Source organism: Festucalex cinctus, chromosome 21 (assembly GCF_051991245.1).
Source record: "Festucalex cinctus isolate MCC-2025b chromosome 21, RoL_Fcin_1.0, whole genome shotgun sequence".
In the NCBI taxonomy this organism is placed as follows: Eukaryota; Metazoa; Chordata; class Actinopteri; order Syngnathiformes; family Syngnathidae; genus Festucalex; species Festucalex cinctus.
Window position 1 is genome coordinate 18,564,214 of NC_135431.1, and position 72,089 is coordinate 18,636,302.

The following is a 72,089-nucleotide window of genomic DNA, read 5'->3' on the forward strand; positions in this document are numbered from 1 at the left end:
GTTTGGACGCAACTGTCTTAACCCGTCTACTCCTCACAAGGGTCGCGGTGGTGCTGGAGCCTATCCCTGCCAGCTTTGGGCAGTAGGCGGGATACACCCTGAACTGGTTGCCAGCTAATTGCAGATATCTCTCTCTCTCTCTCTCTCTCTCTCTCTCTCTCTCTCTCTCTCTCTCTCTCTCTCTCTCTCTCCCTTTATATATATATATATATATATATATATATATATATATATATATATATATATATATATATATATATATATATATATATATACACGCATACATACATGTGTATGTATGTATATGCGTGCGTGCGTGCGTGTGTTGTTAACTGATGTGTATTTTGATGTTGGTGGGTGTTGTGTCATTGCTCGCGTAAAACACATTGAGTTACCTTGTGTATGTAGTGCTATAGAAATAAAACTGCCTTGCCGTAATTGTTAAAGTGTGAATGCTTTTCTGCTGCAATAATTTTTCGAATCTTTGTTTTTTCATCATGTATTCCTCCCTTACATCGATCCTTCTCCTCCATGTGCACTGTCTGCACCGTCTCCTCCCCTCAAAGTCTGTTTCGAGTATCTGGCATCTGGTGGTATTACGCATCCTCTCGGCACGCCGCTGCGACGCTAGACAGTGTTGCTCAGTACAATCTGTATGCGGCGATCTCAGGATGCAGTGCAGTTCGTCCAGCGGTACATCACGACCTACGTAAATTCCGCCAAAATGTAAGCGTACGTCCCTCGATGGAGCGCCGTTTCCTCCTCCAGCCCATGCACGTTGTTTTTCTACTATACTGACTCCCCCGATGCTGATGCAGCTGTGGGTGTGCGCCTTTAGGTGAAGGAGAGGAAGAGGAGCCGCATCTCCACCACAGCCGTAAAGGATGTGTTTTTATTCGCTGCCCTTCTCCATGCTCTCTCGGTTAAAGACAACGCTACAGATTGCAAGGACGCCGGGAAATTAAAGAAACATATATTTTACCTATAGAAGCGTCAGGAGCCTGGACTACCAAGATGAAATTTCCAAGTGAAAATCCAAGAAAACCAGGGAACAGCCCGTCACCAGGTTAGACTGTCATTTAATGATTTTGTTTATCCGTATGCATCAAACTCCAGCAAACTGATTCTTTTTGCGTGAAGTTTATCTTAACTTCCTTCCACTGAATGCCCATTATCAAATTGCTGCAGTAAGCTCTGCCTTTCTGCAATGTTGAGACTGATAGCCTCCATCATGTGCAGCCCTGAGTATTTTTGTACTGTGGCTCCAGAAGGTTTGCTAATGAAAAATTAATAGAGAAATACAGCAGTGAAGGTCCAGCCTGCATGCTGAAGTTTGTGGTCAGTAGCTGCAGCATATCAGTTCCAGTCTATTAAAACTAATAGATAGATGGGCTAAATATGATAATACAGGGAGGACCATTGAATTTGTGAGAAAACAATTGCTCTTGGCAAACCTATGGCTGTGTGGCGCAGTGGAGGGATTTCCACTGTTGTTCTGTATTTAGCATTACCTCATCCACAATGGGCAGATCCTCCTCAAATCTTGCATGTGTGTCACGTCCCATCACAGCAGATCCATGGTCATCCAGTTGTGGCAAGCTCTGATATTATCAGAGAATAATCATAATAGCTGTGCACATCTCTGAAAAAGGCATAATTGCTTTTATCCATTTAAACTGTTTGGTATATTTTTTTTTGTTAGTTTTCACCAGTTTGTTCTAACTAGCAAAACGTGAAAATTGCAGCTTGGGCACCATTCTCATCACGTTGCAACTGAATTGATACATAACTTAAAGTAATCATCCAGTGTCACTGCTATTCACTGTATCATTAGCACAATAGGAAATGCATACAGTAGATACAAAATATCAAATTACACTGCTGTCAGTTTTAGATCGTGGTCTGAGATGCACTGCTACAATCAACACTTCCACTGCATTTCTGACAGTCAACAGGCAGGTGTGGTCTTGATAGGTATGATATTCAGCGACATGCTGACAAAATTACTGCACTCAATTAGAAAACCAAAAGAAGCTTAAAAAAAAACAAAAAAACATAGGACATTTTTTTTTAAGGGATAGATTGTTAGCCAGCCTTATATTTTGTCTCTTGATCCTCAAGAGGTGGTAGCGAGTCACTATAGTTTAAAAAAAGATGCAACCATCAGAAGGCTGCACCTATCCATGTTGTGATGTTTTTGGTAAGTGGAACGCACTACAAACCCAAGGCAGGATAAGCCCAGGACACGCACACTGATATAAAAGGACACTCATTGCAGCGTCTTTTGCCAGTGATCCTCTCCTTTCGTTAACATTCAAAGCGACTACAGGTAAGTGTTCGGACAGTGAAACGACTGATATGTTGAGAATGTTTGTTTTTCAAATTGTTTTTAGGTGAAATGCTGCCCCCTATGGAGGTGGAGTACTAGCACTTGCTTGAACGTTTTGATTATCACGCAATTTTCTTTAAGTGAGAATTTACAGGAGACAAATACGTTGAATAATAAGAGTTGCTGTATGTTTTCGTATTAAGTATAGTTAAAGGGTGCATTGCATTGTTTTGTGGGAGCTCTCGTGGAAAATAAAGACAAATAGAAAATAGCTGTTATACTAGTTGTGTAGCTGTCAAGTTTATAGGAGCTTGCGAATCAGCTGTCGTCATCTGCAGTCTGACTGCTTGCCATCTTTGATGTTCTGCCGGTACACTAGAAAATAAATTTAGAAGAGAAAATTATCATTATTTGAGTAACACATACACAAAATTCAACCAACACAGTAGTATACAGAGCAAACACACACTTTTAGTGGCACACGATGGAGCAGGGGTCTACCTATGTAATTGGGGAGCAGTTTGGGGTATCATAATCTTGTTCAAATACATCATAGCTGTGTTCGGGGGATGTGGGTTTTGAACTGGGCTCCCCCCTGGTGGCAAACAACAAGCTTAACCACTTGGCCACAACTTCCCAATAAACTGACATATTAACAAATTGGCTATGAAAAATAAATAAATAAAGTAGGTTTTGCCCTTCATAGTCTTCTGATTTAGTTTTTTTTTAATCCTCTTAACTAAATAACCCTGTCCTCTTATACCTCTTAACCAAATTAAACTGTAAACTTATTATTTGGTCACAGGGCGAAGGGGACCCCGTGTTATCATGTTACCGTGTTATCTGTCCATCCATTCATATACATGAAATGTAAAACTGCCAATGTGGATCATGTGAAGTTTATCTGTTGCACATTAGAACGTTTAACCCGAGTTTGTTTTTCTTTTTTTTTGTTCCTTCAGTGCCAGTTCAGACTAACTTGGTCCCACCCAAAAAGATGCAGTCAGGTATGCTTCAATCAAGCCTTGTGCATGCCAGCGTGGCTACCATGCAGAACCCAATGGGCTGCTCCTTGCCCCGACTCTCCATCTCCCGGCCCACGAGCATGGTAGCCAACATTGAGGCAGTTGCTGATGGTGCCGCCCCTTTCACCATGATGAAACTAAAGACTGTGCTGGCAGTTTTCGTGGTGGTGGTGGCCTACTTGGTGGCAGGAGGACTGGTGTTCCAAGCACTAGAACAACCATTTGAAGACAACCAGAAGATCACCATCACAGCAGAGAAGGCAGCATTCCTGCAAAAACACCCCTGTGTGTCCCCAGAAGAGCTGGAGGCTCTCATCAAAGTAAGACCAGACGCTGATCGATATTCCTGTTTTACCTCAGCACTGGGTGGGGTCCCAAGAGGGAATTAAAGCAACTGAAAGCTAAGCTTCCTATCGATCTGACCCCATTCTCTTCAACACATCGTGCCGTCATTCTGTAATTCGATAAAACCACACTTAACCTTCTAGTAAGTACAAAAAAAATAAGCCTGTTTTTTTTTTTTTTTTTTTTATCAAGGGTATTACTACCTGAAGGCAACATTAACACTACTGAAGCAAAAAGGGTAATACTTTAGTGATAATTAAAAGTATTCAATTCGTCAATGGATTGAAAATCCAAATAAAGACACTCACTCCGGCCTTGAGATGTTGAAATTTGCTCCCAAAAACGTATATTGTAAATATAACCATGCTCCCAAAGACGTAATTATACGTTTTGTTTGTTTGTTTGTTTTTATGCTAGAGCATAAGGAAGGCTTTGATGCAGCCTCTGAACTGGTGAGAATGCTTTAAGCAATGGTAGTTATTACAAAAAAAGGCCAGTAGATGGCAGCATATTATAAGAGAACAAGCTGTTTTCCCCACTGTTTTAAACAGATTTGTGAATAATGATGAAATGTAGCTATATTCTAGTGCTAATTGCTGCAAAATGGAAATAGATAGAAATGTTCTTTTTTTCCTGATGAAAGAAGAGACTAATCTTTCTTTTGGTTGGTTCCATGATTTTTATTTTATTTTATTTTATTCTGTGGGCCTTGCAAAATCAGGCAAAAGCCAATAAAACAGCCGGGAGTGAAGGGGGTTGCTTCAGTGAAAATGGCTGGGAGTGAATGAGTGAAAGAGGAAATCAACCCCAATTATTATTATTTTTACAATAATATGTTCTATGCAGGGCGGCACGGTAGTCGAGTGGTTAGCACGTCCGCTTCCCAGTTCTGAGGTCTCCGGTTCGAGTCCAGGCTCGGACCTTCCTGGGTGGAGTTTGCATGTTCTCCCCGTGCCCGCGTGGGTCTTCTCCGGGTACTCCGGTCTCCTCCCACATTCCAAAGACATGCATGGCAGGTTAATTGGGTGCTCCGAATTGTCCCTAGGTGTGCGTGTGAGTGTGGATGGTTGTTCGTCTCTGTGTGCCCTGCGATTGGTTGGCAACCAGTCCAGGGTGTCCCCCGCCTACTGCCCAGAGCCAGCTGAGATAGGCGTCAGCAGCCCCCGCGACCCTTGTGAGGAATAAGCGGTCAAGAAAATGGATGGATGGATGGATGGATGTTCTATGCACCCCTACTGGTCTAAATATGGTATTCTGGTTACGATTGCGTTAGTGGAATATGAGTAAAGCAGCAAAATCCAGCCAATTTTATCCATCTCATGAGGCGGCCATTTTGCCATTTGTTGTCAACTGAAGATGATATCAGTGTTGCTCAGGGCTCAGTCAATGACCAATCACAGCTCACCTGTTTTCTGAAGCTGAGATCTGAGCAACATTGATGTCATCTTCAGTCGACAGCAAGTGGCAAAATGGCCATCCCCTGAGATGGATAAAAATGGCAGAATTTTGCTTCACAACTCTGATTCCACAAATGGAATATTAATCAGAATGTTATGTTTAGACTAGTGAGGTTACATATAACATATTATAGTCAAGAAATGTTTAAGGTTGACTTCCACTTTAAGTGATACTCAAAGTTTACTCAAAGATGATATACATTATAACTATTTTAATGCTTCTGAATTGGTGGGGGAAAAAAAAAAAAGAAGCATAACTCTCTTTTAAAGTCTTACTTGACAAATGAATAAATACATAATAATAATAATAATACTAATAATACTAATAATAATAATAATAATAATAATAAATAAATTAATAAGGCTCAGAACGCTAAGGGGCTAGTGTTAAAAACTTAACTCAGTCAACTCAGTTTTTTTTACTTCTTGTTATGGCCTATAACTTGCAGCAAAACTTAGCCAGTGACGTGAAGATGGATAAACACGGACTATAGTGACACTTGTTGGAATTTCAAGTAATTTGTCCACTTTACAAAGCCAAATTCAAGTAGCATATTAGTTGTATGTCTTTGGCATATCATGTAGTAGTCAAAAATGTAAAAACGCTTTGAGGGCCTTGTTAAGTGGAAAAGCGCTAGATAAATGAAGTGCCATTTACCATGTTAGAGCAAAATACCCAGCTTAAATTACCTCCATGGGACCTCGCAAATCAACCCTTCTGAAGTGTGCTGCTTGTGAACACAACTAAATCTGGAAGCGAGAAGTTCTGAGAATTGTTTGTATGAGAAAAAAAAAAGTGACCTGTCAAGCTGAATCAATTTTAATCATTTTGTTTAACAGCGAAGTTAAACGGACAAGTATTCTAATCGAGGATCAAAGAAAGCTATTCGAACAGTCTTTGATTCTAAACATCTTGATGATTTTACATCAATTCCAAGATTTTACTGAAGTAAATATCTGTTACAAGCTTTGATTTAGAAAGTAGAAACATAAGTAGAAAAATTAGATTAATTACGGAAAAATGTGCAATTAATTAGTTTTTAAAATGTTATCGCTTGACAGCATTAATGACAATGTTCAAAGCCCAACATTTTTGCTCCCACTATTGTTCGAGATTTTATAAGTTGGTGCAGATTTCAAAAGTGAATAAAAAAAAAAAAATCCTTTAGTAAAATGTCAAGTTCAATATAGAGAGCTGTCACCGTGTGTCAGTCATTGCAGATGAGGAGACGATGCGCTCTGAGATTCCTTGATTCAACCTAGGCACTTCTTATATGGCTCTGTCCTTTTGAGGATGTGCCAGTGATATGGTGACAATATGTCTCCAGGCAGCCCTGTGGTACTATTTACATAACATATTTTTTCACTCTTTGTCGGTGAAAATGTGACATGAGATGAAGGCCTATCATTTTATAATCCATTCCTCATGGCTGGTATGGGATTGGAAGAAAGAAATTCAAATCTGGTGCTTTGCTTTCTCTGAAAATCAGTCTGACAACAAAGAGTACAAAATAGCTGTGTAACTTCCTGTTACTGCAACAGCCCCAAGCACATTGCTGCAAATCAGCTTTTCATATATTTATAAGGTCCCTTTCAGACTTGGGATGTGTACCATTGCTGTCTCCTTCGGTTAGTTACAGTCATGGCTCACAATTTAAACTGGTCTGTTACATAAATCACAACATACATAAACCATTTTACGAGTGTCTATCTGTCTTGCTTGTTGCCTATCTAGAATGTGATTTACTAAAAGTAAGCAAGTGCAAAAACAATAGTAAATTGATTGCTCATGACAATAGGTGTGAAAGCTATCTCCTAACTGGGCAAAGCAACATTTGCTTCTGCCAAATGTACAGAACTGCCACACATTTCACGTTAAGAGAAGTAGATTTTAGCACATGCAATGTGATATGGCTGGCTGGCTGGCTGGCTGGATACGAATAACCAGCAATGTGAAAAGAAAAGAATACAAAACTAAGGTTTGAGGGGGGAGCTAAGGGTTCTATCTATCTATCTATCTATCTACCTAAACCATCCATCCATCCATCCGTCCATCCATACATCCAATTTAAGCAAGATTTAAGGTGTTTTTCCTGTTGGCCCGTGGCAAATTTTAAATAATAGAACTATAAATACAGTCCACTTATGCCAGTTGAGCTTGGGCGAGAGGCAGGGTACACCCTGATCTGGTTGCCAGACTATTCAGGGAGGCCTAAAACCAGTCATTATTGACAGGCCCACAGAGAGATTTGACCTTGATCCCACAACCTACCTCTTGGATAAACAAAAACTTTTAGAGAGTCTTCGGCATAAATGAAGATAATTTCCTACAGATCCAACATCAAATTCACTATTCCAATACTTGTGCCCATACAACAAGGTCGATACTGCATTGCCAACTCAGCTCCTACAGTTAATTAATAGTCCAAAAATATCACACTAAAGTTCCCCACTTTGAAATGCAAGTGTGTATGTTTGATAAAAGGTAAGGTTTTGAGTTTGTAATACCGTAAATTCCCATGGATAAGACACATTTTTTTCCATATGGAATGATCCAAAATCGTCCCGCCGTACTATACATGGAATCATAAAGATCCCCCTAAAATTTACCATTTAACGGAATCTAGATGTTATAGAAAAAGGCATACATTCCAACATGATATTTCATGTCTAATGTTACAAATTTATGTAATTAAGTTTAAGTTTCCAGAAATTGTTTGTGTGTAGAGACCATCAGCAAAACTAGTCAAGCTAAAAGCAGCAACAATTGTTTATGCTATCCATAACGGAAAAACGCAGCCAGTGGTAAGACCAACTTCAAAATAAAATCTTTCCAAATGCAGTAATACGCTGACATTCTTGCTTTGGTCGCTTTTAATTTGAAGTTACTTCCACCAACGTCAACACAATGTCTTTGTGAAGTTAAGTTCAATCGGTAATTATGGACGCTAAAAAACACTGACATTGCATTACACGGCATCCATTGCCTGCATTCAGCGCCAATTCCAGCGTTAGCATCCCCGGCATTAGCATCTCGTTGCTTGCTAGCTTGCAGCAAGCAAGACGGCAAGAGCCATCAGATTATCAAGATTTCTTTATTGAGATTCCATTCTTAAGCCATTTGTGTAAACACATAGGAAATTGTTGCGGCATTGCAGTGTGTATTTACTTGACGGATTACTTTTCAAAAGCAGTTGAATAGACAAAAATGACTCAGCACCCTTTGATGTTGACAGCCTGACATAGGCTGATCACTTTTTAACAAACCAGGCTTACTCAAATGTGCTGTTTAAACGGGCAAAATCGCGACTGACATAACTTTGTTTTATCGATCAAAATCTATGGGGAGATATTTCATTGCATTTATTTATTTGTTTGTTTGTTTATTTCATTCTGTAAAGAAAAGAATCAATACTCAATAATCACAACAAAATGAATGACAACTACAGTCAAGACACACCTACAAACAACTATTTTACAAAATAAAAAAAATCAATAAGATAATCTAAAGTTGACAAATGTATGTAATTATGCAATATTAACAGTAAACAACAAGCTTGTTTCACTTTTATGAGTGAATAAACACCAATCATTTTTTTAAATCCCCGAATGAATCACCAATTAATTGCCAAAAATATCAATCTATCTAATACTAGAGTCATTTCAAAGAAATGGATGTCGGACTCCGCAGCCCGTAATTACTCAAAGCATTAAAATGTCCTCGGCACTTTGGGGGAAAAAAAATGTTGGGCAGTATAATAAAAGATGCTGACAAATCATATTATACACGGGCACCGAGAAAATAACAGCATTTTAAGGGTGATTTTTGGGGTGTATTAAACATGGGATTTTATGGTATGTACCGTAATTCCCATGGAAAGGTTTCTTTTTGTTGAAAATTGTAGGATCTTAGAAAACAGGTCTGAGTCACTGCAGTATTTAATGTTACACTGCATTACATCATTTCCCTTGAGACCATTTAATGAAGGCCATGATTATTAATGAAGATTTTATTGTCCTGGGACTTACCTCAAAGGCAAGCCTTTTATAGCATTTTTATGAGCTACTGATGTATTGTAACCTCATGAGCCAATTGCTGACTACCAATCCATTGTCTGCACCACATATCTTGGTGAGGTTCACAAGGAAGTGGCGTATAGTCAATCAACTGCAACCTTTATTTAACCAGCAAGTAAAACGGCTTTAAGACTGAGATCTCTTTTTCAAGGATGATCTGGCCAAGAAGGTGAAGCACAATTCACATCATAACAATACAATAGCCTCGGATGAGTTTGGATAAAAGGCAAACTACATGATGAACTGCCATTCAATAATAAGGCACATATTGAGACACGAATTGCACATATTGATGTCAGTTTTTAGATGTAGTTTAGCGGGGCTGGAATTGATCAATGGCATTTCTATCCATTTCAATGTGAAATGTTGATTTGAATGGAGTGATTTGACTTACAAGAACAATCACGAAATGAAACAATCATATTTCAAGGCATCACTGTATGTTTTTGGTGAAAGCAGTCAGAGAATTTTTTTTTTGTGTTTGTGCCTGGAAAAACGCTAAAAATATTACACTTGCTTAACAAATTATTAATTTCTTTATTATTTAGCTGTAAGGCTATAGGACAACCAAGACAACCATCAAATGGAAAGAATCTCAACAGGCGAACAGCAGAGGATGAGGCATTTTATTTACCGTATTATTGTTTTTTGTTTTAATTGAATTTTACACAAAAAAAAGAACAAAATGTACCCACTTAAAGTAATAAACGGCAATTACAAGTATTGATTTTTCTGTTATGTACCAAAGACAGAGATGATACTCACTGAACCGCTTGGTTAAATATGGGATTTATTAACCTAGAATATTAATGCAAACATGTTAAGACCAGGCCGGCACAGTGACTGAGTGGTTAGCACGTCCGCCTCCCAATTCTGAGGACGCAAGATCCAATCCAAGCCTCCTGAGTGGAGTTTGCATTTTCTCCCCGTGCTTGCGTGGGGCTTCTCCGGGTACTCCGGTCTCCTACCCCATTCCAAAGACATGCATGGCAGGTTAATTGGGCGCTCCGAATTGTCCCTTGGTTTGCTTGCTTGTGAGGAATAAACGGTTAAGAAAATGGATGGATGGATTGATGTTAAGACCTTAGCACCCACCCACTATCTTTGTAATTACAGGATTACAGTATCCACTATTTTGGGAGAAAGGAAAATTGCTTGAGACATGTTTTACTACTGTAGTCTGAACAATTGCTGTGTCCAGTGGGTACATTCTTCATTTCACTTCATAAAGTAAGCGCACATTGAATGGTGTAATAAATAAAGACAACGGCCTTTAGTTTATGTAAAGTCAATGTAATTCTTTCTTCTGCGATAAAATCTCAAGGGGGACAAGCCAACTGGTGCCAGCCTGATTCGATCGTTTAGTCTGCACCATTTGAGAGAAGTTCATTGGCAGAACTGCAAAATATTAAAATATCAAAGCCAGTCTGCCTGCTTCAACTTTACATTGAGCACTAGAGACTTGAAACTGTGAAAACATGATCATAAACATATGTAAAAACTTCCATATGTTTGACACCATAAGTTTGTACACTGCCCTTTCCAGGGAGTGTCTGAATCGTTGCCATGGCAAACTTGGATAACATTCTTCAATGCTCTAGAAAGTGTGCCCAAAACATGACATGCGACGACATGCAGAAGAGCCAATAGACAGTTCGCTCATTGGTTTCACGGTATGTTGGAGATTGTGGACCCAAATTGAGGAGACAGATCAGATGATGTGAATTGGCAACTTGGGTGATTTATTAACTCTGCAAGAAAACCAAAACTAGACTTGAAGAGAGCAAACTTGACTTGACTTGACTCGACTCGACTCGACAGAACTTTACACCTGGGGGAAACAGAAGTGGCTGAGGGCAGTGATTGGTCACACACAGGGAAGGAAAGACCCACACAGGTGGACACTGTTAAACAAATGAGACAAGGGAAGAAACGAGGAACACATGACAAAAACCACCAACCACAGACAAACACTCCCAAAAAACGCCAAAAGAAAACGAGGTAACACTTTATAATAACTACCCGTTATAACTAGTTAATAGACCATTAGTAAACTGTTAATGAATGAGTTATTAATGACTTATTAAATGTTTGTTAACTGTTTGTTAAGGTTTTAAAATGATGTCTATAAATAGTAAAAAAAAATATTTTTAAACTGTTAGTTATTGAGCTCTAAATGACTTGTTAACTGTATAGTAATTATTCATAACTATATTTTATAAATTAGTAATACATCGTTAACAAGCTATTACAAAATTACTTACTAATGACTTGATAAGTATTACTTCATAGTTTGTATAGGTTATTGGGACGTTATTATAAAGTTGCCACTATTCCTCATTTATTACGTGTTAGTAAATGTGGAGTAGTTGCAACTTTAGAATAACGTCCCAATAACATAAATAGAGTAATAACTAATATTTAAGTTGTAGATTAACTCACTTCTTTACAGCAGTTGTTAATAGTTTGTTAACCATCTACTAATACTATACCAGTGAAACTTTGTAGAGGAGCACATGAGTGGAAAAAGTTCAATGGTACGGAAAATTTATATTTAGGCATGGTAAGGCATAGTAATTTTACATTTTAAATTTCACCTTCAAATTCTGTACTTTCAACTTGTTCCACCTGTTTGTTGTTTGACAAAGTTTCATAGTTATTAGTAGATGGTTAACATCTACTATGTAAAGAATTAGCTAATATATAAGTTAAATATTAGTAAGAAGTAGGGGTGTTAAAAAAAAATCGATTCGGCGATATATCGCGATACTACATCGCGCGATTCTCGAATCGATTCAATAATCGACAGAATCGATTTTTTTAAATTTATTTATTTATTTATTTATTTATTTTTATTTATTTATTTTTTTAGGATTCACACCTTGAGCATGGAAGAATGTTATATGAACGGAACATTAAGCCTTAATATTTTATTTTAATGCTGTTCAAACATGAAACAGATTACAACCTCTATAAGACTGAAATTTCAGATAAATAAATAATACATTTTCATATAAATCTTACACTCTACAAGCTTACTGATTAGTATTTTCTAAATTTGAATGAAAAAAATCGCAACAATCGACTTATAAATTCGTATCGGGATTAATCGGTATCGAATCGAATCGTGACCTGTGAATCGTGATACGAATCGAATCGTCAGGTACTAGGCAATTCACACCCCTAGTAAGTAGCTAATTTATACTATTGGGATATTATCGTAAAATTGCAACTGTTCCTCATTTAATAACAGTTAATAAATGAGGAATAGCTACCACTTTAGAATAACGTCCTAATAACAGATATAAACTATTAACTGATACTTAACAAGTCATTAGTAAGTAATTTACTAATAGTTTGTTAACTTAGTCTTACTAATTTATAATATATAGTTACAAATGATTAATATACAGTTAACAAGTCATTTATAACTCAATAACTAACAGTTTAATAATGACATATTAACTGTTTATAGTCATAAGTATAAATCCTTAACAAACAGTTAACATTTAATAAGTCATTAACAACTCATTAATTAACAATCAACTAATGATCTATGAACTACTTATAACGGATAGTTATTATAAAGTGTTACCGAAAACAAAATCCCAAACCCACAAAACCAAAGCATGACAATCGGAAATGATTTCATTCAATTGATACACAAATAATCTGTAACATGAACTGGAGTAATTGATTAAATAATTATTTGATTGGTGGATGCCCGAGGCAAACAATGTTTCCCATGCGACGATGATAAATTGTTAACGGCAAGGGTGCTGACGGAGGTTTCAGTGAGATGTCAACTGTGGCGGAGCGTTCACGCATGACGTGCGCACTCGATGATGCCGCAATACGTCCCCGCAAAAAAGGGCCCAACACAGACGACGGTGCTCCCCACCGCACACACACACACGCAAGATGGTGCCCGATGCACTGTGCCATCCCGGGAATGGATTAATGAGAGCCTCTCAAAGAGCGAACCTCACTGATTGTATCGACCATTCAGAGTATACTATCTCAGGATCGTGAATCGTGACTGAGAGGTTAGGTTTACATTTCACAGAGATTTTTTTTTTGCCCGGAGGGCTTTGCTTTCATTTCATTGTTCATGGTTCTGACACCATGATGGAGATGAATCCTTGAGTGGTGCTCATAGGGATGTAACAATAAGGGCAATATCGTGATATCGTGATATTAAAACTGCCACAATATCGTCATCGTCATGTTCACAATATTTAAAAGGAATGCATCTGTTAAAAAAAAAAGTCAGGTTGATGTCCATTTGTGCAGTTCTAGCACCCTCTAGTGGCTAGTTTATTAGTGCAATTTAATTTTTATTAGGGATGTTTTGGCTTTCTATGGTTAAAATCTCTGCTAATTGTCAGATGAAGGGGAACCTAATTTGCTTGTGAAGCGATAAATGTATGCTTGCATCAGCAAGTAAGTGTCTCAATATTGTTAGAGAATGTAGGTGGTTTATATGCATTGCTGTTATATACAAAGGCACAATATTGTACTTTTTTTTTTTAGTATGAGCTTTTTTTTTTTTTTTTTTTTTTTTTTTTTTGACAATATTGCGATCTTACTTAAATATCGCTTTGAGAGTCCATCATGTTTACATTGGTGGCTTCACCCTAGTAAATCCCCTAGTGGTCATGGTCATGAATGTTGTACTTGGCTCTGCAGTAAGAGGGGCGGGATGTGGGCTGGCACATTTGTTTACTTGCAGGGCCTGCAATTTCAAACAAGAACTAGAGTGTGTAAACTGTGATGTAACATTTTATCTTTGTTTGATTTGTTTTTTTTGGGGGGGGTTCAACAGCATATAGAAAAGTGTGACTGTCATGATCTGTTATTGTTTAGATTATTTAGTTTTTTTTCCACATTATGTCTTTTTTCCTTGTGCCTTTTTCATGTCTTGCTCATTAGGTTTTGTTTCCACCTTTTTTTTGTCAACCAGGGCCCTTGTGTAAACCAATCAGCACCATTTGTCATAAGGACTGTCTGTGACTGCCGACACTCCTCGTCGGAGTATTGACCTTGCTACGCCTTCGCCAAGAGCTTTATTCTAACCTCGTGTAAATTAGTTTAATCTATAGCCTCGTCTCTTGTTTCCAGTTAGTTTTGTGAGTACTTTTGATTCATAGTTTTTTGTTGTTTCCTCAGCTTTTAGCTTGAGAGTTTATCCACGCGTTGAGCCTTTTCTGCTCCGTAGTTTTATGTTTCCTCAGCTTGACGCCTGGGTGTTTGATTTCCACGTGTTTACAGTGTGTTTTGGTTTTGTTTATTCGCGTTGTGCGGTTTTGTAGCCCTCGGGTATATTTTTGTTACCACCTCACCTTGCAGCTTTTGCAAGCGTCTTTTGTTAACTGTTTTTCTCCTGGTTTCGTCCTGTTTTAGTACTTGTATAATAAATTTGTTAAATTGTCTCTCTGTGTTCTGCGTTTTTGGGATCTGTCATCCGGTTTTACCGGAAACCCTAACAAACCTAACACCCAACCTTTTCTTACTGCGCATGGCCTGTTCCCTACAGCGTATGCACAGAAGTGCAAGGTATGCTGTTTTGTCGAGACACCGTGACCCTCGTAAGCAGTACAGAAAATGGATGGATGACTACCACATTTGCACATTCGTACACAACAGTTGTAGCACAAGATGTCTTGAAGTGTAACAGCATGTCAGCCTTTAATTATCATTTAATTTTGCTCCAAAAGTAGAGCGGCTTAATTACCATTCGGTCTCTAGGCTCCTAAAGGTTTGGGAAATTCTGTGCAATACATTAAGGAAGGGACGCACCTGCACAACGTGCTATGGGGAAATCTGCACCAACATAAGAAGCCTTCTGGGTGGGGGAAAAAAAAAATCTTGCTTTTGTCTCAGTGTAAACACCACTTTTGGAAAAAAAAATTAATATATAATTATAATAGGGAGGTAACGATACCCAAATATCACGGTACGATATCACTATATGAAGAACACGATATGATAATTGTCACGATATTGTGGGGAGGTTGGCGATATTTTAAAAAGGTCACAATAAAGAAAAAAAAACACAATATTGTGCTTTTGTACATAACAGCAATACATATAAACTATCTACAATTTCTAATAACACTTAATATTGAAGCACTTACTCTCTGTCACGATGGGGGGGGTGTTGGAGGCAGGACCCAAATGCAGGGGGCAACAAAACAGGGCAAGGCAGTGATGCAAGTAAAAAAGGGGATTTAATTAACAAAAAATGTAAACAAGGTACTATGGAAAAATTAACAAGGTCAAAAACACACAAGGCATGGCATGAATAACAGGGACAGCAACAGGAACAGCAACAAGAACAATGACAGGAACAGAAACAGGAACAATGACTCAACAAGAACTGAAAGAAAGCAGGGTAACTAAATACACATGGTAACGAGAAAACAACAGACACCTGGGCAAGATACAAGAGGCTTGGGGAGCTAATTGGTCAACACAGTGGGGGAGGGAAGACACACTCAGGTGGACGTGGTTAGACATAACGGGACAAGGGAAGATACAAGGAATACATGACAACCAAAAACACCAAAAGAAAACAAAATCCCACCCCCACAAAACCAAAACATGACACTCTCTAATGAAAGCCCACATTGAGTTCCTCCACGTATTGACTTGCTTCAAAGCATTTTACAATACCCTTCATCTGACAATTAGTGTATTTTAAACATAGAAGGGCCAAAACATGCCTTGTGAAAATTAAGCTGCTCTAAAAAACTAGCAACCAGAGGGTGCTAGAACTGCACAAATGGAAATAAACATGTTTTTTTTTTTTTTTAACAAGATGTGTAGCTTTTAAATATCATGAACATGACGACGACGATATTGTGGCAGTTTTAATATCACGATATCACGATATTGCCGGTATTGTTACATCCCTAATGTATAATAATAGTATTGTAATGCTTTATTGGTTACATTTTAATACAGCTCTTCCAATATGGTAGAATTAAAGTTTGCAGAAGTAAATATATCTGTTATTTACTTTAGTCATGTAAATATAACTAAACAAGCGCTGTTTAGTAGTCACACGACGACAAAATGTAAAAGATACATCAATAATCGAATGTGTAACCCGTTGAATCAAATTGTAGCCCTCTGAATCAAATCAGGAGGTAACGAGATATTTCTACCCCTAGTTCACACCATCTATACACACTCTCAAAAGATGTAGAGTTGTGAGACACCCACAAACAGCAATAGACTATATATTCTCAACGAGAATAAATTTTTTAAACTAATATGCCTCTCTTGGTTTCTCTTCCCAGCACTCTGTTGATGCTGTGAATGCTGGTGTGAATCCTGTTGGCGATACCTCTTACAACTCTAGTCACTGGGATCTGGGTAGTGCCTTCTTCTTTGCTGGAACTGTTATCACAACCATAGGTACAATGAAACGTTCTAAAGTGTCTTTTTTTGTGTGACATGAATATTAATGGAATATTGTACGTTCAAAAAATATTGACCCTATCTTACCCATTTTCAAAGGATATGGTAACATCGCTCCGAGCACTGAAGGAGGAAAGATTTTCTGCATTCTATATGCAATATTTGGCATCCCACTCTTTGGATTCCTCTTGGCGGGGGTTGGTGACCAATTAGGGACCATATTTGTCAAAAGTATTGCCAAAGTGGAGAAGATGTTTCGGGTGAGTTACATGTATAATGTAGGCCAACATGGCATGGGAGGGGGGTGGGGGGGAGTAAATGCCAGATTTTAGTCACAAAAATGAGACCAAGAGAAATCATTTCAAAACGTTTTCCACAATTATTGTGACCCAAAATCTATTCAACTAAAAAAAATTAAAAAAAATTGAAAGGAAAAAAAATCTTTTCTAGGGGCTATAAGTAAAAAAATAAATACTGTAACTGAGATAATGTGACTGCACAGTTGTGCTGTGGGTGCACCTCCTCTGTCTGTTAAATCCGAAATCCGTCCCACTGAGGGGGTTGCGATTGGTCCCCTTAGTCTCTTGGGGGCTTGCTGAGGTGCGTCAGTGAGACTAGCTATGCTGGCCCAGGTCCTAAAGCATGTGAAGAAAAAAAGGAGAACCCTGAGTTTAGAGAGTCAGGTTATTAGTCCTTAATCCCAAAGTTTCTCAAATGGCATCACAAGACCATAACTCACAAATAGTGACATGCCCCGATCTAAACCACGCACATTGGCATTGAAAAATCCAAAGACCCCAAATGGCGGAAAAATCAGAAACCTCGAGAATGGACTAGAAATGTGTAGAATCCCCCTTCCGAAATTATCAGGCTGCAATGGATGCAGAGTTGGTAATATTTACCAACTTATGTGGTGCAGTATAACGTTAACTAGAAGGACAACGTGAGAGCCAGTTTAATAAGATAAAGCACCACAGGAACATTCCTTCAAAGAATTCGATCCTCCTCTGGATCTGGCCTGCACTGAATGCAGAATTCTCAATAGAAACACCGGGAAAGTGGCCCACCAGAGCTTGTCCCAGCTAGTCGGTGCAGAGTCCATAGAGCAACAGCATCGGATTCAGTCATTTTTGCTTAGCCGAACAGTAGAGGAGGACCTTATATTCTATTTTACAACCTTTCAATCTGTTTGAAGCTATACTCATTCATTAGAAGGTCATCTTGGGTCTTGCTCTCAGCAAAGTCATTTACAACACTGCTCAGGCCCAAAGTCCTCACTCTGCAGTTCTCAATAGCGAGTAGCCAGTCCACTGAGTCTTTTTTTGTTCCATGCTGCCCCTTAAGTCTATCAACTTGAGCTTAGAGAATGAGCACTCTACACTTGCGACAGTGACAGTTATGGTGAGCTATAACAATAAAGGAGACAGTAAAATCGTAGAGTCCTCAATCTGTGGACAGAATACAGTCAAACTTCGGTTTTCGAACATAATCTGAATAATTTTAATAATAATTTTAATCCGTTCCAAGTCTAAAAAAACGTTTTCCAAGTTTTTTTTTTTTTTTTTTTTTTTTTACTATTTTACACCATAAACTGCACTTTATACTGTTTACCATAAATAGAAAAGGGTAGAAATAGACACTTTTTTATTTAGATATCCTATCTAAAATGATGGGGGGAAAAAAATGCAAACATTTCTTTTTTAAATTCAATAGTTCTGTGCACTACTTTCCTCTTTACTTCACCAGCTTTACCACTTGCACTTGCTTTCTTTGGACCCATGATTAGGGGCTAATACACGATGCAAAATTTAAAAAAAAAGATTTGCGTAAATAACAATGAACAGGTCTGCTCCAAACTAACTTTGAACACGAATGTGCTCCGGAGGAAGCATCCTGTGCATTCGAGTTAGCTCGGCTCCCAAGTGAGTCGCGTTCAGGTATGTTCGGCTTTTTTTCAGTTTGGTTGAGAGCCAAATTTTTGGACGAGTTCTGAGACATAAAATTCTCGAATTTTCTGGTTGAAAACCGATTTGATTGAGAACAGAAGCATTCGAAAACCGAGGTTTGACTGTAGTCCCGAAAACAGGTCCACAGCGGACCACAGCCGAATTCGCCAAATTTGTCCTAGGCTGTGGTAGTGGGGAAGTTTCCTTTTGCCCGTCCAGAGCAGTGGGATGTGGCAGTAGCGTCAATGCTGCTTCAGTGATGGAGCTAGCTGGTAAGCTACTGCTGGACTCCAGCGGGACGCTATTGCCTGGCTTTGATTAACAAACAAGCCTATTATTTTAACATTGAACTCATCTTACTTCTTTTTGTTCTTCTTATTTTGTATGCCCCTTTTTTAAGTTTGCAAAATGAGGATGTTATGCACTTACATCCGCGAGCTTATTATTTTTTCTTTTTTTGCTGAAAGTCAAAGCAATTCAAGTCACATCACTGAGATTGACAGGTGTCAATGTGATTGGACAAATTATTATTTCCTCCTCCCATGCCAGCCACTTGGCATGACGAACCCACCCCAATTCTGTGGGAATTTTGGAGAGCAATGTTTTTCCCCTTTCCTTTATTTTAGATTTAGTTATGCCTCAATGCTGATGACATGCCTTGGTAGAAGGGGACTGAAAGGAAGTCAGGGTTCAGCATACAACACCGGCCAGTGGTATCGGACTCGGAATTTCTCTTACCTGTTTTTTTTGGACAGGGTAATTCAGAGTTGCTCATCTCAGAAAAAAAAAAAAAAAAAAAAAAAAAAAAAAAAAACCTTATTCAGAGTATTCACGTTACATGATTTCTGGAACTCCCATCACGTTATGCAATCAGCAGTGTTCTGTCAATAACGAGGTAAATGATGGTAAAGTGGACAAGTGGAAATTAATCATGGCCTACTGTCTTTCCGTATGTTAGTTTGGTTACTGTTTACTGTAAGTCAGCAATGACATGAAGCAGGCTACGATTACTTTTGGGCAAAGGGGAAAATGTTCACTAACTACAGTAGTACTACAGTAACAACTTTAAAAGTTTCAAAATTATTGGCTAGCTGATAAAAATCAATACCTGTTGGATAGAAATAAATTACCGTGTGCGTGCGTGTGTGTGATTACCTGGATGATTTCTCCTTGATAGAACAAACACCACCAAATCAGCCAAACTAAAATCCGAATAGCATCTACCCTCCTCTTCATCCTGGCTGGCTGCATCCTGTTTGTGACCATTCCAGCTGTGATCTTCAAACACATCGAAGGTTGGACAGCTCTGGAATCGACATATTTTGTCGTCATCACTTTGACAACTGTTGGAATAGGAGACTATGTGGCAGGTGAAACATTTTCTTCTATTAAACTAATAAAACCATTAATTAGTGGAAATGTTTATGTGTTTTAAATGTTTTTCATAAACTAGTTTTGGTATGGGCAGCACAGTGAATGACTGGTTAGCACGTCTGCCTCCCAGTGCTCTGGGCTTTGGCCTTCCTGGGTGGAGTTTGCATGTTCTCCCCGTGCCTGCATGGGTCTTCTCCGGGTACTTCGGTCTCCTCCCACATTCCAAAGACATGCATGGCAGGTTAATTGGGCACTCTGAATTGTCCCTAGGTGTGCTTGTGGGTGTGGATGGTTGTTCGTCTCTGTGTGCCCTGGTTGCCCGGGCAGTAGGCAGGTTGTACTCTGCCTACTGCCCAAAGCCAGCTGGGATAGGCTCCAGCACCCCCATGACCCGTATTAGGAATGAGCGGTGTAACAACTATTGCCTATGGCCCAGTCTACTCTCTAATTTTTTTTAAAAGTTTGCTTCTTCTAAAGCAAATTCTCTGCAGTTGCATAAATATTCCACTGCCCAGACAGGATCTAAGCTTGGTTAGCTCTGCAGGTGGTCACCCAACCACCAACAAAGCTCTTTTGAAGCCGCTGACCAGGTGACAAAGGAATTTATGCGTCTGCCGAAGGAGTGTATTCAAGCCCGTCTTCTCGGAGCCCGAACAAATGGCTCCAATGATTGGAATATACAAATGACTGATCAAAGGAATGTTTATGAAGTTTCTTATCAATCACAAAGGATATTCTGGCGTCTCGCCCTTCCAAGGGGGGCCCTAGATGGAGCAACACCACCGTCAAGTGGTGAAACTTGGAACTATCCTTCGTGATAATTCACATAAGTAACCGCATTTTACACATTTATACCATGATTCAATTCTTGACAGATAACTGAACTACGAATGATTCATGTTATGTCTTTGTGTGCATGAACATCCTATTTCATTTGTACTCCATAAAGAATGAAAGATAATCAATATCTTTCAGTTCAGTCAGATTAGACAAGTAGAGGTTACCTCACAAGTTAGTTTATGATGCATTAATTACGATGTGTGTTAAACGGGTTGTGTGGGAAAACTGATTTGCCAGACTGACCAAATTTAATGCCAAATTATTAATCCCTTTAATAATTTTTTTTTAAAGTCTGCGCGAGCGAACAGAAGGGTGTGCCACCACCTACTGAAGCCCCGCCCATAGACTTTAAAAAGACGAGGGGACCCCCTCGCTGTCTCTCTTCCAAAAACTCTCTTGCCTCTTCCTCTTCCCAGAACTCTCTTCCAACATCATCATCCTCAGGCTAACTACTTGCAAGTTTCCCAGCCTGCTGCAACTCTTTGTTCCAAGAAACTTGCTAAACACGTGGCCCCTTTTGTCCCTGGCAGCAACCGTTGCCACGAGAGCAGAATACTCGCTCCACGCCACGCCAAAGCAGGTGCAAACTACAACGCTGACCCCAAAGACTCTTTTACTCCTTTTTTTTTTTTTTTTTCACCATCGGTGATTGCCCGCCAGCGGCGACCTTCGCGGCCCCGGGGTACACTTGCAACGTACCGCCGGAATCAAGGTTGCGCACCTAAGCCGCTCAGCACCTCGATCACCTGCTATTCGGTGGCGCCCCGCCGCGGTGCCAGCTCACCTCCAACGGCTGGCCTTCCCCGTACGCAGGCGCGTAGGGGACCGAGCTCCAACACCTGGAGTCGGACAGCTGTCCGGCAGAACCAACCTCGCCGGAGAATCAACCTCGCCGAGTCGCCAACCAATCAAGGGACGGGGGCGCAACGTCAGCCCCCGAGCGGCTTCCTTGCCCACCAGTGGAATAGCCCCTTTTTTAATTTTCTTGCCTTTTTCAACGAACATTGACTATTTTTCCCCCTTTCAAAAGACCGCCGTTTCTGTTCGCTTCGACGCAACACCTATTCTCGTAAGTCCACGTTCCCCAAATTGGTACCACTGCGTGCAACTTACGTTTGAAACATATCACAAATCTGGCAGGTCAAATTTCTCTTTTCCCTGTTTCCTTATTCATTCGCATTCCTTCCTTATTTTCGTTAGCTTTATTTTATTTCTTTTCTTCTGACGGTAGAATAGTTAGATAGGCAGTGTTTTGATTCTGTAGTGTAGCAATCGTGAATAAATGTATGTTTTATTAACTCTATTCCGCCTAAGTCATCTGTGTTTCTGAGTGGATTATTATTCTTTTGTTAGTACAACGAACCACTGAATATCGAGTGTGGCGACTTTAGATTATAAATGACTGATGAAAGAAGGATTTTGGTCGTTGTTTGCTCCTGTTAACCCAAAGCAAAACCAACGTGGTGCCCCTAGAGGTTATCGAGGTAAATATAATTTACCTCTGTAACGTCCAGATTATTAATTCGTCCAAAAGACGACCCAATTATCGCTACAGCGGTCATGAAGATGGATGGATGGATGGATGGATGGATCTCACCTATTGTACAAAGTCAGTCTGAGATGGGCTCCAGGTCTACATGAACCTAATGATGACATACAGGATTGAAAATGGATGGATGAGACATTTATTTATGACTTTTTTTGTTCATCTCAGGTGGAAATCGGAGGATTGAGTACCGCAAGTGGTACAGACCACTGGTGTGGTTCTGGATCCTGGGTGGTCTGGCCTATTTTGCTGCAGTGCTAAACATGATTGGCGACTGGTTGAGGGTGTTATCCAAAAAGACCAAAGAAGAGGTAATCACTCAGGCCATTTACATCATTGAATGCTGTTTTGAATTACTAACAATAACACTGGGGTGGGGCACTTTACAAATTCCATTTGAAAATGTGAACTTGAAGCCACTTCACTTGACGACAGCCAATTACTGTCAGCGCACACAAGACTTTTTTGTTTTTGTTTTTGTAAATACCTGTAAGCAGTCAATCAGAGTGAGTACATCATAGACAGAGCATGGAGGAACAGAGGATAAATACAAAATTTTAAAAAGCTTCACTTCTCTTTTTTAACAACTTGAGGTATATGTGTGAGTGACGTGTGTAGAGGATGATGGCAAGGCAAGGCAAGGCAAGGCAAGTTTATTTATATAGCACATTTCATACACAAGGCAACTCAATGTGCTTTACACGAGGAAAGACAACACATAAGCATCAAAAAACAATAGTTAACATTCAGAGGAAAAAAAATAAATAAAAATAGGTTACAAACTAACAATCTTAAAACATTATTCAACAAACTTTAAAAAATTTAACATAAAAAAGTTTAAAATGATAATGATAAAACTAAAAAATAAAAATAAAAATAAAAATAAAAATAAAAATAATAATTAAAAAAACACTTAATTAAAGCTGTTTAAAAGTCCCTAATCAAAGGTATAAGAAAAAAGCAAAGTTTTTAACCTGGATTTGAAAGCATTTACACTCGGGGCTGACTTCACTTCTGTTGGCAGCCTATTCCATCTGTGTGCAGCATAATAGCTAAATGCAGCTTCACCATGTTTGCTTCGAACTCTGGGTTCCACTAGTTGGCCCAAGTCTGTCGATCTCAGAGCCCTGCTGGGCTTGTACTCAATCAGCATTTCTTGGATATATGCAGGACCCAAACCATTTAGTGATTTATAGACGAGTAGCAGAACTTTAAAATCGATTCTATAGCTGACAGGGAGCCAGTGTAAATCCTTAAGTACTGGAGTAATATGTTCTGATCTTTTTGTTTTGGTCAGAACTCGAGCTGCAGCGTTCTGAATGAGCTGCAATTGTCTCATGTTCTTTTGAGAGAGTCCAGTCAGAAGACCGTTACAGTAATCTAGTCTGCTGGAGATAAAAGCATGGATAAGCTTCTCTTGGTCTGCTTGAAGCATGCAGTCCTTCAGTCTGGATATGTTTTTCAGGTGGTAAAAGGCTGTTTTAGTGATGAATTTAATATGATTACTGAAGGTCAGATCTGAGTCTATTAGTACCCCAAGATTTCGAACTTGGTCTTTAGTTTCTAAAGACAGTGACTCAAGCTGTTTTTTAACAGCAATCCTCTTTTCTTTATTGCCGAAAACAATGAGCTCCGTTTTGTTTTCGTTCAGCTGAAGGAAATTTTGGTTCATCCAGTTGTTAACTTGCTCTAGAGAATGACACAATGCGTTAATAGAACTGCTGTCATTTGGGGACATCGATAAATACAGTTGTGTGTCATCTGCATAACTATGATAGTCAACATCGGTGTTCTGAAGCATTTGACCCAAAGGTAACATATACAGACTGAACAACAGGGGTCCAAGGACTGACCCTTGAGGGACCCCACATGTCATGGCCTTTCGATCAGATTCAAAATTTCCAATGGTCACAAAGTAACTCCTTTCCTCCAAATAGGACCTGAACCATTTAAGGACTGTTCCATTTAATCCCACCCAAGTTTCCAGCCTGTCTAACAGTATATTATGATCAATCGTGTCAAATGCTGCACTGAGGTCCAACAAGACGAGCACTGATACCTTCCCTGCATCAGTGCTCAATCTTATATCGTTCAGTACTTTAATCAGAGCTGTTTCTGTACTGTGATGAGGTCGGAAACCTGACTGGAATTTATCCAAAAGTCCGTTTAAGCTAAAAAAATTGCTGAGTTGATTAAAAACCCCTTTTTCAACTATTTTAGTTACGAAGGGAAGGTTTGCGATTGGTCTATAATTTGCTAGCAGGGAGACATCCAGTGTTCTCTTTTTTAGAATGGGCTTGACGGCGGCTACTTTCAGACATTTCGGAAGTTCACCTGATTGAAGTGAGCAATTAATTATTTGTTGTAAATCGATCTGAACAGATTTCACAATGGTTTTGAAAAAGCCAGATGGAATTGTGTCAAGACAGCTCGTGGAAGGTTTCAATTGCTGAACCAAGTCTACTACAGTATTTTGATCCACTGAGTCAAATTCTGTCATGGTAATTAAATTATTCCTAGGTGATTTTAAGTGCAGCATCGTTTTGTTATTTTGCTGGTTTGTAACAATGTTTGACCTGATGGCTTGTACTTTTTCACTAAAGTAGCAGGCAAATTCATTGCATTTATCTGTTGAGAGGAGTTCTGGCGCTGTTTGATTTGGGGGATTTGTAAGTTTGTCAACCACGCCAAATAGAGTGCGTGTATTGTTGAGGTTCCTACTAATAATTTCAGAAAAGTGTTGTTGTCTAGCTATTACTAACTCTTGGTTAAAATGACAAAGACATTGTCTGTACAGGTCAAAATGAACTTGGAGTTTAGTCTTTCTCCACTTTCGCTCTGCTTTTCTGCATTTAGATTTCAAAGTCATTATGTTGGTAGTACACCTCCAAGGTGTTTTAGTTCGGGATGAAATGGTCTTAGTTTTAATAGGAGCAACAGCATCCAAAACATTTGAGATTTTTGAGGTGAATTCATCCAGAAGTTCATCAACGGTCTCTGCATTTACAGTTGGTGATGCAGCCATTAATTCCATAAACATGTTGCTTGTATTCTCATTTATGTACCTTTTTTTAATCGAGACAGTAGTTGTTTGAACTTCTGGGATTGTTTGTAATTCAAAAAACACACAGGAATGATCTGAAATAGCCAGATCTTTCACCTCAACAGATAAAATGTCAACACCTTTAGAGATGACGAGATCAAGAATGTGACCTTGATTGTGTGTTGGACCTTTTACATGTTGTGAGAGACCAAAAGTATCAAGTATATTACAAAATTCTTTGGTATTTTTATCCAAGTTGTTGTCAACATGAATGTTAAAGTCTCCAGTTAAGACCAGATAATCATAGTCGGTACAAATTACTGACAGCATTTCTTCAAATTCCTCCATGAATCTGCCTTTTTGTTTTGGAGGTCTATAAATTATGACAATGACGATGTTTGGTTCACCTTTTACCAAAAGACTAAGATATTCAAATGAATTAAAGCTTCCCAATGAAATTTCTTTACACTGAAATAGAGATTTAAAAATGGCAGCAAGTCCACTACCTTTTTTGCCATTACGACATTTGTTCATGAAACTAAAATTTGTTGGTGTTGCCTCATTGAGAACCGTGTTGCAGGAACCTTCTGTTAGCCATGTTTCACTGAGGAGAAATAAGTCAAGATCATATGTCATAATAATGTCATGAATCAACAATGATTTGTTAACTAGTGATCTTGTATTTAGTAGCGCTAGTCTCACAGTGGCAATCGGAGACGCTGGTTTAGTCAGAGGTTCACAAGCTATACTGACTAGGTTTGTAGCTTCTGACTTATTTCTTCTCATTTCTTTTGCCAACTTTCTATTTCTTGTAATCACAGGAATGCTACAAGCTTCCTTGGGTCCTGACTTATTCTGGGAACACACGTTTTTTATATTGTATATGTAGTCTGGACCCAAAACATATCAGACCGAGCTGTAGTTGAGATTCTCCATAGCCAAAGATGGAGGTCGGCGGGTGGGGAGCAGTTTGCTGAGGCTTGGTGGAGTCAGACGATTAGTGGATAGCTGAATATGGCGTCTTGGGGGGAGCATGGGCGAACCGTCATCAGCAGGCAGCTGCCTGGAGAGACTTTTATTTAGCTGTATGGACAGATTGACCAGATTGCTCAACCTGTTGGTGAGACTCGCTGGCGAGTCAGTCATCGGGTCATTCGGGGGCGGTGCACAGCGCGGGGGTGCATCCGGCAGTGAATCCGGTAGTGGCGCTGTCTGGCAGGTGTCGCTTGGGGGCGATGAACAGCGCAGGGGTGCATCTGGTAGTGAAACTGGTGGTGGTGGTCGTGGTGGTGTTTGGCAGGTGTCGTTCGGGAGCAGGGGAGCTGGATGTTCGGTGTTTGGAGTGTGGGCAGATGAGGACAAATCAATCTGTTCTGAAGGGCAGGGAGTGCAAGATAGTGAGGCAGCCTCACCAGATCCTCTTCTTATCGGTTGTTGTGTTTCATGTCCTTTGTTTTGGGAACATAGCGTCCAGTGACGCACGCTATGGAAGATGTTGGCTGTCAGTAATCTGACTCCCTGCTTATTGAGATAAATCCCATTGCGTTGGAAAAGATGGCGACGTTCACAAAACATAGAAAAATTGTCAATAAAGTTCACTGAGTAAGAAGCACAGATGCTTTTCAGCCATCTCGAGAGTGACATAATCCGACTGAAACGCTCATCACCTGGTCGGACAGTAGGCAGAGGACCACTCAGAAAAACCTCTGCGTTTAGGCATATTATCTTGTGTAGAAGGGTAATAAAGTCTTGCTTCAGTATCTCCGACTGTTTTTTCAACACATCGAATGCTCCTGTGTGAATCACAATCGATCTCACAGTCGGGTAGTCAGTAGCAATCTTGTCGACTTTTTCAGAAATGTCCAGCACCATGTCATTAGCAAAACACAGAACTTTTGTGTTTTTTCTGCTGCACAGACGTTTAACACCAAACAAGGCTTTGTCGCCTATTATCAGTGTTTGTGTTTCAGTAGCTGAACGGATTTGCTGAGGAGGTCCGGTTTCATACCTTTGACTGGTGCTGTGATCCCCCGAGGCTTGCTGGCTCGGCGACAGCACGGCAAACCTGTTTCTCAGTTCGATATCAGTATTTTGTCTTCGTCGGCCAAGAGACGGTTTCCTTTTTCTTGCTGGTACCAACGTCCAAGACTGATTTCTTGGGGTTGAGGTAGCCTTTTGCATAGGCCGACGTGTTTCCTCAGGCATTAGTTGGCGGTCAGGTCCAGCTGTTGGGCGACGACTCCTCAGTTTTGGCTTTGCTCCCAGCACATTCCACAGAGGGTCGGTGGACGGAGCTAGCTGTTTGTTAGCATGCTCATGACCACCGTTTGGAGACATTGGCAGTGTGGTGTCATTCCAAGATTTTCCATTCACCTCCACAAACATTTCAAGGCGGTGCATTCTTGTCTCCAGCACTGCCATCTTCTGAAGAAGTTTGTGGTATTCATCGGTCGAGATGGAAGGCATCATTCGTCCAGCCATGCTGCTAGTAGCAGTCGCGTGCTGATTAGCAGGCCGTGCTCACGTTATCGTGAGGAGTTTCCAAAAAAAAATAAAAAATGTTGAAAAATGCGCCCAGCTGGTTGAATCTACCAAACAAAAAGGTAGTACAGCCACATCGAGGCAAATATCCAGGAAAAATCCCAGAAAAAGAAAGAAAAAAAGAAGTTATCAGCTGAAAGAATGCAAAGCAAAGCAGGAGCAGAGCAGATTGATGTAAAACTTCGTTTACGACGGTCACTCGCAAACGCGGATACGGAGCAATCCACAAAATCTCCACTTTAGTCGGAGTTTTTGGAGACTGTTTTTAATGAAAAAAATCACCGTAGACGTGTGGATGACAGGGCAAAACACAGAAAAATATCTCCCGCTTGCAAAACCCCCGGCTACTTGTAAAAAGGGCCTAAAAGAGACATATGGCGCTTTTCCACCCTACCAGTTCCACACCGAAGCGGCAATTTTTGTCCCCGGATGTTAGTGTCTCCACGGGACTTTTTCGGAGCCGAGCCATTCCGTTGTAACCGCTGTTTAGAACCCTTTCGACAGCGGTTCTGCGGCGCCGGTCGTCGGGGGACTAGCGGGGCCGTGACGTCACCTCTCGTCTGATTGGCCGACAGCAACGCCGCTGCCGCCGCAAGCAACGCCGTGGCACACGCCCATTTCCTTGTTTTAAGCGAGAGAGGCAGAAGCGCCCTCCGGTCTTTGCCAAAGTCATAAAAATACAGTATATACAATAAATATAATAATGTTTTATAACAACGCTTAACTATATTTACAATTTAAAAGGTACTTGTGGATGGATTTGTAATGTTTGTGGTTTTAAAAAACTTCACAAGGCTGGTCGTGAGTTCCTATTTACTTGAATGAGAGCTCCAGCGGCATCTCTTCATTCGCAAATAGCTTCGCGAGCCGTCGTGAAAAATAAATGATATACAATAAATATAATAATGTTTACAACAACGTTGAACTATATTTACAATTTAAACGGTAATTGTGGATGGATTTGTAATGTTTGTGGTTTAAAAAAACCCCAAAAACATTGCGAGGCTGCCGTGTGTTCCTATTCACTTGAATGAGAGCTCCAGCGGCAGAAATAGCTGTCTTCGCGAGCCGGTCGTGAATCGCAATATTTCATCCATGGTGGTCTATATTAAATTGTAAATATGGTTCAATGTTGGCGCGACTTGCCACTCGGGAAATGTTATCGCAGATCCGCACGCAATGCGGGAGTGCAAGCTTGGCGTGGTCGGTTCAAATGTTGCCGGGCCCCTTCTCGCCGTGTGCCAGTTGTAATGGAAAACCGGCGGTTGCGGTCTGATGTGGTTGCGTGAGGTGTAGTGTGGTGTGGTGTGGTGTGGTGTGGTGTGGTGTGGTGTGGTACGGTGGTGTGCGGGCACGATGGAAAAGGCCCAATAATAGCAACTGTAGGTCTGGAACCTCAAGCATAAATAACTAACCTATGGATTTGGGACTGATTTGATAAAACATCTTTTGAAAGCACAAACACAGTCTAATTACCGGTAGTTTAAATTTCGGAGTTCCAGCATTGCAAATATTGCTAGTTTAAAATGGAATTAAATATTTTTCATATTGCCCCACCACTATTAAATTAATCACTGTCATCTTCAGTCTTGTAAGAACATTTGTGGGTGTCTGATGCAAAAAAAATATATAATATATTTAATAATATATTGCAATGTTTTTGACATATGTATGTGATTTTTAATCTTCTAACATTTCTTTGAGTGATGTTATGGTGACTAAATTTATGCACCATTATATAACTTTTATCTCTAGCAATAAAAAGGGTTGACCTTTAAATTATGTAATTCAGTTATTCTCTACATTGCAAGCTAGTGTACTATTGAAATAATTTTGTATAATTTTTGAAAAACATCCTGATCGTGATCACAATTTTGACTTTGTCTAGTTTCTCAAGGATTCATAGAGGTAGAGAACCCTGGTCCTCGAAAGCTACTGTCCTGCTTGTTCACGATGTCTCCCTCCTCCAACACAGCTGACTCAAATGATCAGCCAATCAGCGAGCTCTTTAGAAGCCTGATAATGATCCTGTTCATCGAATCAGGTGTGTTGGTGGAAGGAGACATGGAAAACAGGCAAGACGGTGGCTCTCAAAGACCAGGGTTCCCTTCCCCTGCTCTCGAGGTTCTTTTTTTGTTTTTGTTTACAAATTACATCACACTAAAATAATTGTGTATTTTGCTAAGGTTGGTGAAATCAAGGCTCATGCAGCAGAGTGGAAAGCAAACGTGCGAGCCGAGCTGAGAGAGACAAGGCGGCGTATGAGTGTTGAGGTCAGCGACAAACTGCAGCGAGCTGCCACCATCCGCAGCATGGAAAGACGACAGCTCGGCCTGGATCAACGTGCGGTGTCCATGGATATGCTTTCTCCAGAACGCCGAGCCATCTTCAACAGCCTGGACACCAACAGCTACAAAACCTCCTCCCAAGAGAGTATTGACATCAAGTTGAACAATCTTCGACTGAGGGGCACTGAGCATTGCGACCGTCAGTCCAACCACCAAACCACATCCGAGGACAACATCTTTAACCGTCTGGGTTCTGTCACCAAGCTTGCAAAACGCAACAAGAACAGGGACTTGAAGAAGAACATCACAGAAGAAGCTCGGCGTCCTCATAGTGAAGCCTACGGTTGGATTACGGCCACCTTTGATTGTAGCACACCTGTTATGGATGAAGGGAAGCGGAAGGATGAGGAACCTGAAGAGACTGAAGACAAAGAGTGCAATACAAGCTTGTCTGAATTTCCGTTGTTTGTCGAAGCTTACAAGTCACATAATGGGCTTATTCTTGAGCAAACCAAAGAGAACAAGAACGACGAAACACTTGAAATGAAAGAGCTAGATATTGAGATGAGCCCATAACAGTCTGTAGGTTTTAAAATGCCACCTTTTGTGCCTTAGGTTTTCTCTTTCACCAGTATGTGCTTAAGCAGGAATAATGCCTGCCTCTTTGTGCTACAGTTTTCGTATACTGTTCCGTTGACATGCAGTATTCACAGTGCCCTAAGAATATGTGATACACGTTATGTTGGCTTTATCATGATCCAGTGTAATAATGCAAAATGCCCTCATAGGTTGTGCACTTAATTGCCAAGTGATGGTCATAGCCTAAAAAGTGTTCCTCTAAACAAGGCCCGGTAGCAGTCTGTGGGCAATTTAGTATGGGGCTGCACAAAGACACAGAGAAAAATAAATAAATAAATAAATAAATAAATAAATAAATAAATAAATAAATAAATAAATGTCAGCTCCTGCCATCACCGCCGCGTATGTGATTATCTTCCAAAGATAGATATGTCAGCCCTTGTCATTTAGTTACCAATGGGGAATATACGTAAAGAAACCCTTATACAAGATCCCACCCCTGTTGATGATGACCTTTCATTCCAAAATGGTACACTTCTCTACATCGATGCCCCGTTACCCCGTCAGCGATAACCTTCCGAATTGAAATGAATGTCTGAAAATGACCCCCAACCCCCACCACTAGGTTGGGGGTCACTGTGCAAAAGCATAACAATTTTGATTGTATTTTACTAATTTCATCCAGGTCTGCAAAGTTACGTCAAGGTAATGTGTAGAGGTGTAATAATATATATAGACATAATCTATGTTTATATGTATGGTTAAATACATTTTGCTTCCTCCCACCTATTTTAAGTACCTTCAAACATTGACCTTGATGATATTCTAATATACCGTATTTTCCGCACTATAAGGTGCACCTCATTATAAGGCGCACCTTCAATGAATGGCCTATATGAAAAGGTTTTTCCATAATATAAGGCGCACTGCATTATAAGGCGCGTAGAGTAGAAGCTACTGCAGTGGCTGGGGTTGCATTAAGCGTACAATAGATCAGGGGTGGCGAGATCCGGTCCTCGATGGCTGCAGACCTGCAGGTTTTAGATATTTCCCTTCTTCAACAGAGCTGATTCATGATCAGCTCATCAGCAAGCTCTGCAGAAGCCTGATAACGAGCCTGTTAATTGGAATCAGCTGCACTCCGAGTAGGGAAATCAATAAAACCTGCAGGACTCCGGCCCTCGAGGACCACAGTTTGCCACCTCTGCAATAGATGGAGCTGTGCTTAAGGGAATCGGAACAAAACAGATGAGTCAGTCAATATTTATGAGCGGTAATTGAATACAAACCGGCATTCTGACAACTTTGTTCACTCCCAAAACAAGTTACCGGTAGTACAGTCACAATATGGTTCCGTATCAACAATATAACAATAACTCAATATTGTTCAAATGTTACTATCCTTATCTACAATACTTCCCAGCCTTGTTCAGGTGTGGTACTACCGTTCTAACTGGTGTTACTTCGGTGACACCCCAGACTATGGTAAGCCGTACTTTACCAATATTGAGCCACGTATAAGGCGCACCTGATTATAAGGCGCACTGTCGGTTTTTGAAAAAATTTAAGGCTTTTAGGTGTGCCTTATAGTGCAGAAAATACGGTATATAAAAATAATATAAATTGTGTTGTTGGGGAAGTGTGGCATTTTAAGTGGTCATGTACAACTCCTGTCTAACAAGAAATTATTCAGTGGCCTAATTGTGAGTGAAGGATGAAAGATGCTGTCACCACGTGACATGCCGTAAAAAAAATTGATTAAACAAGGACTACTTTTATAGCAGTGGTGTCCAAACTACGGCCCGCCGTCCATTTTTCAGTGGCCCGCGATATAAGCTAAAAAATGGCGTTTGACTCAGTTCAAATAAAATAAACAAAACAAAATGTTTGGAGATGGTCAAATTACGAAGGGAGGGTGTCGAAAAACACAGGTGCTATAAAAAGGTTATTTTAGTTATCCAAAACTAACAAAATAATACAACTAAAATTCAACAAACAATTTCGTTAACAAAATAAAATAAAAACGAAAATGCTTTTCAAAAAACGGAAACTAACTGAAATTACATTTTATGTTTACAAAACTAACTAAAACTACAATTATAGCAAAAATGTCCTTCGTTTTAGTCTTTGGTGTGATTTTTAGTAGATTTATTTTGATATAAACCGGACTAATGACGTTTGAGAGTATGTAACACAGAAGTGACGTCATCTAGCAGCAGCCAATAGAATAGCACCTTCAGATGACGTCGCTCCCATGGTGTTTTTTTTTTAAATATTGCGCACAAGTAATACACATTAAAAAAAATAATACTAATACTGAAACTAACTAAAACTAAACTAAAACTAAGCATTTATTAAAGAACTAAAACTAATAAAAACTAACAGAACCACCCTGAAATCTAATAAAAACTAACTAAAATGAAAAATTCCCAAACTATAATAACCTTACTTCCATATTACAAATAAAATGGTTTACATACTGTAGCATTTGTCTAAATATGCAAAAGCACAAATAAATTATTTGTACAATTTTTAGGACTAAACACAATTTCTCTTCATAACATTATGTGGCCCTTGCGTCCTTCTGATTTTCTGTATGTGGTCCTCAAATGAAATGTTTGGAGACCCCTGTTTTATAGATTACAGCATCCCCAACAATCACAGCATACGATGTATGCTTCCTTGGTAATTGACCTTTAGCAAACCACGCCTCCAAACGGCTCATTTTCATCAAGATCGCATCAGCTCAATTGAAATCCATTGTAAAATCGAACTTCTGTCAGCTGCAATAAAACAATACCATGAAAAAAAAAAAGTTCCAACAAGCTGTGGACCTCCAACAAGCAGAATTATGAAGTGATGTGCCCATGGATTGTGTAATGGTGCAGCCTTATTTTTTTTTAGTAGTTTGTATTCAGAAAAATTTAAAAGTTTTTGTAGTTTGTATTCAGACTACGACGTAAACCGCATCGTGAGTTTGGCAGCGGACCGAGACCACCTCAAAAAGTGGGTTTCGGTCGGCTTGTTTGATCCGCACCAGGATTCGTTTACGTGTATTTATACCTGTCAAAAGCTCCGGATCAGCGTGGGAAACAAACTCTAGTCCGTTTAAAGCAGACCAAACAGTGCAGGTCGGAAGACACCTTCAGTGTCTCACAGAGTCAGAGTTTATAGATCGCTTGTGGGGGAGAAAAAAAAAACAAAGACACACAAATAAGATTTTAACTATTTATTCACATCGAGAGGCGTGGAACAAACTTGACTAGACGTGAAACAAAGAGAGTTGCACAGAGGGACAGTGGTAACAGAAGTAATAATCCGACAAAGACACAACTTCTCAGAAGGCTTATTTAGACAAGGAATCGATCTGATTGGTTGTGGCTAGAAATGTGGGTAACAGGACTGACATGGAATTATCTGATTGGCTGTTGACCAGGTAAATTGATTAAAGATTCTTGACATCACATAGCTCTTGACATCACATAACATCACATGGCCTAAAACCAGTAGAAACTAGATGCTGGTTACATCAGTTCAAAACAGACACTTGACCACACAGTCATGAACCCAACTTAAGAGGGCATGAACTCAAACTTAACCCTGGAGTAACCTCAGACATGACAACAACAAATTTGAAGCTGTTCAACCCCTGGTCACCACAAAACGATAAATCAACACTTCATCTTTTATCGCCAAATATTTATATCTGGATCAATAATAATAAGAATGTATTAGATTTATATAGCACTTTTAAGGCACTCAAAGACACTTCACAATGGATACATTATATAGTAGTGACTGGCAATGCTGGATCAGATACAAAAGTTAGAGCAGTGATTCTCAACTGGTGAGTCGGAAGCCAAAAGTTGAATGTATTACAAGTGGGCCGTTGACAAGATTTTACAAATTTACAGGGGTCCTCCATTTCCGATAGCACTGATGTTTTGAGGTCAAAAACGAACCAGTAACGTAAGAATACGTGGTCACGCGGTACAAGAAGGCATGCTCAGTTAGCATTGTATTTACTCTTTTTCATTTGACTGTTTTATATTTGTGGCTTATAAGTGTTTTTTAATCATGACTTTACTAATTATTATTTACTCAAAACACACTGCCAAAACAAAAAAAAAAGGATTTCATCACTTCATCGAGTGAAAATATTTGATTGCCACCAGTCAACCGCCAGATTAAAACTTTGCATTCTAACTGTAAAAGAAAAGATGGGAGGCAGTAACCACCCAAAACAAACAACACATAATAGCCTGCAAAAGAAGAAAACAAATGTTGGGTGATGTCAATGTGATTTGCTGTGTAGTTATATTGCAAGCAAATGATTTGCAACTACAAAATAAATATGGATTTGCTTTGTGTCTATTTTAAATCTGTTCTGATGCTTCTTTTCAAATTATGCCATATTCTAAGTCGATTATCTGATCCAGCCATAAATACCTGGGAAAAATTATAAAAATGTGTATGACTTGTCTCGTATTTTTATTTTTTTTTATGTCAAGCCCCAAAGTTTTCATTTTCAATTTTCCGCTACTTTGAGGGGAGTGTATGGTCAGTAGGGATGTAACGATATCCAAACATCACGATACGGTAATGATCACAAAATTAAAGGAATCTCACGATAATGTGTAAAAACAAAATGTGTGTATAAATAAAAATAAAAAATGCAATTAAAAAAAAAAAAAAAAAAGTGTTTGGCTGAAGCAGGTCAAATGTTTTTGTTTGTTTTTTTGATGGAGATATTGCAAAATAATTTCTTGTATGACTGATTTATAGGAGTGATAACCGCCACAGCGGCCAAAACATTCCTGTTTAAAATGAATCTGCACTAATGTACTATTCACCAGAAGTTACTAGAACTGCACAAATGGAATACAACCTCGCCTTTTTAACAGACGTGCTGATTTTAACATACCGACGGCGATATTGTAACACTTTTTGTCAGGGTTTGCGGGGGGGGTTGCGGACCCCACTAAGGGGAGGCAGAGTGAGGAGACCAAGGGAATGTACAAACAAAAAAAGGGTTTTATTACTTATATAAAAATAAGGTTGTGCACAAGGTGCAGACAGGAAACAACAAAAACAAAAGTCCTATAGCAAACTCAAATAGCAAGGCAAGACGGTAGAAACTGCAAAACATGGAACATGGACAATGGACCTACAAGAACTGAACGGAAAACAGGTGACTAAATAAACACACTAATTGACAATGAGTAGACACAGCTGGGCAAGACACAAGTGGCAGGAGAAGCTGATTGGTAGATACACTGGGAAGGGAAGACACACGCAGGTGGACAAGGTTAACAATAACGAGACCAGGGGAGACAAACCAGAAAGCAGAAACAGAAACATGACAAACTCAACACCCCAACAAAAGCAACAAAAACCAAAACCCAAACCATAACAAATTTTAATATCATGATATTGCCGTTATCTTTACATCCCTAATGGTCAGTGGCGGCTTGTGAATTTCTCTCCAGGGGTATTTTTTAACTCCAAAATAAACATTCCAAAAAACAAGCAAACATGTACAAACATAGCTCCTTTATAAGCATAACCTTCACATTTGCTTTCTAATTAAGTTTGAATTTATAGAGCTATGGTGCAGTCTAATAAAAGTAAAAAAATATGACAGACTTTTAAAGTGAAAATGCAAAAACATTCAACAGTACAATTGCATTTGCTTTAAAGTGCTGTATATCTCAATATTCACACGTACACTGTTAGGGGTTTGGATAAAAATAATGACAGTTAGTTTGACCAACATTTTCGCTGACATCTTTATAGATTTACCCTTATTTTAAAACTAAATGGTGTCTTTCGTAAACATGCTGTTTGCAATATATCCGCCCTCAACATGTATACTCTGACCCAGTGTACATTCTGGAGACCCAGGTGTGTCCATTGGCCTAATGGGTGGCAGCTTGAAATAAAGTGTTTAAATTGTTTGAAATTAAACAATAATATAAAGCAAGCTCACTTTTTGAAGTATTTAATATAAGGTTGGGAGTGTCTTTGTAATATAATTCCTCATTGAAAAAGAGTCCCTTGTGAGGTCATTTGAAGTATTTGGCATTGTGAATCCATGTATAAGTCATGCCAGAGCACACATAAGAAAACAGATCAAACACTGTCGGAAAAACTGCGGTCGATATACAATTTAGTCATCCATCGTAAAAGCTGAATGTAACACATACTGTGATTGGTGTTGCCGTGTATAAAATTATTGAGATGATATTTCCTTCATATGAAGTCCAGATATGTTAACATATATTCCATGACCTCTTTAAATACTATCTCAGGGCCCTTTGTGTTTTTGTTTTTTGATCATATTTTCAAATAAATCCTGCTTTGATGTTTAAAAAAAAATAGGGATGTCATTTTACTTGTCTGTAGCTTGCCTCTTGCCCAAAATCGACCGGGATAGGCTCCATCCACCCATGACCCAAACGTGAGAAAAGTGAGATAGAAAAAGATGGATGGTCAAATTTTAGGTGTGTTATTTAGTAGTGAGTGACAACCGAATATAACATAAGCCATAATGCAAATAAACGCGTTGTGCTTAGATATTCAGTGATGGATCAGTTTGAGATGATCACGTAGCAGCTGTTCCTGCGTGTGGATTGTGCAATTTGTGTTTAAGATGACTCGTCTAGTCTTTTTAAATATTTACAATGAGGTCCCAGATGGAATGTGTTTAAGCTTAGATTTGGATTTAAGTAAAAAACTTGATAATGCAAATGTAAAGAAATGTGGCTCAGGTGGAAGCATGAGTGCACAATATGGCATCAAGTAGAAAGAAATATATTACTGCGTTGAGTGATGACTTAGCAGTTAACATTAGTATGTGCAAGTTCAAATAAACCATTTGCCCAACAGTTAATGGCACTACAGCACTAAATGAGAATCAAGTAAACTGTGCGACTTGCTCTTGATTCAAATTGTGGATTCACTGACACCTGACCCAGCCTTACATTCTCACAAGTAATGTTAAAGCATATTTTTTATTTTATTATGCTTCTGTGTACGTTACACGTGGAAAAAAAGAGGGGGAAAATGATGAAGCTGATGAATGCAGTAAAAGTCCACGTTATTAAAAAATAAATAAATAAAAATCAGAGCTTCAACATGAAACTGAGAATTCAAATGCAAAAAGACACCGCATGCTATATTGCAAACATATATAACAATGTACAGTGTGATGTCAATGATCTCGCTCTACATGTTTCAAATGATAAGGCTTTTGTGTTTTTTTTAATTATTATTTTTCTATCTGCCTGTGTTTTTAAAATCTGCCTTGTACTTGCTCACTGCTCACTTGCTGCTTGGATGTTGCTCACAGTCTCTAAGGTGCAACCATTATGTTTCCTTTTGGAAATAAATATCACTGGATATGAAGTTTATAAAACTGTCTGGTATTATCTGCATCTGATTGGTGAGTGCTATGTTATGGGAACTGTGGGAATTGAGGAGAAGGCGGAGCTGTGAACAAATCACCACATGGTGGTGTGCTGGCTCCGATGATGGGGGAAGATGCGGTCTGACCCGTCAGACCCAATCGTGATATAAGGGTCTGCTGGGAACGAGTTTCAACTCCCACCTCCAGTAGACACATTCTGGGTCTGTCTGCTACGACGGCGTATTAGGGCCACGTACAAATATATATTTTTTTTTAGGGGGCGGGGGGTAATATGACGAGAAAAAAGTGGCAAATTTGCCACTTTTTAAAATCCCGACAAAAAAGTGGCAAATTTGCCACTTTATAAACAGGCAACTATGATATTTTTAATCTCTGCTAAAGCAATTAATATCTCCTTGTTTGAAAACCTGACCGAAAAGTACATTTTAAGGAGTACTTCCTCCGTAGACATTTTGCAAACTGTGACTTGTGTAGCGTGACATATGCGTTTCCTTTCTGTAGACACAAACAGCCGCATGGAGAGAAAAAAAAAAGTGGCAAATTTGCCACTTTCTTTCTCGTCATATTAAAAAGTGGCAAATTTGCCACTTTTTTTCTCGTCATATTGACCCCGCCCTCTAAAAAAATATACATATATATTTGTACGTGGCCCTAATACACCGTCGTAGTCTGCAGCCTGCAAGATGAGGACGTAAGACTTTTTGCTTTATGATGTATTAGTGGATATAATTTGACTGTATCCACTTCTGAAAAAACAGCATGACTGCCATCAAACCTAGGGAAAATTTATTTAATTTAATGAATGTAAGGCACTTCTAAAATTTGCTCCAAATAACCAATTAGGGCCAATTAGCTATAATATTCACAAGTTTAAGTCAGCAATTTTCTATTATTGTCATTTTGTCATACATGGATCAATAGAGTTGGCATCCCATTTGCTCATTAATATGCATACGATCCGAACTTTCGGACAAACATTTAGAGGCATCATTTTGGAAGAGGAACATTTTTCTTGTCATCAAATTTTGAACGTTATCACACTTTCTTTGCAACAACACCAAAAAAAAAAAAAAAAAAAAAAAAAAAAAAAAACGTTTGAGAGTATAAGGGTTTGATTTGAGAGGGTGTGGAGAGTGTCTTTGCAATGTTTTGCAACATAGAATGAAGCCTGCCGAAAAAGCAGCACTGAGCAACGTTGATCCTCGCAAGCCTCCGCAGCTCAGTGAGATGCTGGCTTTGAAGATTTACACACTGCAAAAACGTTTTGTTTTTATTTTTTATGCTAGTAGTAAGAGTACAGATACTATTATGTTCAATAATGTTACTCAAGTACCAGAAGAAAACATATAGGGGACTATTCACTAAAGGTTTGCGTCGCCTTTGCACCGCGCTAACCGGTAAAAATGGAACAATCCGGTCACTAAGTGCGCTGCCAACCAGATTGTGCCACGGTGCGCCGGTGTTATTTGTGCGTATGTAAATTAGGTAACTTGCAAACATTTGACACAAAATATGCCCACCCCAATGCAAATGAGACTCACTGATATGCAGCGTCTAATTCACTAACGCCAGCGCAAATAGCAACACGGAGTTTGCGTAACGCAAATAACGTTTATGGAAAGCATGTATTAACCTGCCGCAACCTCGATCCCGGGATCATGACAGCAGTGCATGGGGCACGGTGCACGTCACTTTCTGGCTCATCATGCAGAAAGGGGAGGGAGAGAGAGAGAGAGAGAGAGAGAGAGAGAGAGAGAGAGAGAGAGAGAGAGAGAGAGAGAGAGAGAGAGAGAGAGAGAGAGAGAGAGAGAGAGAGAGAGAGAAATGTTCCTATGTTGGTTTAGGACACATAACGTAACCGGGCTGATTGGCAATGGCGGGGAGACATTTTACGATCATTTTTATGTGCCAGATGCACACTGTACGCCCACGCCAACCTCTGAAAATATATTTTCAAAAAACGATCGCACCAATAGTTTGTACTTTATGAATGAATGACGTCGTTGTCGTCCTCTCTGCTTTGTACAGTTTAATAGTGCTTTAAACGCTTACTCTCGGTCCAACCTCGCTTTCTGATAACGTCATCTTTCTCGCAACTGTTACTATACTACAATGTTCTTGGCGCAAATCCATTTCCATGTGTGGTAAATTAGGTGCAAATTTGCTCCAATCTGTCAGTTTTGTGGGCGTGTTTGCGCCGGTATATAATGAGAGCAATATCCTTCGTGAATAGGTGGGTAACTGGGCGCAGACTGCGGGTGCAGTTGTGGTGCAATATTTCACACTATTACCAGACGCATATTTTCAAGGTTTTATAAGATAAGAAAACGTTGTTTTACAAGGTCAGTTTTTATTTCATAATGTCCTTTTCCACAATGGTCTTCTTTTACATAATGGCGTTTTACAGCCGAATGACTTGGTCTGTCAATCAAATGAGATGAGGCGGCGCCAGTTACGTGATTGGCTGAGTCCCTTATACAGACATGTGCAGCAGCACTTGCAGTATCGATTCACGCGTGGAGAGTTTAGCGCCTGATGAGGAGCCGCGGCGGTCACAGAGACGAGAGATAAGTCACTATCAGAATTACTCCAAGAAGTAGAAAATCGTTTAGAATCGGATCATAATGTAAAGGCCTTGTTAAACTTCTGCATCAGGCTACAGGGTAGGCGTCACGGCGATCTCGGCTCAAACAGGTGGTCCCACCCACTGACTTTGATTGACGGACCAAGTCATTCGGCTGTAAACGCCATTATGTAAAAGAAGACCAGTGTGGAAAAGGACATTATGAAATAAAAACTGACTTTGTAAAACAATGTTTTCTTATCTTATAAAACCTTGAAAATAAATTAAATGTCATTATTTTTTTAAAAGTATGACGTTGTTAAAATAATCATTATGAAATATTTAATCAAAATAAAATATTTGTTACATATTAAAGAACACTTTTCATAATAATACTAACACCTCATTTTAAAATTGAATGGCCATATTACATAATTGTCTGTTATTTATCTACAGGATAGTTATTTCAAAGTGACCTTTTTATTTATTGAATTTTGACACTTTTGGGATTCCATATCGTGTGACTGCGCGTGATTATGTGGCATTAAAAACAACGACAAACACACGGCACACAAGGTGTGTGCTCAACAGAGAAGCAGAAAGAGAGGTGGACTTTTATTATTTTGTGGCTTTCCACCTCCAATATAAACCTCTCCTCATCCATGTTTGCTGGACAGACAGACAGACAGACAGACAGACAGACAGACAGACAGACAGACAGACAGACAGACAGACAGACAGACACTTGCTTAGTGAGTAGCGAATGCTTCTTTTATTCATTGTGCACAAATAGTGGCCCAAGTCAGGCCAACCAAGCAAGAAAATTTACGCCTCTCCAACTTTGTCACTCTGGGCCTGGCAAGGTTTACCAAAAGCACCTTATTGGCTGATTTTGAAATAGCAAAATAGCGATCACTGGGAAACTGCCCGCTGGCCCCGCCTTCTCAACCCAGGCCTGCCTAAAAGTAAACCGAAATAACACAAGTCAAGTCATCTTTATTTATATAGCGCTTTCAAAAATCCCAACACTAGTACATCTCCTGTTGTGTGGTGCTTGTCTGATATCACGCCGCTGCCACTCTTTGAATAGGACATCTTCCTATTCAGAGGCGCCTTGCTGTTGTGGAAGAGGTCTTCTTGCCATTTCGTGGTCCCAACCCCTCATTACATACACAATGAAAGGCTGTGACTTATGGTGCGCTGCACCCTGCTAAATGTAGCATGAAAAGGGCTTAACTTTGTTTCCAAAGCTTCAAGTCTGTGCTGTTCCTTTGATGAGCTCACTCCACATCCAGTCTATCCTGGTCACTCACAAAGAGTGCTGTTTGTTTCCTTTCAGTCTCAACCTCAACAGTTTTACTTGTACGTGTTTCATAGAGTTTTACTGAGGTAAAGCTGGTTGTCACACAAGATACATCTTTCGACCAATGGTTCAGTGTTTTCACAAACACCTCTTTTGCCCTTCTCCTGAAATACCTTCCCACAATCGCAAAAAGGAAGGGGTTAACAGCACTGTTACTGTATGCCAAATAAGTAGACAGCTGGATGCCAAGATCAAGAACATAGCCCCAAACGCAACCAGAAGTTATTTGGAAGTATTCTAGAGTGTCCAGAAAGCGCATCACCTGGTGTGGTGTCCAACAGAACAGAAAGACAGCCATCACGGCCAGAACCAAGTGGGTGGCTTTTTTCTCTGTCCTCATTCCAGAGATACCTCTGACATGACCTTTACTCAAAACAGCCACTATGTGACATGTGCAGTAACTTAGCACCATAACAGGTATTACAAAGCCAAATACATTCATGAATGTTGTGCTGCACCCTCCAGGCCAGTTGAGGGTAGACCAGGATACACGCATCTACACCGACATTCTCGACATATTTCACTTCACGAAAGAGAAGCACGGGCATTGAAAAAAGGAATCCTAGCATCCAGCTCGCCAGGCAGATGCGCTTGGCCCACGAAGTTCTCCTCAGACGACAGGGGCTCATTGGCTTCACCAGAGCAAGGTAGCGGTCCAAGCTGACCAGTGTAAGGAACAGTATACTGCAGATGTAATTCATGTAGATGGCCACATTGACAAACTTACAGAGAACTTCTCCAAAGTCCCACTGATGTCCACGAGCAATAGTGTAAGCCCAGAAAGGGAGGCAGGTCATCATGACCAGATCAGCAGTGGCCATGTTACCGAGGTAAACATCTGCTGCAGTGCAGTTCTTCCTCTGCAGGCAGAAGACAGCGATCACAAAACTGTTTCCCACGAAGCCTACTAAACTGATCGCAGCAAGGTATGGCGGCTGTATGGAGGACATCATCGGTATGGTGGCAGTGTAGTTGCAGGAGTCAACTTCTGGGATTGATGCATTCACAGCCATCGGAAACCTGGGGATGAGAGCAATGTAACTACTCTATATGCTTACATGTTACCAAACATAACAATCCTAAAAGGTGAAACAGTGTTCCCTCACTGTTGGCGGGTGGAACATTCCATGATCCCTCGTGAGCTTATATTACTCTACAAAATGTGGTTTCCACCCTTCTAAACACTTCTTACACTTAACTCATTTGCCCCAATAACATGTAAATATGTTTTGTTTTTATGTTTTACGTGTCCCAAAGATGTATTTATACGTTAGTTTTTTTTTTTCTTTTTTGATGCTAGAGCATACAGAAGGCTTTGATGCAGCCTCTCAACGGCAAAGACCGGTTGCAGAAATGGTAGTTATTACACAAACGGCCAGCAGGTGGCAACAGAGTAAAGGAGATCAACCAGGGCCATCTAGACAAAAAGCTAAATTACTTGGGATTTTAACTCTTTGACCGCCAAAAACGTTTTAATGACGTATTCTTAAATCCTTATGAATGCTGCCAATAACGTTAATTCACGCTTATTACATTCTCTCTCTCTCTCTCTCTTGCTCTCTCTCTCTCTCTCTTTCAATGGGCAGCGCAACGTCTTGTGCTGCGCTGCCTTGTCACTAAACAAAAAATATTAGTGTCAAAGTCACTGTTGTGCAAAAAAATTTCTTTTCACAAAAAGCTTGTTTTTCTCTTTATATTTTTGTATTTTCGCTTATGTCACTCCAATGACCTAATTTCAAATGGTGATTACTAAAGAACGGAATAAGGTAGAGACGTACTTTTTTTTTTCTCATGAAAGAATTGAATCCAATCTTTCATATAGTATCTACCATATTTATGTCATCTCAACACACAATATTCTGTTTGCTTTGAAAGATGAGTGAATAGCTCCAAATTGGCTGGCACCATTGGAGTTTTTTGGATAACATTTGGCAGTCAAAGAGTTAAATAGATTTGTGAAAACTGCTGAAACTTAGCTCTCTTCTAATGCTAATTGCTGCAAAACGGAAACAGATAGAAACATACATACTTTTTTTTCCTGATGGAAGAAGAGACTATAATATTTCTTTTGATAGGTTCCAGGCTTTTACAGCAATTGAACACAATATTCTGTGGGCCTTGCAAAATCAGTCAAAATTCAGTAAAACGGCCAGGAGCGAACGGGATTGCTTCTGTGAAAATGGCTGGGAGTGAATGAGTTAATGAAATAGCTTCTCAAATGAAAAAACAAAAAACAAACACCGGAGAAGGTGCATTTATCCACCAGGATTGTACCTTTCAAACAATGCAACACAGGATTCAGGTGAAATAAGCCATTTTAAACTAAAAAGGAACAGTCTAACACAGCAATTAGCGCATAACATAGCGCTGTAAGAGGCCTCGCGCTCCACTCACATTACCGGTAATTTCTGAACTCAGCCTATTTTTCTTCTGCTTCAACTGCTACTGCCCAACACATTGGGCTACGGTACTCGTTATTTTTGGGAAACTATGAAACACCAAACAGCACATTTGAACAACATTCTGAGTTACCAAACAGTCTAAGTCAGGGGTTGGCAAACTCTGCCTTTGAGGGCCGGAGTCCTGCAGGTCTTGGATGTTTCCCTTCTCCAACACAGCTGATATACACTATAATCAGGTCATCAACAAGCTATGCATAAAACCGATAACGATCCCATTGATTGAAATCAGTTTGTGTTGGAAGAGGGAAACCTCCAAAACCTGCAGGACTCTGGCCCTCAAGGATCAAGTTTGCCCACCATTGGTCTGTCAGTGCTTCTCAAATAGTGGGGCGGGTCCCCCCAGGGGGGCACGAGGCTTCGTCAAGGGGGGCGCGTTTGACCTCGGGGAAAAAAATGCTTTTTTATTTATTATTATTATTATTATTATTTTACTGTCTTATAATAAAGTGCAATTGCACCTCCACTACATTAGGGGGCAGTGGCGCTCTCATTGGCAGAGTGTGCGCAGGGAGCGTTCGCTCGGTGGTGTAGGGGTTTTGTTTGCACTGGGCATGCGTGCTTTGCACACAGCACAGAGTATGAGTATGAAGTGTAGGCACGAAGTATAACAGACCCTCAAGTGACACCATGAAAAAATATTTAACAGAGATGAAAAGACAGGCGGAGAGAGACGGAGATAAAGAGACGAACGAAAGTCGCCCGAAAGCTAAGACAAGGAAATATGACGAAGCGTATAGGGGGGGTGCGGGGTGGGGTGGGGGGGGAGATGTTTTCTTCTTCCTAGGGGGGGCATGACAGAAAATAATTGAGAAGCACTGGTCTAAGTGAAGCAGCACACTCGGAGCATATATCTGAATGCAATGGAATGTTGATTTGCTATTATTAAATGTGTTATTATAAATAGGGTTGTTCCAATACAATTTTTTTTGGCCCCCGATACCGATTCCGATACCCAGCTTTGCAGTATCGGCCGATACCGATACCATACCTAAGGTTTTTTTCCTCAACATGAAAAAGCTGTCCTGCCATTGGTTCAGAGCATTCAAGGACCAATAGGATATCTTAGATCGGCATGCAGTGAGCATGTCACATATCAGTGAATGTCGTGCACGAGCAAGACACAAGATGCTGCATCCAAAATCGTATATTAGCGTTGTAATTAATGGTATCGGCATGTTACTTGTGAATACTCACCGATACCGATACCACTGTTTTAATGCAGTATCGATGCCTCTGCCAATACCAGTATCGGTATCGGAACAACACTAATTATAAATTGTTATTCGTTATTATAAACCCACATAAACAAGATCCAATACAGTCCCAAAGAGCCAACAATAATGTACCAATTACCAAACAATAGTAAACATAAATGTATAAATACGTACTAATCAGCAACAGTCCTGAGCACCATAGTGACTGTCTATCACACATCTCTGTATCTCATGAAAATATGACTTTTATATTTAGTTTTGAACTGATTTGTTTGCCCTTTGTTCTGCACCACATTTATCTTCATTTATATTGGCATATTTGTTCTCCAAATCCCAAATAAAATATACATATTTAGTATTTAAATTTAATGATAGTGATTAATATCTCAGCAAAGTTGTAATTAATCATTGATGGAGCTAGAAACCTTTTTAGTATATATTCATCTAAGATGTAAAAAAAAAAACAATGTAGCCATAGCTGCTCACCTCATCTCGTTAATGCTCCAGATGTTCCACGTCTTCTTCCTGGTTGCTCTTTTGGGAACTCACAAGTCGTGACCGGTTTTATAGGAGGAGATCCAGAGATCACCATGACACCAATCACAGCCGCCCTCGGTTTCTTCCACAGACCGGGAGTTACATTCACAAAAGTATTTACACAAATTCACTTTTATATCGGACTCATTTTTGTGCTTTGTTTTTATTATTGTACAGTAACTACAGTATTTTTGTCCTGTGTTTTTTTTTTTTTTTTTTTTTTACACCACATGCTCAGTTTAACATTAGTTCTGCCTTAATGGCTGCAGATGCTCTATTCACAAATCAGTCTGGATCAGAGCAAAAACCTAAGATATGATTTATTAATCAATTCACAAAATGGCAGAGGTTGAAAATGATCATTTTGATGAATGATGATGAGTAGTTGTCATATATATATATATATATATATATATATATATATATATATATGTATATTTTAATAAGTATTTTTCCCATAGGGCAATCCGTCACCGTAGTGTGCGAACCACTCTCATTTACAACAGTGGTTCTCAAATGGGTGTACGTGAAGGCTCTCCAGGGTGTATGCAAGATTTCAAAATTAAAATATATTTTAATTATGTAAGTATTTCAGGAAACTCTAAGTTAATAAAATACAATTTATATTCACTATAGGCCCAATTTATATATTCAGTCTCCTTAAACCAGAATGGTTCGACCCTAAGTGTCATATGCCATCTCGGATCACCTGTCAATCATTTGAAAATGTGATTTAAATTTAACGACTTCTTTTTGAGAACAGATCTTTATTATGACCCCAAAGGAGGAGACTTATGCTGCGTTCTCACCAAAAGCGAGGGACGCCGATTCGGCGGCGCGTCTGCATTGTAGTCAATGCAGTTCGCGCTCAACGGAACGAAAGTGCGTGGGGCGGCGCGGAGGACGCGTTTCGCGCGTTGGGACGCGGTGCGCGGCAGCGAAAAGCCGCACATTCGCGACGAAAATCCGCACATTCGCATATTCATCGAAGTTCAAAAAATTGAACTTTTTTTGCGTTTCGCCTCGCGGTAGCCAATCAGCTTCGAGTACGGGCCACGTCACACACAGCGTCCTCTCTATTGTCACCCCGAGCGCAACAACAAGGCCAGCCGTGACAGAATGATGATCAAGAAAGTGCTGGTAAGTCTGTTTACTTGCTTTTGAACTATACCGAGTTAGCAGTAGTGCTTATTATTAACGCCAAAGCTATTTTTAGCTCAAATACCGCCCGATTGCCACTAAAAAAGCGAAAGTGCTATTACGTACCTCAAAAAGGTGAAAATAGTGCCACGGCTGTTTAGTCCCAGGAAAGAAGTGAAAGTAGTTGGCGGTGCTCACTTTTTGTTGACTCGCTAAAGTGCTCCACTTCCTTATTCACCAAGGGACACGCCTCCTCCGCTCCGGTGAGCACGAAAGCGCGAATGAGCAGCAAGTGTTCCAAAAACACTCTACGCGGTGAAACGCTCGCGAATGAAGCGTTCCAGTTCGCCTTTTCGGATTTGGTGAGAATGTAGCATTGATGGTGATAATAATTTTTTATGTGTACAAATGTTTATTTGTAACTTATTTGCTTATTTGTTTTATTTGTTTGCTTATTTGTTTACTTGTAACTTATTTGCTTTAAAAACAAACAAAAAAAACAAATATTGATTCCCAAATATTTCAAGAGTGATCACTGTACAAAAAAGTGGCGATGGCTTTCTGTTTGTTTGATTTTAACCAACATTTTTTTTTAATGAAATAAAAATATTTCACAGGGGTTGCATCAGTGAAAGAAGGTTTTGAACCACTGATTTACAACAATGGCGGATAACTACAGGGTCGAACTCCAAACCTTGCTGCTTGTGTCTACCCTCCTGAATTACACTGCTTCAAAATAATGCTTCAGAATTTGTATTGTTGTATCACGTGAACGATTACCTTAGAAGTGTCATATGTCGCCGCACATATTGATAGCCTGGATGAATCAAAGCCGATTTTTTTATTTAAATGGGCTTTTTGTTACACACCAAATATGCTGTATTATGAAACAAAGTCATCATAGACCAATCTACAGTGTTGAAAATGAATGTTGACTTGTATACAGACGTAAGGAAAACAATAAAAGCACCTTCATCTATTTAAATGAACACAGTCTTCTTTCAATAGTCTACAGTGATTTGTATCTTAATTGCAGTGACATAGGTTGCTTTGACATCACTTTAATGTTGCATCCACTGAAGCACCAAAGCTCCGAATCCATTTTGGCACAATTTGATCTCAACGCTTCCTGCTTTACCCACTCATCCTTACGGGCAAATGTGTGATGGTGAAGAAACCAAAAAGTGTGATGGCGAAGAAACCAAAAAGTGTGTTGCCTCCTATCTCTGGTTAAACCCATTTATACTTTTTTGCTTTACATCCTAATTTCTCAAAACAGAACAAAATGAACATTAATGAAACATTAATTGTAGCAGATACAAAATGTTGGGGGATAAGTACTATGACACACAAGTACACACACGAATGCACATACAACTAATGAGCTCATTTCCCATCATTGTTTCCTGTCAGAACAAACACTGTTACACAGCTATTCCCTGGCGAGTCAAACAGAACACACAGGAAGATAAAAGGAGAAATTTAATTTGACCCTAACCTGCTGCAGGCAGATCTCTAGTATCAAACACAATTGTTCCAGGAGTTACCAGATCCACAAATCGGTATTGCTGTCAATCCAAAACGAGTTGTCCTCCCCTAACAGTGCAGCAGTGTCACATCACTTGTGGCAAAGTTTGATGAAGCACTGCAATCAAACTGTTATGATGTGTGGAGCGAGGATGGACCCAATGGCGGAGAAACATGACATGAAGAGGAATGGCAATAACTTTATTGACTGGCTTGAAAGTGATAAGACTCGGCATGACGAGGACAGACGTGGACAGAATTGGCATGGCGTGAAGACTTGGCGTGGCGTATAGACTTTGACAGACGTAGTGAACTTGATTAGACGTGGAATAAACTAGAAACTTAACCTTAGCACCCAAGAACAGACAAGGTGTGTATATACTACACAACAATGCTCCCCCACCCGTGTGAAACAAACCCCACTCCCTTATACCAACACTAACGAGACAATAACCAGACACACCTGGGAAACACAGCAGGCAGGGGGAACTAATTAGCAACACACACAGGTGGACCTACTCAGACCTAAACGAGACACGGGAAAGACACAAGCACACCAGACACAAGCACTCACCAAAATAAAACAAAACCTTTTGCTGGTTGCTTTGGTCTCAAACAATTTATGATAGCCTATGTGACTGGCTCTGGCAAAAGGGTCCTCATGTGCCAAAAAATCAAAATCAAAATTGAGATATTGATATCTTCTAATTCTGCACGTAATTCAATTTAAAACAATACATAATACATGGATGTACCTCAAAAAAAAAAATGACAAAGTCACAGCAGTTTTTATGTTGGAAGGTAGAAATCCCAGAAAAAAGGGGTTTAACGTTTTGATACTTGCATCTTCCAAATGTCCACAGCAACCAGTACCTTAGGAAAAAGATGAACCTGACATTTTCAGGATTTGTTAAAATATCATTGGAAAGTCAATTCCAATAGCAGGAAAGATTTAAACCCTTTAAATGTTTTGGAAGTTTGACCTCTCGAGATGAAATCAAACTCAACTTTGAAGATCACATTCAGCTTACAATTCATCTTCTGAGGCATCAGCCAAAGTTTGCTTATTTTATTGTTGCTCCTTGTGGTATATTATTGATTAAATTAGGTCATATTTGTCACGCCGCCACCAGAGTGGCGGTTCATGCGTTTGTTTTTACAGTCATGTTCCTGTTTTATTTTGATAGTCCTGACTCTACTCTCACCCCAGGTCACTTACCCTTCCTGCAGCTCAGTGATTACCGGTCCACGCCCATGATCAGCACCACCTGTTTCTAATCAACCCGGACAATAAAAGCCACCTTCATTCTCCAGTTGGTTGCCGAAGTGTCACATCTCAGTGCATGGAAGCGTCCTCACAGTCCTCGTACCATAGTCCTAGTTTGATGTCTTGCCTTGCTTTGTCTTGCGCCCTTAGTTTGCCCCTTGTTTTCCTCCCTAGTGGAGCGCCTTTTGTTGTCCCTGTTTTTGAGTGCCCTTTTTTGTGTCTCCCGTTTGGAGCTCTTTTTGTTCAGCCTTTTTTCCCTCTTCAAGAGGTGTTTTGGTTTTCGTGCTATTAAAGCTGCAGCCTTGTTGGCCAACTTTAATTCTGCGTCTGAGTCCTACCTCCTCTCGTCATGACAGTACACTTCGGCCAGCATGGACCCAGCAAAAAGGTTGCTGCACTACGTAGACAGGCCGCCCGCCTGTCGCACCTGGAGGAGGTCCAGCAAGCCATGGCCACCCGGATAGGTGAACTTGCTGGACAGGTGCAGGAGCTGGTGAGCCACCTGCAACACTCCACGCCAACCGTCACGAAACCGGAAGCAGCTGAACCACCGATCCCGACTCCAGCCTTGGCCGGGGTTGGACTGAGACTGGCTTCCCCGGAGCGATACTCTGGAGAACCAGGACATTGTCAGGCATTCCTGACCGAATGTGACATACATTTCGAACTCTCACCACAGGCATTTCCCACAGACCGTTCCCGCGTGGCCTTCATGATTTCCCACCTGACGGGACGAGCCAGAGACTGGGCCACCGCGGAATGGGCACGGCACTCCCCTTTTTGTTCAGCCTTTTTTCCCTCTTCAAGAGGTGTTTTGGTTTTCGTGCTATTAAAGCTGCAGCCTTGTTGGCCAACTTTAATTCTGCGTCTGAGTCCTACCTCCTCTCGTCGTGACAATATTACTGCAATGGGAAATGTTGATTTAATAATTTTGTGTCAATTAAAAGATTATTTGCCAATTGATGTGTCCTGTGATAAGTGCTTTATTGATAACTTATCATGGATGTGATATCTAAAATGCTTTTGGTCACGTGAAGAAAATAAAAATGTGATGGTTTAATAGTTAATAGCCTAATACACGAGGGACACTAAACTATTGTATTTACAAGTCAATATAGCCTGTGTGCGATGGTTGTTCGTCTCTGTGTGCCCTGCGATTGGCTGGCAACCAGTCCAGGGTGTCCCCCGCCTAGTGCCCAGAGCCAGCTGAGATAGGCGCCAGCACCCCCGCGACCCTTGTGAGGAATAAGCGGTCAAGAAAATGGATGGATGGATATAGCCTGTGTGCATTTTGGGACGGGGTGTCAGGTTGACTCGCTTGTGGAAGACCATCGTGATCATGTTTCATCTTCAAGTTTCATAGCTCATTTTTCTGTTCATGTCATCCCATTTAAAAGAGGATAATTGTAAATGTGTAGTGATATTTGCGACGTACGCAGGCAGATGGTTAATTTTTGACGCATCAAAGAAGCAGTGTGTCCGTCGTCGTATGAAATACACAACAGCGACAAGCAATTAAAACATTACATCGTATTTACAATACATTATTACATTAGTCTACATTACATACAAGGCACTGGCGCATGTCACAACTTTTAATTCCCGACTCTGTGTGACTGTGAGTGAGAGCAGAAAGACAGTCTGTCAATCACTCTCTGCGAGTTCAACATGTTTTATTGTGTGAATGTAGTCATTTGAATTAAAAGTAGAAATCGATTCATTAAGAAAATGATCTTGAATATCTCTGTCTGCTTGGAATAAAATTTGCCTGTACCCGGGACAACATAGCTTCTGCTCCAAAGGTCGGATGACTGTTCGTGCTGAATGGTGTATTTCAAGTTTTTTTGGTTGCTTATGTCCATCCATCCATCCATTAACAGATCCGCTTATCCTCACAACATTTATTTAAATCATTTGTGAATTACGTTTGAGGCTAGGAAATTCGGGTTGTTTTTAAGCAGTTGTGCAAGAAGCGGCGCTCGCTAGCAGCTAGGCTAAAAACTCTACCCCTAGTTACAAGGCATACTGTCTAATAATTGGTTATTTTCATACCCTTCTATTACAATTTTGACTTTTGTGATGCTTGGAAATGAAACTAGACAGCTCAAGGAGGCTGGCTATTTGTGGAGAAATCTCAAAATGGACACAAAGTCCAACTGTCTAATATCGTTCATATCTCAAGATTGATTCTGCCGACATGTGGACCCTTTTGCTGAAGCGGGTCACATATGCTTTAACTAGATGTGAGTGTTGCTGTGGACAAAAATAAAAGTAAAATGTCAGCTGGTTGTTGGGGGCTCCCTTGAGCAATATATGCGTTTCATTACTTGAAGTCAAGACCAATTCAATAGAAAGAAACGAAAGAAACAGATATGAAATGAAGGTAGGAATGTGATTACTGACAGGAAGTCTAGATTATGGAGTTTGTTCAGCCAAAAAAAAAAATAAGTGTAAGGGACATCTTAGGATGAATTTTAATGTTTTCTTGAGCAATATAATATACACGACAAAATGAACGGCTCATCGAATAAAAACATATTAACCGAGTATTCCATGATGTTTAAATTACCGTACCCACGCAAAATCTGCCCAGTGGAGCGCTCCCAGAAAATGAGACGGTCATCCAGCGATTACTCGTCATCATTCGTTGACTGGGGAAGATTTTTTTTTTTCCCAATGCAGAGCAGTTTTCTGAATTAATGACTTAATTTGAGTGAATTTCTAATTTTGTGGAGGATTTTTTTTGTTGGTGTTTATGCAGCCGGTTAATTCCAGGGACATAAAAGCAAGGGTTTTAGTCAACAAAATGTCATGATTGGGTTTTGTGCATGGCAGGTCTTTGTTTTTTTTTTTCCTCTTGGCAGGTCCGGTGGGTGTGGCTGGCAGCTGAAGGGACACACCTGGGCTCAATCTGACAATCAACTCTCCTGGATAAGAAGCCTGGTCTGCAGCCAGGCTGGTGCCAGAGAATTCCATCCCATATGATAGTGCTATACAGCATTTTGTCTAGTGCGAATAATTTTTCCGTTATGTGACCAAGAAGCCTTTTTTTACCTATTTTGCCCTGGATCTTTGTTTTTTTTGTTATAGTCTTCTTTGCCAAGATTCTGCAGCCAGCCCACCCTCTCCCTTCCTGATTGCCTGCCTCCTGAGTTTTTTTGTTTTTGGATTTTGCCAGACCTCAGCAAAATAAACTGTTGTTTTCTACTAATTGTTGCCTCTGCATTCCGGGGTCCAACCTCGGACAATCCATTACACAAAATCAAAATGACGATATTGCGAAAGAATTTTTTTTTTATTTTTTTATTTTTTTTATATATATATAATCAAAAGTTATTATTTCTTAAATTCACGTTGTGAAAAGCAGCAAACTATTTTCTACTCTAGAAGCGTCGGCTACTGTGTTTGTAGTTCAGAATAAAAGGTGAGATGAACTAATGTCTGGTGTCATATCTGGTTAGCGATGTGCGTTGCGTACACTAATTTGTTTTTGGTTCAGTTTGAATACTTTTTATCTCCGCATTCCAGACATTTTTCCAGATTTCGCTGCGACGACATGCACAGAATCATATTGTTGTTGACTCGGGAAAGAGATCAGTGCTTCATGCACATGCATGATGATACAATTTTGTAAGCTAAAAAAATATATATAATTTTCCAACCTTTATACATGTCTGATGTTGACATATCTGTAAATTTAGTTGTTTATGTGGTTTTTGGAATTGTATGATAGTTTTCTGTAAAATTCCACTGATATTGGAAATGAATCACTTGAAAATAATACACTATAATACAGTCTAATGTAAGAATCAAATATAGGCACTAATTGGGAATTGGGCACTCAAACCTGGAATGTATATATATATTTTTTTAAACACATTTAAGACAAACAAAAGTGTGTTTACATATATATATATATTTTATAAAATAGGAGACATTCATTTTTAACATACATAAGATTTTCATCAAATGGAGCATTAATTAGTATGCCATGTAAAATTAAAGAGAAAGTCAACCTAAAAAAAATTCTTAACAATATGTTCTATGCAGTCCCACTAGTCTAATACGTTATTATGGTTAATATTGCATGAGTGGAATATGAGTTATGAAGCAAAACCCAGCCGTTTTTATCCATCTCATGCGACGGCCGTTTTGCCACTTGCTGTGGACTGAAGATGACATCAGAGTTGCTCAGGGCTCAGGCAATGATCAGTCACAGTGCACCTGTTTTCTTGGCTGTGATTGGCTGTTACCTGAGACCTGAGCAACTGTGATGTCATTTTCACTCAACAGCAAAGTGGCAAAAAGGCCGCCTTCTGATATTGATCAAAACTGTTGGATTTTGTTGATGAGGTCACATATAACATATTACTGTCAAGAAATGTTTAAGATTGACTTCTCCTTTAAACAATATAGCCTATTCCAATTGGATTCCTTCAGTATTTCAGTTTGCTTAATGACATTGATTTTTTTGGTTGTAACAAAACATTCACCTCAAAGTGTAAATAAAAGAGAATGATTCTCTATAACGGATACATTTTTCTCATCCTTTTCTTTTGTTAATAAGACATTGGGATCAGTTGCCATTTTTTACTTTATTTCACAGCTGGACAAGATCCTACGCTGACCGCTCCACTGACCAGAGCTGCATTACTGAAGCTCACGCCACTGTTGTTGATCATCAGGTTCCTCATACAACCTACATATGGCTCACTGATTTCATGGCTGCTTGTAAGGAAGATATCTGAAAGGAAGTCAAGTGTTTAGAACATTTTGACGTGAAAAAAAAATATAAAAATAAAAAATACTAACGCTGGGGGATAACTAACCTGGAGCTCCACCAATGAAAATCTTTCTGGCGGTTGTAGAAGGAAGATTCAGAATTCCATCAACACTGTCGACTTCTTGGTCTATTTGCAACTTGAAAATGTCCATGTCTTTAATCACTGTGTTCAGGCGGGACAGAGCAGGGAAATGTAGTCATTACATTGTTGAGAACCTTGTGAATGTATTCATAAATAAGTGTTCCACAATTTTGACTTTTTGTGAGGGAAGGTATCGGTGCTCGTCTTATTGGACCTCAGTGCAGCATTTGACATGATAGATCATAATACAACCCCTAGCAAAAAGTATGCCATCACCAGTCTTGGACGAGCACTCACTCAGACGTTTTATTCTGTAGATCAAATTCAGATAAAAAGCATGAAACAGTCATAAGGTCATTCCAAAATGCAACATCTTGGCTTTCAGAAACACTAAAAGAAATGAAGAAAAAACATCGTGCTGGTCAGTAAATGTTACTTTTATAGAGCAAGTGCAGGGAAATCAATATGGAATCATTCCATTCTGAGGGAAAAAAATATAGAATCATGAAAAACAATCAAAACACATCACTAGTATTTAGTTGCACCACATCTGGCTTTTATGACAGCTTGCAGTCTCTGAGGTATGGACTTGATGAGTGACAAACAGTATTCGTCATCAATATGGTGCCAGCTCTCTTTCATTGCAGTTGCCAGATCATCTTTGCAGGTCGGAGCCTTGCTGTGGACCATTTTTTTCAATTTCCACCACAGGTTTTCAATTGGGTTGAGATCTGGGCTATTCGCAGGCCATGACGTTGACTGGATGCGTCTTTCTCCAAAGAATGCTTTCACAATTTTTGCTCTGTGGCATGATGCATTGTCATCTTGGAAAATGTGTCATGTTTTGGTTCTGTGGGTTTGGGATTTTGTTTTCTTTTGGCGTTTTTTGGGAGTGTTTGTCTGTGGTTGGTGGTTTTTGTCATGTGTTCCTCGTTTCTTCCGTTGTCTCATTTGTTTAACAGTGTCCACATGTGTCTTTCCTTCCCTGTGTGTGACCAATCACTGCCCTCAGCCACTTGTGTTTCCCCCAGGTGTGTCTCCTTAGCTAATTAGTGCGGCGGCTGGCCGCAGCTGGAAGGGCACAGACACACAGGACTCCAGAGCCACTTCAGCCCCTGGCCGCTTCGCCTGTGCCGCTGCTGCCGCTTCAGCCCCTGGCTGCTTCGCCTGTGCCGCTGCTGCAGCTTCAGCCCCTGGCCGCTTCGCCTGTGCCGCTTCAGCCCCTGGCCGCTTCGCCTGTGCCGCTGCTGCCGTTCAGCGCCGGGACGATTCGCCTGTACCGCTGCTGCCGCTTCAGTCCCTGGACGATTCGTCGGTGCCCCTGCCTCAGCCTCAAGTCCCCGTTCCGGCTCCCTGGCAGCCTCAAGTCCCCGTTCCGGCAGCCTCAAGTCTCCGTTCCGGCGGTGCACGACCTGCCGCCACCACCGCCTTCCGCTTGTGCCTGGGTATCGCGGACCCTGCTGCGACCGCCGACTGCTCCAGTGTTGCGTCCGGGACGTCCACCTGACTGGCCCCTTCGGGCACTCCTCGTCTGGCGTCCGGAATGCCCACCTGACTGGCCCCTCGGGGCACTCCTCGTCTGGCGTCCGGGACGCCCACCTGACTGGCCCCTCCGGGCACCTTTTTGTTTGGCGCCTGGGTGCTATTTTGGACTGCGCCTGATGATGGGCTGGGCTCCCGCCTGCCTTTTGTTTTTGTGGGACGTCTGGGAGCCGTCCCTTGAAGGAGGGGTACTGTTATGTTTTGGTTCTGTGGGTTTGGGATTTTGTTTTCTTTTGGCGTTTTTTGGGAGTGTTTGTCTGTGGTTGGTGGTTTTTGTCATGTGTTCCTCGTTTCTTCCCTTGTCTCATTTGTTTAACAGTGTTCACCTGTGTCTTTCCTTCCCTGTGTGTGACCAATCACTGCCCTCAGCCACTTGTTTCCCCCAGGTGTCTCCTTAGCTAATTAGTGTTGGTGTATTTAGCCTGTTGTTTGTCCAGTCGGTGTGGGTGCATTGTGTCACGGCGTGAAGAGGTAGGACCCAGACGCAGGATAAGGTAGGCCACAGAGGCAACAGGTTTTATTGCCGGGCAGCAGCAGTCTCCTCTCACACTGAGAGGAGAAAGGGGGAATCAAAAAGGTGGAGAACAAAAGGCGCTCCACTAGGGAGGAAAAAACAGGCACAAGGCAAAAGGGGTAACAAAAACAAGACAAGGCACAAAAGCAAGGCAAAACAACAAGGCAACAGGAACAAGGAACAAGGACTCGAGGACTGTGGGACGCTTCCATGCACTAACTGTGTGTGACACTTCGGCAACGGAGGGGAGAATGCAGGTGGCTTTTATTGTCTTGGTTGATTGGTGGCAGGTGGACATGATCATGGGCGGGGACCGGTAATTAGTGAACTGCAGGAAGGGCAAGTGACCTGGGGTGCGAAGGGAATCAGAAATTCAAAATAAAACAGGAAACATGACTATGACAATAAAGGCCTGTCACGCAGGTGGCGGCGTGACAGTACCCCCCCCTCAATGGCCGGCTCCTGACGGCCATCCGACCCAAAGAGTCCAAAAACAAGGGCGGGCGGAAGGGGGCACGGAGGTGGGAACACGGCCCACCCATCCGTACAGACAAAAAGCAGTTCAGGAGGGCGTCCTCGACGCCCGACAAGAGAGTCCCAGCGGGGCCAGTCAGGAGGGCGTCCTCGACGCCCGACAAGGAGCAGAGGTGGCGGCGGGGTGTTCGCCGCCAGATGAGGAGCAGGAGGCGGCCGCTGGCCGGGCGCCGCCGGAACTGGTGCAGGTGATGGCGGCCGCTGGCCGGGCGCCGCCGGAACTGGTGCAAGAGGAGGCGGCCGCTGGCTGGGCGCCGCCGGTCGAGGAACCGGAGGTGGCGGCCGCAATCCATGCGCCGCCTGACGAGGAACAGGAGGTGGCGACCGCAATCCATGCGCCGCCTGACGAGGAACAGGAGGTGGCGGCCGCAATCCATGCGCCGCCTGACGAGGAACAGGAGGTGGCGGCCGCAATCCATGCGCCGCCTGACGAGGAACAGGAGGTGGCGGCCGCAATCCATGCGCCGCCTGACGAGGAACAGGAGGTGGCGGCCGCAATCCATGCGCCGCCTGACGAGGAACAGGAGGTGGCGGCCGCAATCCATGCGCCGCCTGACGAGGAACAGGAGGTGGCGGCCGCAATCCATGCGCCGCCTGACGAGGAACAGGAGGTGGCGGCCGCAATCCATGCGCCGCCTGACGAGGAACAGGAGGTGGCGGCCGCAATCCATGCGCCGCCTGACGAGGAACAGGAGGTGGCGGCCGCACTCCATGCGCCGCCTGACGAGGAACAGGAAGTAGCGGCCCAGGCGAAGCGGCCAGGGACTGCGGCGGCAGCGGCCCAGGCGAAGCGGCCAGGGACTGCGGCGGCAGCGGCCCAGGCGAAGCGGCCAGGGGCTGCGGCGGCAGCGGCCCAGGCGAAGCGGCCAGGGGCTGCGGCGGCAGCGGCACAGGCGAAGCGGCCAGGGGCTGCGGCGGCAGCGGCACAGGCGAAGCGGCCAGGGGCTGCGGCGGCAGCGGCACAGGCGAAGCGGCCAGGGGCTGCGGCGGAAGCGGCACAGGCGAAGCGGCCAGGGGCTGCGGCGGCAGCGGCACAGGCGAAGCGGCCAGGGGCTGCGGCGACAGCGGCACAGGCGAAGCGGCCAGGGGCTGCGGCGGCAGTAGACAAGGTTCCGGAGCGAAAGGCTGCAGCAAACGAGGTTCAGGGGCGAGAGGCTGCAGCAGACGAGGTTCAGGGGCGAGAGGCTGCAGCAGACGAGGTTCGGGGTTCTGAGGCCAGTCCGACCCTTCACCCCAGTCGCCACGGTCCAAAGCCATCAACTCTTTTATCTCTGCAATGACTCGGGCGATGTCTTCAAGCCTCTGCCAGGTCTCCAATTTGGACACTCCCGCTGGGTCCATGCTGGCCGAAGTGTACTGACAAGGCGGGGTCAAGTAGGACTCAGACGCAGGCGTAAGGTAGGCCACCAAGGCAGCAGGTTTATTTCCGGCCAACAGTGGTCTCCTCTCAAACCGAGAGGAGAACAGGGAGGGGAAAAAGTGGAGAACAAAAAGCGCTCCACTAGGGAGGAAAAAACAGGCAAAAGGTACTGGGGACAACAGAAAGCGCTCCGCTAGGGAGGAAAAAGGGCACAAGGCAAAAGGGGTAACAAAAACAAGACAAGGCACAAAAGCAAGGCAAAACAACAAGGCAACAGGAACAAGGAACAAGGACTCGAGGACTGTGGGACGCTTCCATGCACTAACTGTGTGTGACACTTCGGCAACGGAGGGGAGAATGCAGGTGGCTTTTATTGTCTTGGTTGATTGGTGGCAGGTGGACATGATCATGGGCGGGGACCGGTAATTAGTGAACTGCAGGAAGGGCAAGTGACCTGGGGTGCGAAGGGAATCAGAAATTCAAAATAAAACAGGAAACATGACTATGACAATAAAGGCCTGTCACGCAGGTGGCGGCGTGACACATTGCTGGTGTTACGTGGGTCATGCTGGGTGTATTAGCTGTCAAGCTGCAATTCTCTCAAGTTAAGTTCTGTCAAGTTTGCTCTCATCAAGTCTAGTTTTGGTTTTGTTGCAGAGTTAATAAATCACCCTAAGTTGCCAATTCCCATCGTCTGATCTGTCTCCTCAATTTGGGTCCACAATCTCCAACATACCGTGACAAAATGATTTCATCATCCCCAAACATTTTTCAATTGAAGGGATGAGAAAGCTGTTCAAAATGTCTGTGCATTTATTGAAGATTTAACCCAGTGCCAGACATGCAGCCCCATATCATCAAGGACTGTGGGAATTTGGATGTTTTCTTTAGGCAGTCCTCTTTGTAAATCTCACTGGAACGGTACCAAACAAAAGTTCCAGCATCATCATCTTGTCCAATGCAGATTTGTGACTCGTCACTGAAGATAACCTTCATCCACAGTCCATGATTGCCTCTCCTTAGCCCATTGCAGTCTTGTTCTTTTTTGTTTTAGCGTCAATGATGGGTTCCTTTTAGCTTTCCTGTATGTAAATCCCATTTCCTTTAAGCGATTTTGCACAGTTCTGTCACATACATTAACACCAGCTTCCTCCCATTTCTTCTTCATTTGTCTTGTTGTGCATTTTCTGTTTTCAAGACATTTGGCCTTTAGTTGTTTGTCTTGATGCTTAGAAGTCTTCCTTGGTCTATCAGTATGCTTGACTTTAACAATTTTCCCATGCTGTTTTTACTTGGTCCAGATCTTTGATACAGCTGACTGTGAACAGCCCACATATCTTTGGCAACCATACGTGAGTTACCTTCAAGAAGTTTGATAATCCTGTCTTTGGTCTCAAGAGACATCTCCCTTGTTGGAGCCATGATTCTTGCCAATCCACTTGATCCAGCAGCCCTCCAAGGTGTGGTAACTGCACTGTTTTTAACTGCTGACTAACGAGCAGATATAATTTGAGCCAGGTGCCCAATTAAGGAAAGGAAATTGACTGGGTGTGTCCTTATGTTCTGCTCAAAATGGAGTGATTCCATATTTTTTTCCTCATAATGGAGTGATTCCATATTTATTACCCTGCACTAGCTCTATAAAAGTAATATTTACCGACCAGCACAATGTTTTTTCATTTCTTTCAGTGTTTCTGAAAGCCAAGATGTTGCATTTTGGAATGACCTTATGACTGTTTCATGCTTTTTATCCGAGTTTGAGCTACACAATAAAACGTCTGAGTGCTCGTCCAAGACTGGTGATTCCATACTTTTTGCTAGGGGTAGTATACTGTTGGACAGGCTGGAAACTTCGGTGGGATTTAATGGAACAGTCCTAAAATGCTTCAGGAAAGGAGCTGCTTTGTGACCAATGGAAATTTTGAATCTGATCAAAAGGCCATGACATGTGGGGTCCCTCAAGGGTCAGTCCTTGGACCTCTGTTGTTCAGTGTGTATATGTTACCTTTGGGTCAAATGCTCCAGAATGCCAATGTATAGTACATCATAGTTATGCAGATGGCACACAACTGTATTTATCAATGTCCCCAAATGACAGCAGTTCAATTAATGGAATGTGTCACTCACTAGAGCAAATTAACAACTGGATGAATTTCCTTCAACCAAATGAAAACAACTTGCGTAAAGCACATTGAGTTGCCTTGTGTATGAAATGTGCTATACAAATAAACTTGCCTTGCCTTTTGATTTTTTTATGTGCAAATTTACTTGAAATACATATATATTATTTTACCATTATTTACTTGTGGAAAAAAAAGAAGAAATGACTTATAAATGTGTCCTACATAGTAAATAACTGGTCCTCTTTAGACTTGAGTAACTTCTCCTATTAATTAATCCATTAATTGGAGATCATGGCATTTGAAATAAAAAGGAACAAAATCTGATGCTCTCTTGCAGAATTCTTGGATGCTTCCCCTACAAAATGAGTGATTAATTGTGTATTATTTATAATTAACTTTAGATTCTCTGATCATTTTCTTCTTCTCTTTGGGAATATGTAATTGTTAAGACATTCATTGTTGTGTGTTGGAGGTTGGATCCCAAAGTGCAGACACAAATAAGATTTTAACTATTTATTCACATTGAGAGGCATAGAACAAACTTAACTAGATGAGAAACAAAGAGAATTGCACAGAGGGACAGAAAGCAATAATCCGGCAAAGCACACACAATTCTCAGAATGCTCCTACAGACAGTGAATCGATCTGATTGGTTGTAGCAAGTAAAGGACTAACGAACGACATCACATAGGTCCAGACATCACCTAAAGGATTAAAGATTGACATCACATAGCCTAAAACTAGTTGAAACTAGATGATGGTTACATCAGTTCAAAACAGGCACTTGACCTCAAACTTAACAGGTCATGAACTCAAACTCAACCTTAACCCAGGTGTGACATTCTTAAATGCATTTTGAACCACAATAACATAATACTCACCTGTAAGTCTACGCCAGTGGCCAGCACACAGAGCCTGTCTTGAAGTAACTGTTGCCAATAACACACGTGTCCCATCAGTCAAAACAGCCACCACCTGGAAAACATGTTTTCATTTCATTTCTAAGCTTTAGAACAATTGTATCTCTTCTCTATAAAAAAAATGTATTCTGTAGTGTGATGTAATTGTGTGATCTCAGACTGTGATGTATACTCACTGCTCCTTGATGAATGTACATAGAAAAGTAACCCTCTGCTATGGGCACATGCAGAAGGACACCAGAAACCACACGAGGCCGCACCTCCATTTCGATTTGAAATCTTGGTCCCAAGTCAATCGTGTCTAAAAGAGGGAAGTAGGTAAGGAAAACATTTTCCGAGGTTGGATTGACATAACGATAGGCACTTCAAAATGTTTGTTTTGTTCTTGTTCTGTTACCTTATTCTTTACTGCACAACCGATTTATGTTTCATGTACAGCGCTTTGTATACAGCAATGCCTGTTATTAAAGCGCTTTATAAATAAAGTTGAGTTGAGAGTTGAGGTGACAATGAGTAATCCAGAATGACATTGGAGTGACAACAGTGGAATCAATTCATTGTAAGCAAAAGATTGGCCGGTCATCACCTTAGGGTAAGACTTAAAAAAACAAGATTTACCATAATTTCCGGACTATAGAGCGCACCTGATTATAAACTGCACCCAGAACATTTCTAAAGGAATCATTTTTGGCTAAAGCTATAATTTTTATGTGACAGATGCATACTGTGTGCCTACATCAACCTCTGAATATATATATATATATATATATATATATATATATATATATATATATATATATATTTTTTATTTATTTATTTATTTATTTTTTTTATTTATTTTTTTTATTTTATTTTTTTTAAAATGATAGCACCAATAATTTGTATTTTTTGAATGAAGGACATCGTTGTCTTAAAGGGATAGTTTAGATTTTTGGCCATGAATCTGTATTGCATCCTCACCTCTACTATGTGCAATAAGCACTGACTTATCCCAGCGTTCTGTGACACGAGTTCTGGTCCGGTTTTGGTCGACAGGAAAGTAGTCCGGCAAGTTGGCTGACATCACAGAAATAAAGCATTTTTCTTCTAAAAACAATTTCTGTGATACATTTGCATCACAAAACTTCACCCTAGAAAAAAGTCCGACTCTATTAACGCCGGGCACTATTTTTCTGTTCGTTCGTCGCGCTACATACATCTGATAGACGCGTTGCATACAGATGCCGTAATTATAACTTCGAAAAGACACAACAACAGAGATTAGTGCACAAATTGTTTTTCCTCTTTCCTCTCGACCAAAACCAGACCAGAATTCGTGTCACAGAACGCCGTCAGGGGTAAGTCAGTGCTGATTGCACACTACTAGAGGTGAGGATGCATGTCCAAAAATCTGAACTATCCCTGTAATGGCGCTAAATGAGGAAAATGCATGCATGTCATCTTTCTCGCAACTGTTACTATACTACCGTGTTCTTGGTGCAAATCCTTAGCCATGTGTGGTAAATCAGGCGCAAATTTGCTCCTAGCTGTCAGAATTTGTGGGCGTGTTTGCTCCGGTATATGATTAGTGCAATATCCTTAGTGAATAGGTGGTTGACAGGGAGCAGACTGCGGGTGCTGTTGTGGAGCAATATTTAGCGCCCTTAGCGGACGCAGTGCAGTCTTAGTGGATCTACCCCTCAGAAAGCAAGAAAGGAAAGGAAGTTACCCAAAAGCACGTAGCCTCCTTCCTCTGCAAAGAATGTTCCTGCCTCCGTGAGTCCCTCAAAACATGGCGTGACGCCAAATGTTTCGTCCGCAGATGACAACCAGCGTCTATTGAGCTGTATATTCCTCAAACAGCCAGAAAAGCCGTTTACTGAGTTTCTCTATAAAGAACAAAAAACATCCAAATTATAAAAACACACACACATATGTATGCAGCAAATATATATATTAATTAATTTTTGTAATTAATTAAAAAAAAAAAAACAAGTAAAAATTGTCTTTCTACCCCCTTTAATTTCTTCTGTTACAAGAATGAAATAAATAAATACATAAATAAATAAATAAATGAAATCTCTCGCCATAGATTTTGATCGATAAAACGAAGTGGCGTCAATAGTGATTTTTGTCAGCTTAAATTTGACGCTGTAGATGCTAACTCTGAAGACATTGCTGAATGCTCGCAGCAGTACATTACAATGTCAGTATTAGGGCTGGGTATTGCCGCCAACCTCACGATACGATAAGTATCACGATACAGGGGCCGCGATACGATACGTATCGCGATACATATGTGTTCCAATACTTGATCTTCATGACGATACGTATCTCAATATGTCACATTAATTTTCTTGCATTTTATAATAGTCATATGTATGCCTAAAGGATATGTTTGTTATGCTGACTGACAAAAATATTTTTGTTAGCAGCTCTTCTGGTTTACCACCAAAGCGGTGTGCCTGGTCTAAATTGGCAGCTTTCACAGACACACCGGGAACAATTATTAATAGGCATGAGCCAATATGAGCAAAAATATCAACGTATTAAAATTACAGCTCTAAAATGTGCTTATTTGAAATATTTGGGGAAACAAAAACAGCATTTTTTTCATGTAACACATTCTACTTTGTTTTTAAACAAAATATAGGAAAACTGGTACATTAAGACATGTGCAATGTTAAGATTATAAGTAAATAAATATTAATATTCTTCCTCTGCTTTAATTTTTCTTAGCAAGACAGTGTCCAATCACTGGTGAGCTATTTTTGCATTAATTGAAGGCAATTAACTTCGAAGACGCTGCTGTTTTTTATTTTTTAGCTACAATGCAAGCTGCAACGGCAAACGTTAACTGCCTCTTTAAAGTTAACAAGCAATATCGATTCTGACGCCTGCGTATCGATACGTGTATTGTAATGAGGCCCGCAACGATATATTGCCGTATCGATTTTTTGAGCACACCCCTAGTCAGCATAATCAAGGAGGTTATTTTGCACCCTTAATTAGCGATTTAACTTGATTTCACAATGAAGTTGTGTTGACTTTGGTGGCAAAAGTGACTCAAAAAACGAGTCACAATTTCGGGAAAAATTTCAAAATAAAAGTGACCATAGCACGAATGTCTGATTTTATTTTGAAGTTGGCCTCACCACTCGGTTGCATCTTCCATCATGGATACGATAAACAATTTTTGCTGATTTTAGTTTGACTAGTTCTGCTGACGGTCTCTACATAAGAACAATCTCTGGAAACAAGGTACTTAATCACATAGATTTGCAACATAGATATTAAATATGTTGGAATGTAAGTACGCCTTTTTCTATAACATTTAGGTACAGGTAAACATCTATAAAAATGTTTTGTTTTGCTTTTAACTATTTCTATGATTCCATGTATAGTACGGTGAGACGATTTTGCAACATTTTATATGAAAAAAAAAAAAACCCTTGCCTTATTCATGGGATTATACGTTAATATTTTAAACCCTGAAAATGATTGTACAGTACTACATTATTATTACATCACATACATACATACATACATACATACATACATACATACATACATACCCAAATTAGAACTATTTAGTGTTGTGATTGTGCTTTCAGGCTGTGTTTTTGTTTTTTCTATTAGCCTCTGATTGAGGGATGGGCCGTGTCCTCCGGCGCTGCACCTGTTTCCCATCCTCAATCAAGCCTTCATAAGGACTGTGACTACCGACACTCCTCGTCGGAGTATTGACCTTGCTACGCCTTCGCCTAGTGCAGTATTCTGACCTTGCGTGTGTATTAGTTTAATCTATAGCCTCGTCTCTTGTTTCCAGTTTGTTTCGTGAGTCCTTTTTGATTCATAGTTTTCTGTTACTTCCTTAGCTTTTGCTAGAGCAGGGGTGTCAAACATAAGGCCCGCGGGCCGGATCAGGCCCGCAAAGGGGTTTAATCCGGCCCGCGAGATGATTTTGTAAAGCTTGAAAAAAAAAAAAATAGTAATGTTGGATTAATTAATCAGCCGGCCACAATCAAAATATATAAAATTTGTAATTTCACAAGCAGTCCTCAGATGAGCAATGCAACTTGTACAGGGGAATCGTCCAGGATGTCATTATTTTACACACAACTTAAAGGTACAGTTTGTTTAATTACTATTATTATTATTATTATTATTATTTTTTTTATTTTATTTATTATTATTATTTTTTAATCATAGACCAACAAACGTGTTAAATACGACACAAATTCAATTACTCGTAACACAAATAGATATGACAAGGATTAGCATCTTTATAATGTAATATAATATAATAATAATATAATAATAATATAATAGAATGTAATATAATGTTATAATAAAACAACTGCGCTACGCAATGCATTCTGGGAACAATATATATGCAACGCATGTGATTTAACACGTCCAGAACTCAGCGTTGCCGCGTTCCATTTGCATTTATATATATATATATATATATATATATATATATATATATATATATATATTTTTTTTTTTTTTTTTTTTTTTTGGAACAATATCATGACAGTTGAGCTCCGTAATTTAGGGCTGGCCCACAAATAGCAAAAATCTGCGTATAATTTACGGCACCCGTTTTTAAGTTATATACCGTTATTTGACCGATGCGGCCCACTTGGTAATATATTTTCCTCCATGCGGCCCCTGAGCTAACATGAGTTTGACACCCCTGTGCTAGAGTGTTTGTTATTCTCGCGTTGAGCCGTTTCTGCTCCGTAGTTTTATGTTTCCTCAGCTTTATGCTTGAGAATTGTTATTCACGTGTTTTCTACGTCGTCTTTAGTTATGCGCTTTGTATAGCGTGTTTTGTGTTTGGTTTTTGTTTATTCCTGTACACGGTTTTGTAGCCCTCGGGTATATTTTTGTATCTTCCTTGCAGCTTTTGCAAGCGTTTTCTGTTAACTGTTTTTTTTCCTGGCTTCGTCCAGCGCTTTTTGTTCCTACCCTTGTAAAATAAGTTATTCAATTGTCTCTCTGTGTTCTACATTTTTGGGATCCGCCCCCCGATTCCACCGGAACCCGTAACATTTAGTGCCCTTTTCAATAAAGCTTTAACATTATATTTCGAACAATGTCAAGTCAAATATATTTTTATAGCCATTAATCACAAAAGAGTCTCAAAGGCTTCACATGCACACAGTTGACAAATATTAATGACATTGATGTATTAGATTAAAAATGGATCGTCAGAGTTTGAAAAAAAATAAATTAATTCCATACCTGAATATTTTTTTGTGCTCGCTTTGGAGGTACACCTCCAAAATAGAGAGGACTGCTGACATGCCAGGGCACAACTTTGCCTCGAACTCTATCCTTCAGTACTCGGAGTCCATCGATGATCAATTTTCCCATATTTTCATCACGTATAAAAATGACCTTCAGAGAGGGAGCACAAGTTCTTGTCACCGTACAGTTGATTGACATATGACCAAAATAGTGCAATTTAGTCTTGAAAGCATTTCACATCATATTACAGTGGTCCTTTTTTTTTTATTTTTATTATTTTTTTTTTTTTATAAAGGATCTTTGTGCAGTTTGTCACTTTTTTACTCGTGACTGCCACCTCTGGCCCAAAGCGTAACTGCAGCATCTGTGTCAGGCTCGTTCATGGTCGTATGAGTACGTGCACGATCTTAAGTGCACGCCACATGTCCGCTACTCGACGGGGACGTGCATGACATCACCTTCCACCACTCCACCCCTCCGCTCCCCAAAGAAACTGTAGCGTGTGTGTGTGGTCCGCACACTCTACTATATCCCATCCCAAAGGGATCAATAAAGTCAAGTCTAAGTCTATAAAGGGAAGATAAAAGCTGATAGGTGCAATCAGAGTAAAAGAGTCAAGGCTCTTCGTACTCATCTGGGCATTGGTAGACCATGCATGACGTAGAAAAAGCGTTAATATTACCCTTTTAAACGACACAATGCACCTTTAACATGATCAGAGAAAAACTGTGACCTGTGACATACTGAAAGTACAAAAAATATTCTGATGTGGAAAACTATGAATTCATTGTATCCCTCCCGTGTTGGGCTATAATAAATATCTGTACAATGATTCCTCATTTATCACGGGTGTTACGTTCCAAAAATAATTAAAAATACATAACTGCAATAAGTGATAGCCATTAAGTAGAGGTTGATTTTTTTTCATTTATTATGTTTTTAATACATTTTTTTATTATATGTTTTTTTTTCATTTATTGAACATTTTTTTTCACTTTTTTTTTAAATATAATTTATTGTACTGTTGTTTTTTTATTATTATAATTAATTGATGGATGGATGAATGTTTTTTTTGTTTGTTTGTTTGTTTGTTTATTATATATTTAAGGCTGTAGAGCAGGGGTGTCCAAACTTTTTCATTTGAGGGCCACATAGAGAAATTCAGAATGACGCAAGGGCCACATAACGTTATGAAGAGAAATTGTTTTTTCCTAAAAATTGTACAAATAATTTATTTGTGCTTTTGCATATTTAGAATAATGCTACAGTATATAAACCAATTTATTTGTAATATGGCAGTAGGGTTATTATAGTTTGGGAATTTTTCATTTTAGTTAGTTTTTATTAGTTTAGTTATTTAAAAAAATGCTTAGTTTTAGTTTAGTTTGTTAGTTTCAGTATTAGTATTAGTTTAAACAAAAAAATGTGTATTAATTGTGCGCAATATTTAAAAAACACCATGGGAGCAACGACATCTGAAGGTGCTTTTCTATTGGCTGCTGCTAGATGACGCCACTTCTGTGTCACATACTTTCAAACGTCATTATTCCGGTTTATATAAAAATAAATCTACTAAAAATCACATTTTAAATCATCCCCAAAGGCTCATGCATTAAATTAATTACCAAAGACTAAAACGGACATGTTTGCTAACATTATAGTTTGTTTTGAAAACATAAAATGTAGTTTCAGTTAGTTTTAGTTTTTTAAAAAGCATTTTCTCTTTTATTTTATTTCAGTAACAATATTGTGTTTTGAATTTTAGTTTTAGTTTTTTCATTAGTTTTAGTTAACTAAAATAACCTTTAATGGCACCTGTTTTATGATACCCTTCCTTCTTACTTTGACCATCTCCAAACATTTTTGTTTTGTTTATTTTATTTGAACTGAGTCAAATGCCATTTTTAGCATATGGCGCCGGCCACTGAAAAATGGACGGCGGGCCGCAAATGGCCGCAGGGCCGTAGTTTGGACACTACTGCTGTAGAACCACACTACACACTTTTATACCACACACTGCACACACTAAAAAAAATCAGTGAAACAGCAAGGAAACAAAAGATGAACCGCATCATAGTGAGGGAACATTGTACTTCAACCTGCTCAAATGAAATAAATGCTCATTAAAGCTTTTACTTAAGATAGCTACTTCTCATTGACATAATGCCTTCCCCCAACCTCAACCATCAAAAAATTATTACCTAACCCCATTCCTTACCCTAACCTCAACCATAACCCAATTCAAACCTAAACTCTAAAACCAAGTCTTGACCCTCAAAAAGAAGTCTGAACTTGTGGGGACCACCAAATTTTACCTACAATTTCAAGTCGTTCCCCGCAATGGTTGTTAAACCTGGAAAACACGCGTGTATTGGCCCCACAATGGAGCAAATACAAAGGCACTCACACACACACACACACACACACACACACACACACACACACACACACACACACACACACACACACACACAGCTTTGCGTTCTTCCATTCATCAATGAGTTTGACACGCATGCACATAAAAAAAAAGAATTTTGTATATCCAAATTTCAGCCTCAGTAGTGACAGGTGGAACAACATGATGAACTTACATTATGCCATGTTCCGTCATTGTAGTTTTCCTTGCTCCAGATTTCAACTCGTTGATCACCTACATTGAAGGCGTATACAAGTCTACCATTGGCCAGAAAGAGAGCCATAAAGTTGTTCTCTTGATTGTCAGATACATAAAAAATTAGGCCAAATGATGTGTTGGTTTTTAGGGATAAGGAAATGTTGGACCTGGAGGGGAAAAACATTGATAGACACATTTTTATTCTTTAGAGATGGCTTTTAAAGAATTGAGATTGTAAATAATTTCCATAAGACTTACTTCTGAGAAAAGGATTCTGGGAGCTCTTTGTAGTGCTGCCTACTGTTCGCAAAGTTGCCATACTGGTAGGCATGTTGTGTTGCTTGTTGACTTGACAGATGGCAGGGAGCTACGTTCACTTCTCTGTGGATGGATTCATCCCTGCTAACCTGTGGCAGCATGCATTAAATATTGTGGCTAAATTACAAATCAACAATACAAGTTTCGACCCAAATAAAGTGCCAAAATCAATTGGCGTTTACTGAAACCCTCAAATCTAGTCTACATTTATTTATTAGATTAATGTTCTTTCTCCCTTACCTTACGTGTTTGCCTCCGTTTGGCTATATGTTTGTCATCCCTGTGCCTTGATGAAAGAGCAGCAGGAGGCTTTTGCACTGGACAGTCCTGCAGGAACGTTTGGACATTCTCGGTGTAGCGCTGAAAGTCTTCAGGCTCAATGTCTCGGTCTTGTCTATATAAATAAATGGGGGCAGAGACAGGCTAAAATTAATATACAGTAATTTTAATTTTTGGCAACAAATCAAAATACCAATTTCAGTATTTCAGGCAATCCCACACGTTCAAGTCTTGAGCACTATTATGTCTTTTTATCATGTTACTACAAGAGTCTCCCCCCAAACAAGTCCCATACTGTCTATGGGGGAAAGGGGTGTTTTTTTCACCATCTTCCTCTCCCTAACTTCCGAATTTTTTCCTTTTTTCAGATCTTAGAAACTGCGGGTTCTACTTAGCGAACTGTTAGGCCTCCTGTCCTGTCTCTCTGTTGGTCATTGTTATTTTTCTTGGACAAGTTGTGACAGTGAAGACAAATTCCTCGTGTTTGTACATAGTTGTCCATGTACAGCACTTTGTATACAGCAATGCTTGTTTTAAAGTTCTTTATAAATAAAGTTGAGTTGAATTGAGTTGAGCTGATTCATCTTTCTTTCCTTTGATCTTTCCTCTGATCTCCTGGCCTTCTGAACTTGACGACTCTGGCGAGACTCTGAAGTATCCGGTTAAGGGGAAGGGTAATGGGATTTTTATTAGGTTTCAGGTGAATTAAAGAGCACAAATTTACACCAATTCACACACACACACATACACGTACACAAATGCGCACTTACGCACGTAAGAGAGAGAGAGAGAGCGCAATGATGATGATATGTTGAATTAGAAGACTGCCAAATGAACAATTCTGAGCATTCAAGAATTTAAAAAAAAAAAAAATGTAATAGAATTTTGTCTTCATTTATTTTAGAAAACACCTTTGGCAATAAATAAGAACATTCAATTCAAAATGTCAAATATTGCCATTTTGATTTTAGGGAGACAACATTAAGCCTTCTTCTTTTATACATTGACCATATATAAAATAAGAATGAATCTGCCTTTTATGGCACTTAAAATTATGTTCTGAAATCCTAAACAGACTTTTTTCTCAATTTAATGGACAAAATAAATGAAGATAAATTACTATTTATCTTGTTTATTTTTTTTCTGATACGAAAACCGATTCAATCTGTGACTCAAATCTGTGATCCGAGCCGAACCGTGACTTATGTGATCCTTTGCTGTCACCATCAGTACTTAATCTCTCCTGTCCTTTTTGTGGGTGTGCTTAATTCCTACATGGCGGTAAAGTAGGAAGAACTTGAGTCTAGACACTACTGGCGATTGCGTGTGTGCGTTTGCGTGTGTGCGTTTGCGTGCGCGTGCGTGTGCGTGCAAATACGTATAAATTTATACTCATTAATTCACCTAAAACCTTATAAATATCCCATTACCCTTCGCCTTAACCAGGTACTTCAGAATCTTGCCA

General features: G+C 40.3%; 3 protein-coding genes across 4 annotated transcripts in view; 1 reads left to right on the forward strand and 2 right to left on the reverse strand.

Annotated features, from left to right (window-relative positions):
* Window positions 1–370: 370 nt before the first annotated feature.
* kcnk10a (potassium channel, subfamily K, member 10a) lies at window positions 371–38,132 on the forward strand. 2 transcript variants are annotated; one of them, XM_077510858.1, is made up of 8 exons: window positions 371–726; window positions 839–1,066; window positions 3,292–3,674; window positions 16,538–16,655; window positions 16,758–16,918; window positions 19,782–19,974; window positions 22,533–22,675; window positions 30,135–38,132. In XM_077510858.1, exons 2-8 carry the CDS (start codon window positions 1,015–1,017, stop codon window positions 30,810–30,812), a joined length of 1,728 nt encoding a protein of 575 aa, XP_077366984.1. In that variant the 5' UTR covers window positions 371–726; window positions 839–1,014; the 3' UTR covers window positions 30,813–38,132. The 2 variants fall into 2 exon arrangements, with proteins under 2 accessions (XP_077366984.1, XP_077366983.1); XM_077510857.1 differs by having other exon boundaries at window positions 371–1,066.
* A 3,955-nt stretch (window positions 38,133–42,087) lies between these two features.
* Window positions 42,088–43,183, reverse strand: LOC144010936 (B2 bradykinin receptor). Its single transcript, XM_077511458.1, is given in 2 exon segments — window positions 42,088–42,613; window positions 42,615–43,183. Coding segments are annotated over 2 exon segments (1,095 nt in total).
* A 9,585-nt stretch (window positions 43,184–52,768) lies between these two features.
* The window catches only part of lama4 (laminin, alpha 4), a 136,511-nt gene continuing 117,190 nt past the window's right edge, over window positions 52,769–72,089 (reverse strand). Inside the window, exons 32-40 of the mRNA XM_077510561.1 lie at window positions 70,586–70,739; window positions 70,286–70,434; window positions 70,005–70,194; window positions 67,408–67,563; window positions 63,884–64,043; window positions 62,352–62,476; window positions 62,137–62,230; window positions 55,147–55,263; window positions 52,769–55,061 (exon numbers count right to left, since the gene is read on the reverse strand). Of these exons, the coding sequence (XP_077366687.1) occupies window positions 54,913–55,061; window positions 55,147–55,263; window positions 62,137–62,230; window positions 62,352–62,476; window positions 63,884–64,043; window positions 67,408–67,563; window positions 70,005–70,194; window positions 70,286–70,434; window positions 70,586–70,739 (1,294 nt within the window). The 3' untranslated portion in view covers window positions 52,769–54,912. The remainder of the gene's footprint in view (window positions 55,062–55,146; window positions 55,264–62,136; window positions 62,231–62,351; window positions 62,477–63,883; window positions 64,044–67,407; window positions 67,564–70,004; window positions 70,195–70,285; window positions 70,435–70,585; window positions 70,740–72,089) is intronic.

Coding starts and splice junctions, on each gene's coding strand:
- kcnk10a (XM_077510857.1), top strand. CDS start 1,015: ATGAAATTTCCAAGTGAAAATCCAAGAAAACCAGGGAACAGCCCGTCA. Junction 16,919..19,781: donor AAGTGGAGAAGATGTTTCGG/GTGAGTTACATG, acceptor TCTCCTTGATAG/AACAAACACCACCAAATCAG. Junction 19,975..22,532: donor AATAGGAGACTATGTGGCAG/GTGAAACATTTT, acceptor TGTTCATCTCAG/GTGGAAATCGGAGGATTGAG.